The 72,089-nt window shown below is 43.1% G+C and overlaps 1 protein-coding gene across 1 annotated transcript; it reads right to left on the bottom strand.

The window, feature by feature from the left end:
- Positions 1-13,030: 13,030 nt before the first annotated feature.
- On the bottom strand, positions 13,031-71,360 carry PLEKHG3 (pleckstrin homology and RhoGEF domain containing G3). The gene is made up of 20 exons (XM_069730140.1): positions 71,222-71,360; positions 59,493-59,947; positions 53,368-53,468; positions 51,110-51,179; positions 48,768-48,814; positions 40,751-40,901; positions 39,328-39,459; positions 39,067-39,249; positions 38,291-38,383; positions 34,543-34,629; positions 32,766-32,799; positions 32,445-32,540; positions 31,368-31,372; positions 30,049-30,055; positions 29,716-29,742; positions 28,244-28,254; positions 24,892-25,098; positions 21,261-21,374; positions 15,987-17,403; positions 13,031-14,563 (listed from the first exon to the last, which is right to left on the bottom strand). Exons 1-20 carry the CDS (start codon positions 71,277-71,279, stop codon positions 13,692-13,694), a joined length of 4,167 nt encoding a protein of 1,388 aa, XP_069586241.1. The 5' UTR covers positions 71,280-71,360; the 3' UTR covers positions 13,031-13,691.
- Positions 71,361-72,089: the final 729 nt, after the last annotated feature.

Genomic DNA, 72,089 nt, shown 5'->3' with positions numbered 1-72,089 from the left:
AACGGGCGCAGGATGGGAGCAGCACATGACAGAACGGGCGCAGGATGGCAGCAGCACATGACAGTGGGGGCGCAGGATGGCAGCAGCACATGACAGAACGGGCGCAGGATGGCAGCAGCACATGACAGAACGGGCGCAGGATGGCAGCAGCACATGACAGAACGGGCGCAGGATGGCAGCAGCACATGACAGAACGGGCGCAGGATGGCAGCAGCACATGACAGAACGGGCGCAGGATGGCAGCAGCAAATGACAGAACGGGGACGCAGGATGGGAGCAGCAAATGACAGAACGGGCGCAGGATGGGAGCAGCAAATGACAGGATGGGAGCAGCAAATGACAGAATGGAGGCGCAGGATGGGAGCAGCACATGACAGAACGGGGGCGCAGGATGGGAGCAGCACATGACAGGATGGGGGCGCAGGATGGAGCAGCACATACCAGGATGGAGACCATATACCAATATAAATGCTCGCCACCGAACGGGTTCAATAGCTAGTATATATATATATATATATATATATACAGAAATTATACCTATAGAGACCACTGGAGTATAATGCCCCAAAATTATAATCCAAAGAACAAGTAATAATGAAAAAGTGTATATAACTTTGTTAAACAATACAAAAATCCATAAAATATCTGTCAAAATTATGGATAATTGGTGATAACACAACAAAAGAAGCAGCAGTACACAAGCCTCCCGAAGAAGCAAATATTGTGAAACGTGCGTTGGAGTTACGGACTCAGCGGGCACCATACCCACATGAGTAAGCACTATATGTAGCACCTTATTAGCACTCTGCACTTTATCACAGCGTTAACACATGTTTCTGCCTAGTATTTTGCCATTTTGTTTTCAACTGGGAAACGCTGCGTGTTTATAATTTACTAGATGCCCTATTCTAACGAATCAGGTATTCTAGAATATGTATGTAGTATATAGCACAGCCCACGTAGTATATAGCACAGCCCACGCAGCATATAACACAGCCCACGCAGTATATAACACAGCCACGTAGTATATAGCACAGCCCACGTAGTATATAACATAGCCACGTAGTATATAGCACAGCCCATGTAGTATATAACAAAGCCACGTAGTATATAACACAGCCCATCTAGTATATAACACAGCCCACGTAGTATATAGCATAGCCACGTAGTATATAACAGTCCTCGCAGTATATAACACAGCCCATGTAGTATATAACACAGCCACGCAGTATATAACACAGCCACGTAGTGTATAACACAGCCCACGCAGTATATAACAGCCCACGTAGTATATAGCACAGCCCACGTAGTATATAGCACAGCGACATAGTATATAACAGCCACGTAGTATATAACACAGCCCACGCAGTATATAACAAAGCCCATGTAGTATATAGCAATGTGGGCACCATATCCCTGTTAAAAAAAAAGAATTAAAATAAAAAAGTTATATACTCACCTTCCGGCGGCCCCCGGATCCAGGCTATGACCTTAACCGATGCTTGTCGCGACAATAACCTGTGATGATGTAGCGGTCTCACAAGACTGCAACGTCATGTCCGGGATTTGCTGCAATGCATTCTTGGGACTGGAGCGTCTTAAGGACCGGGAAAGGCTGGGGCGGACGGTGAGAATGTTTTTTTTATTATTATTTTTAACATCTTATGTTTTTACTATGGATGCTTCATAGGCAGCATCAAAAGTAAAATGTTGGGCACACTTACACGGTTAATGGAAGCGTTAACGAACTGTGTTACACCGCGGTGTAACGCAGTCCTAAAAAGCTATGTGGGCGCTGACTGGAGGTTAGTATGGAGGGGGCACTGACTGGACTGAAGTAGTGAGGGACCAATTTGCGGCTGGACTGTGCCTGTCGCTGATTGGTCGCGGCCAGCCGTGACCAAACAGCAAAGTGGTGATTAAATCCCGTGCCAATATCGCTGATAGGTCGTGGCCGGCTGGGCGCAACCAATCAGCGACACGGGATTTCCGTTACAGACAATTATTTATATAAATATGTGTGCAGTGACCTATGTATAGGTATTGTGTGACTAGTAACATCTGTCCTGAAGGCTGCATGTCTCACCCAGGTATTAATATGTATTTTCCTGAGACAAGTAGACTTCTGTCTCCAATCTCACCAGGGGGTCTAGCCAAGACCAAGAAGAAAGGGTAACACTTGACACCTCCTAGCTCTTGGAAGAGAGATGTCAATTATGGCCTGATAGTATCTCTGTGAGAACGTTTACACAAAGGATCTCAAGAGAAAATATATTCATTGGTAGCACGGCTGTGGTCCAATCAAAAACAATCAATTATGACATTAACCTGAGGGGCTGGTCTAGAAATCTGACCTCCAGACTAAAGCTATAAATTAGACCTGTATACCTAGAATCGTGTTCACATGTGATGGCAGCCTGAGAAGATGATGTGTTCCACCAACTCCATATTACCAAGTTAGATGATTTATGTAAGTTTTCTCCTGTTTATGTTATACTTGCATAAGTTGTATGTCTGTTTATTATATTTTTATACCTTTTTCTTACTGTAAGCACTGAACCTTTTTGTATTAAAGTATAAACTTTAACTAGTTGAACCTTGAATGTTATAACGAATCCATAGCCTAAGGTGTGTGAGTCTTATGAGTGGTAGACATTTATTATTATTAAAATTTCCGGGACTCATCGCCCATGTGTTTGATGAGTGGTGGCAGCATGAATGAGCAGGTGTGTGGCCTGGGTCGGTGTGTGATTTATGCTCCCATTGTCCTATGCTGTAGAGGTTGAATGCTGGACTGAGAGTGGGGAGATAGATTAACCCTTGCAGGCACAACCACAAGTCACGTACTGAGAGCGGGTACGTGACGAATTAGTGACACCACGGAGAGGGATCCGTGACATCCAGTAATTTTCATTGATGACATAGTCTAAGGCAGTGTTCCCCAAGTCCGGTCCTCAAGAGCCACCGAAAGGTCATGTTTTCAGGATTTCCTTAGTATTGCACAGGTGATAATTGCATCCCCTAGACAGGCAAGCATTCAATCACCTGTGCAATACTAAGGAAATCCTGAAACCGTGACCTGTTGGTGGCTCTTGAGAAACGGAGTTGGGGAACACTGGTCTAAGGATAGGTCCTAAATATAAGATCAGCTGTTATTGGCACAGTCAGCGAACAGATGTGCTTAGCAGTGGTGTGGAACAACACAGCAACGTCAACTACATGGTGGACATGGCCGGGTAATGCACATCTGCAGTAATGGAAATGAACAAGGTTATATCAGCAGTACAACACTACGGCCGGCGTACAGTAGGAGCGAGGTAGTTCCGCTATGCTACTGAGCAGATCTCTCCTCTGTCAGCGCCAATAATAGCTCATCGGTGAGGGTGGCAGATATGGTTATCGATATCCCAGTGATGACATAACCAAAGGAAAGACCATAAATATAAAGTAATGGACAAGTACTGAACAATCCCTTTAATATATGATATATTAAACCGTTTGAAATCTATAAAATGCATAGTGTAGACTACAGTCTACAAAACTGTAATCACTCAGTGTGAATACATTACACAGAGAGTGAACCGTTGTGTGAATACAAGGATGTGATTTGAATACTTCCAATGGTGTCACCACGGTTTCTCTCACGGCGAATTTGTGTCAGTGTCATTATGTGAACCCTGTGGACAATCAGTGGCTGCTTCACTGTTTTCGCCTTAGGAAAAATGGCTTACATTTGGTAATTATTAAAAAAAATGCAGCAACACACTTCCTACAGATATAAGAGTTTGCTTAGAAGGCGGGGAGAGGTTGATGCGGCCACTGATTGACCACAGGGTACAATCGCTGCGAGACACCGCGCTGACACCATTGGAACGTGCAGGCACTGGAATTGAGTAAACATACAGACTGAGAGGGGGTTGTTAGAATAGTGGACAAACCCTTCAAAGTTCCTTATATATGTAAATATCACTCTGCATCAAAATATTAAAGGGAACCTGTCACCCCCAAAATCGAGGGTGAGCCAAGCTCATCGGGGGCTTATCTACAGCATTCCAGAAGGCTGTAGATAAGCCTTTGATGATGATGGTGGGTTTACCTCACCCTCGATTTTGGGGGTGACAGGTTCCCTTTAACCCCTTAAGCCCCGAGGGTGGTTTGCACGTTAATGACCGTGCCAATTTTTACAATTCTGACCACTGTCCCTTTATGAGGTTATAACTCTGGAACACTTCAACAGATCCCAGTGATTCTGACATTGTTTTCTCGGGACATATTGTACTTCATGATAGTGGTAAAAATTCTTTGATAGTACCTGCGTTTGTTTGTGAAAAAAATGGAAATTTGGCGAAAATTATGAAATCTTCGCAATTTTCCAACTTTGAATTTTTATGCAATTAAATCACAGAGATATGTCACACAAAATACTTAAGTAACATTTCCCACATGTCTACTTTACATCAGCACAATTTTGGAACCAAAAATTTTTTTTGTTAAGGAGTTATAAGGGTTAAAAGTTGACCAGCAATTTCTCATTTTTACAACACCATTTTTTTTTTAGGGACCACATCTCATTTGAAGTCATTTTGAGGGGTCTATATGATAGAAAATACCCAAGTGTGACACCATTCTAAAAACTGCACCCCTCGAGGTGCTCAAAACCATATTCAAGAAGTTTATTAACCCTTCTGGTGCTTCACAGGAATTTTTGGAATGTTTAAATAAAAATGAACATTTAACTTTTTTTTCACAAAAAATTTACTTCAGCTCCAATTTGTTTTATTTTACTAAGGGTAACAGGAGAAAATGGACCCCAAAAGTTGTTGTACAATTTGTCCTGAGTACACAGATACCCCATATGTGGGGGTAAACCACTGTTTGGGCGCATGACAGAGCTCGGAAGCAAAGGAGCGCCATTTGACTTTTCAATGCAAAATTGACTGGAATCGAGATGGGAAACCATGTTGCGTTTGGAGAGCCCCTGATGTGCCTAAACATTGAAACCGCCCACAAGTGACACCATTTTGGAAAGTACACCCCCTAAGGAACTTATCTAGAGGTGTGGTGAGCACTTTGACCCACCAAGTGCTTCACAGAAGTTTATAATGCAGAACCGTAAAAATAAAAAAATCATATTTATCTTTTCACCCCCAATTTTTTTATTTTCCCAAGGGTAAGAGAAGAAATTGGACCCCAAAAGTTTTTGTACAATTTGTTCTGAGTACGCTGATACCCCATATGTGGGGGTAAACCACTGTTTGGGCGCATGGGAGAGCTCAGAAGAGAAGGAGCGCCGTTTGACTTTTCAATGCAAAATTGACAGGAATTGAGATGGGACGCCATGTTGCATTTGGAGAGCCACTGATGTGCCTAAACATTGAAACCCCCCACAAGTGACACCATTTTGGAAAGTAGACCCCCTAAGGAACTCATCTAGATGTGTTGTGAGAGCTTTGAACCCCCAAGTGTTTCACTACAGTTTGTAACGCAGAGCCGTGAAAAAAAAAAAAAATTTCCCCCAAAAATTTTTTAACCCCCAGTTTTGTATTTTCCCGAGGGTAAGAGGAGAAATTCGACCCCAAAATTTGTTGTCCAATTTGTCCTGAGTGCGCTGATACCCCATATGTGGGGGAACCACTGTTTGGCCGCATGGAAGGGCTCGGAAGGGAAGGAGCGCCATTTGGAATGCAGACTTAGATGGAATGGTCTGCAGGTGTCACATTGCGTTTGCAGAGCCCCTAATGTACCTAAACAGTAGAAACCCCCCACAAGTGACACCATTTTGGAAACTAGACCCCCTAAGGAACTCATCTAGATGTGTTGTGAGATTTGAACCCCCAAGTATTTCACTACAGTTTGTAACGCAGAGCCGTGAAAATTAAAAAAAAAAATTTGTCCTGAGTACGCTGATACCCCATATGTTGGGGTAAACCCCTGTTTGGGCACACGGGAGAGCTCGGAAGGGAAGGAGCAAGGTTTTACTTTTTCAACGCAGAATTGGCTGGAATTGAGATCGGACGCCATGTCACGTTTGGAGAGCCCCTGATGTGCCTAAACAGTGGAAACCCCTCAATTATAACTGAAACCCTAATCCAAACACACCCCTAACCCTAATCCCAACAGTAACCCTAACCACACCTCTAACCCTGACACACCCCTAACCCTAATCCCAACCCTATTCCCAACTGTAAATGTAATCTAAACCCTAACCGTAACTTTAGCCCCAACCCTAACCCTAACTTTAGCCCCAACCCTAACTGTGGCCCCAACCCTAACCCTAACCCTAGCCCTAACCCTAATGGGAAAATGGAAATAAATACATTTTTTTAATTTTTCCCTAACTAAGGGGGTGATGAAGGGGGGTTTGATTTACTTTTATAGCGGGTTTTTTAGCGGATTTTTATGATTGGCAGCCGTCACACACTGAAAGACGCTTTTCATTGCAAAAAATATTTTTTGCGTTACCACATTTTGAGAGCTATAATTTTTCCATATTTTGGTCCACAGAGTCATGTGAGGTCTTGTTTTTTGCGGGACGAGTTGACGTTTTTATTGGTAACATTTTCGGGCACGTGACATTTTTAGATCGCTTTGTATTACGATTTTTGTGAGGCAGAATGACCAAAAACCAGCTATTCATGAATTTCTTTTGGGGGAGGCGTTTATACCGTTCCACGTTTGGTAAAATTGATAAAGCAGTTTTATTCTTCGGGTCAGTACGATTACAGCGATACCTCATTTAAATCATTTTTTTATGTTTTGGTACTTTTATACGATAACTATTTTATAGAAAAAATTATTATTTTTGCATCGCTTTATTCTCAGGACTAACTTTTTTATTTTTTCGCTGATGATGCTGTATGGCGGCTCATTTTTTGCGGGACTAGATGACGCTTTCAGCGGTATCATGGTTATTTATATTTGTCTTTTTGATCGCGTGTTATTCCACTTTTTGTTCGGCGGTATGATAATAAAGCGTTGTTTTTTGCCTCTTTTTTTTCTTTTTTCCTTACGGTGTTTACTGAAGGGGTTAACTAGTGGGCCAGTTTTATAGGACGGGTCGTTACGGACGCGGCGATACTAAAGGTGTACTTTTGTTTTTTTTTATTATTTAGATAAAGAAATGTATTTATGGGAATAATATTTTTTTTTTGTTCATTATTTAGGAATATTTTTTTTTTTTTTTTTACACATTTGGAAATTTTTTTTTTTACTTTGTCCCAGGGGGGGGGACATCACAGATCAATGACCTGACAGTTTGCACTTGCACTGCAGGCTTCACAGTGCCTGCTCTGAGCAGGCTCTGTGAAGCCACCTCCCTCCCTGCAGGACCCGGATGCCGTGGCCATCTTGGATCCGGGTCCAGCAAGGAGGAAAGAGGTAGGAGACCCTCGCAGCAACGCGATCACATCGCGTTGCTGCGGGGGGCTCAGGGAAGCCCGCAGGGAGCCCCCTCCCTGCGCGATGCTTCCTTATACCGCCGGCACATCGCGATCATGTTTGATCGCGGTGTGCCGGGGGTTAATGTGCCGGGGGCGGTCCGTGACCGCTCGTGGCACGTAGTGCCGGATGTCAGCTGCGATAGGCAGCTGACACTCGGCCGCGCTCCCCCCGTGAGCGCGGCCGATCGCCTATGACGTACTATACCGTCGGTGGGAATTAAAGCCCACCCCACCCCGACGGTATAGTACGTCATATGGGATTAAGGAGTTAAAGTGTATGTATATGAATAAATAATTTTTTTTCGTACATACACATAGAAGTATATATTTGTGTGTATATATGAGGTTTGACACCACATTGGTGCAATCTGTGCAGCTAAGAGGCAATGGGGGCCATTTCTACCTCCAGAGCAGGTGGAATTGTGACTTAGGGTGAGCTGTTGTACTGCAAATGGCGCATATATTGTTTCTGATACAGAGGCCTCTCCTGTATATGAGCACTAGTAGTGTAAAATTAGAACACACATAATATATACATGCACACAAGTGTATGTAGATGGACATATGTATATATACCCACACATATACGCAGTAAGAAGGTACGAAGTTACAGGCAAGTGCAATGCATCATGGAACTTGCAGTATTAGAGCACAATAAGTCAGGAGAAAGGAAGTTGTCGATTAACCCCATGAGAGCTGGATCCCGCACTGAGGATGTGCTGCTACAGCATGATAAAAAGTAATATTGCTAAAATAAATACAGTGGATGTTTTCAGTGTCACATAATAGCAAGATTTATGAAAAAAAAAAAAGTTATAGTAGTGAACAACTTCTTTAACTATTTTGTGTGACATATCGCTGATTTAAGGGCATAACAATTGTAAGATTGCTCTTACTGAGTGTATTGGGGGACACTCGCTTGGCACGGGATTAACGTAGTCAGGCACGATTTTTCGCTTAAACACAGTCTATACGGTTTATTAAAGTGTCATAAACCGGGTTGTGCACCGTTCACATTATACATTTCATAACACAACAGGCACCAACTGGTGATATTAACTTGCAGCTTTATCTTAAACTAGACTGTGGCCCGATTCTAACGCATCGGGTATTCTAGAATATGCATGTCCCCGTAGAATATGGACAATGATGATTCCAGAATTTGCGGCAGACTGTGCCCGTCGCTGATTGGTCAAGGCAACCTTTATGACAGCGGCCTCGACCAATCAGAGACGCGGGATGTCTACGTCCTTCATGACATCATCGTCGCTGTGCCCGTCGCTGATTGGTCGAGGCCTGGCGGCCTCGACCAATCAGAGGCGCGGGATTTCTACATCGATACTGTGCCCGTCGCTGATTGGTCGAGGTCAGAGACGTGGGATTTCCAGGACAGACAGACAGACGGAAAAACCCTTAGACAATTATATATATAGATACTTCACATACGGCTTTGGCTCACAGACACTAAACATGCTGGACCTCTCACTTCGCCCAGTTACCATGGGTGTCCGTACGCCATACACTTCACCAATGTCCCAAGTCACATACAGCGCATATGACACTGGGCTGTGGTCTCTAAACACGCCAAACCTCACTCCGTTCAGTCACCGTGGGAGACCACACAGTTCATAGAACATTACAAGCACCAACAGTCTGTATAGTACCTGACGGGAGCTCCTGCTCCACCTGCTGACTGTCAGTCTACTCTTCCAGGAAAGCTGCCTCACAGGGATCACCAACTTGCCTGGGCGGCATATCTTAGTCAGTCCAGACCCACCGAAGGACGGTAGCTTCCCCAACATAGACCATCCAGAACCACAGTCACTGTGCGCTATTCAGGGATCCGGTCCTAGTCCAAGGACCTCCCAACACACCAGCATGTGCTCTTCAGGACTCCTACTCCCAGGAAATTCAACACATATTGTGCTCTTTAGGAAGCCTACTCCCAGGTCTTCCAACACAGGTTGTTCAGTGTGCTATTCAGGGATCCGGTCCTAGTCCCAGGACCTCCCAACACACAAGCATGTGACCTGTCCAGGTGCTATTCAGGACGTAGTCCAACACCCCAGGCCACCAGTGAGTCCAAAGCCCCAGCATGTGCTCTTCAGGACTCCTACTCCCAGGAAATCCAACACATACTGTGCTCTCCAGGAATCACACATGTGACCTGTCCAGGTGCTATTCAGGACTTTCGTCCAACATCCCAGGCATGTGACCTGTCCGGGTGCTATTCAGGACGTCAGTCCAACACCCCAGGCCACCAGGTCTGAAGCCCCACCATGTGCTCTTCAGGACTCCTACTCCCAGGAAATCCAACACATCAGCATGTGCTCTTCAGGACTCCTACTCCCAGGAAATCCAACACATACTTCCAGGACCTTCACCACTCAGGTCCAAACACTGGAACCACACAGGAACATGTGACCCACACCCTGGTCACATTATATACTCAACCACTCCCCTGGGTGGGAGTGTGGATGTGTGGCTAGTTTGTCCCGCCCATCTCACATAACTAGCCTAGTAAGTCTCCCTTACAACTACACCAACTCTTGAGGGACTACAGGTCCCAGAACAACATTACATCAGACTTACAACGCAGACTCCCTCTGTGACACATATCGGCCATTCACAACACTGCCAGTCACTGTTACACCACGATTATAACAAATATGCCTCCATGCATATCCCAAGGAGCACACACAGCGCCCCCTAGCTGCCACAGGGGTCACTGCATCACACAATACATAGTTTGAAAATTGCAAAATTTTCGAAATTTCCGGCAAATTTCCATTTTTTTTTTTTTTACAAACACAAGTCATATCGAAATTTTATTTTTAATTTAAATGTAATTTTATTTTATCTATGTATCATGAAGTACAGTATGTCCTGGAAAAACAATCTCAGAATCAGTGCAATACGTTGAAGCGTTCCAGAGTTATTACCTCATAAAGGGACAGTGGTCAGAATTGCAAAAAGTGTCCCGGTCATTAACGTGCAAACCACCCTTGGGGGTAAAAGGGTTAATGGCTTCTCCATTGCAAGGCAACATCGATCACATGATCTGATCAGCCCAGCAGCTGTCACTATATAATGTGTCACAGTTGCCAAATAGTGAACTAATATACTTTCAACGACGAAAAATCATTTAGGGCAAATGTACAATGCCTTGCCAAGAGGAACCACAGCTAGCATGATTGATACAGCCATATTCATGGCATGAAAAAAAGGATGAAAAGGGACATTTATTTATTCAACGACTAGTTCCATAAGGGCTACTTCATATGCCAGGTTTTTTTTTACCGATGTGAAAATTGGACCAATTCTCATCCAAGTCTTTGGTCTATGGCCCGATTTTCATCAGATTTTAGCCCATATGTCCAATTTTCAGCATACGCGTTTTCCAAATAAAAAAAAAAATGAATCTGAACCTTGGTTTTGAGCCCATCAGAATCAATTTTCTGTAGTTTGTGACACAAGAGTTCATTGTTGCAGTGCTTTTTGTGTGACCAACATGTATAGTTTTCCAGTTGATCATGTTTTTTTTGGCTTGGCTTATGTCTTGGCATTTGGGAGAGTGATGACACATTTGCGGAAAACCTACGGAGGAGTTTGAAGGCCATGGGTTCACCATATTGTCTTCCAGTACCAGTCATATTGGCATTTCTATGCGTTGTATGCAGAACTTTACAGGGACTCTTCTAAGTTTATTACCTTTTACCATCTTTTTGGACATTTGTTTGGCTAGTGAATGAATTGTGGCCAAAACAACTTTACAGAGACTACTGTATGTACATCGGTAGAGGGAAGACTACTTGTGATTATGAAGTGAGTGTAATGTTGATTTATTGAGTCTCGTTTGTACTAGTTTCTGTTATGTATTGGCCAAATAAAATGAACACCACCACTTTGCAGAGGATATGTCTTAAGCACTGTCCACATCGTAATAAACTTTGTTTCTTTCCTCTCAGAGCTTTATTGCATCACTGCACTTTGAATTTCTACTTGGCAGGTCCACCATCCCAGCGATTGACTGGGAAATGTGTGAACTCATATGGGTACACCTGATGACCAAGGTCATTCCTCATCCAACGGCGCAGGAGTGGTTGTTCATTGCCAGGGATTCCTGGATGTGGCACAGTTTACGAACTGTGTTGGGACACTGGACAAAAAGCATGTTCAGCTTAAAAGGTCACTTAACTTAGGTTCCAGTTTTTTAAAATTACAAACAGTATTTTTCGGTGATGCTGTTGGTCATGGCTGATAGCAATTAATGGCTTCTACTGGAGGCTGTTGGGACTTATAGAGGTGCAACAGATGTTTGCATCTTCCACACTTATAGGGTTGATCAGATTTTATGGAGATGAAGAATTTAGCCTGTCCATGAATGTAACGCGTCCCTTTCCTTCAGGATGGGTTGGATACTCATAAGCACATTTTCAACTATTGGTTTATATGAGCCCGCCTGTGGGTGGAGTGTGACTTTGGGATTTTGATTTCCAAGTGGCAAGATTTCCTTAGAAGCAATTAAATCGATCCTGATAATATCAAGGAGGTGATCCTGCTAAATTATAGTACAATCTATCATTCCATAGTTGATGTAGTGCCAAATCCCCAGTCTATCTAATCTGTTAAGCAGGATGTGGCACCATCAGCAAGAGATGGAACCTATGGCCTGTGCATCAGGGACCTATATGCAGACTACTTATGGTCACCTGAGGAACGGTTACTTGGTAAAAAGAGCTAGATTCAGGTTTGTGGACACCTTTACATTTTTGGTGTTTTTGTTTTCTTTTGTTTGGTATGATTTTCCGTGTGTTGAAAACTTATGGTGCTTGTACGAAATCAACAAATGTTTAATGCATTGTTGATTTTCACTAAATTAAAAATTATTTTGGTTCTTTCTGTCGCGTGTTCTGTGTTGTGGCAAATGTTATACTCACTTTTTGGTTCCAACTAGGGATGAACAGATTGATCCGCAGAGTGTTGATGTCAGGTAGTGACGAGGGACTGTGGGTGCCAATCAAGAGGAAGATAGATAGTCACAAGCCATCAAACAAACAAGACCTGCTTACATTTTTGTACCAGGAGTGGAATAAGGTCACCCAGAAGCAGTGTGAAAGACTGGTGGAAAGCATGCCAAGACGCATGAAAGCTGGGATTAAAAATCATGGTTATTCCACAAAATATTGATTTCTGATCTCTCCCTGCGTTAAGACATTAGCATTGTTGTTTCTAAATGATTATACACTTTTTTTTTGCATTATTTGAGGTCTGCAAGCAATGCATTTTTTGTTACTTTGACAATTTCTCATTTTCAGAAAATAATTACAAAATGTATTGCTTGGAACTTCGGAGACATGTTGTCAGTAGTTTATAGAATAAAAGAACAATTTACATTTTACTCAAAAATATACCTATAAAGAGAAAAATTAGACAAACTGAAAAATTTGCAATGGTCTCTTAATTTTTGCCAGATAAGTATAAATATATATATATATGTATATATTATATGTGACACATGGCATTTTTGTTCTCAAGCTAGGCAGAGATGTAATATTTCAGTAAGTTATTTTTTGATCCACATAAATTCATTCATTTAAGAGAGATTTATTTTTCCAAAACTGTAGTGAAAGGTTTTAGCAAAAAAACAAAACTGTATCAATATAATATTCAACGTAAATGAGGACAACAATATACACACACATGTATGGTTAATAAAATACACTATATACAAAGATGCTCATTCTATCATCAAACTGTCCCTCTATAAATAGTGATTTTGCTGTATATTTCTGTGCTACTCATAAATATATAATTGTGAAACCTTGTGCATCTCATTAAACAGAAAATTCAATTGACATTTTGCCTTAAAGGGAATCGCTCAGCAGGTTTTTACTATGTAATCTATACACGTAGCAGTGGTCAGATTGCTGAGCTGTGTATAACCCCGCCCACACCCCTGATTGGCAGCTTCCAGTGTAAATTGTCAGCAAGCTGCTAATCAGTGATGGGGGCGGGGTCACACAGATTAGCTGGACTTTTTTGCTCGCTGCACCTAGTCTGGCAGTGATAATCTTCTGCTAATAAAACACTGATTGTATTGAAATTACAGCACACAGCCTAGAAAGTGACACATCCGTGGACTCAGGCTCCCTCCCTCTACACTATGCTGCTCTCAGATTAAACAGCAAAATGTTGCTGAAAGATTCCGTTTAATGGTTATACATATAAATTCTTCAGTTCATCAAATAGTTAATTCTGAGTGCTGACTTTTGAATTTAAGGTTTGGAACTTCTCTCTTAAGTTCCTGACTCTATTTTGCAGCGCAATGTCATTAGTGGTTAAGTCTTTCGGTTTTGATTGTTCTGGTGTAACGTCTGATGAACCATCCGAGTTGAGGAGACTTTCCCTTATTTTATATTCCTCGGTATCCTGATAAGCTTTGCATCGTTCTATGACGGCTTTTATTGAAATCTTCTCTCTGCTGGTTGGGGATCTGATGTGTACGTAGGTGTCGTCTACATCGCAGACAGAGGCAGGAGAAATCTTTTCCAAAATTATTATTTTTTTGTTGTTTTCTAGAGGAGCTTCTGCGCTAATGTAGTAGCAGTCATTTATCACTTGCCCATGGTCCCCATTGCGCAGGGCTTCAGGACTTGCAGTCCTACTTGGATTTTGGACGTCTACTTTATCAAAAAGATTTATTTCCTCTGATACACTTTTCATGCTCACTGAATGTTTTATATTCTTTTTGTGTGAAGGACTAATGTAATTTATGTTACATACATCTGGCAAATTTCCCACATGGTCATCCATCAATTTATCAGGTACCGATAGGCTTCTGTTAACTGGAAGGTTTTTGACGAGTCCAGCAGTACTTGTGTACCTCGATCTCAGTTCTCGGACATCCGGCCAATGGAATATTTCTGTTGTGACCGGACTCAGGGGGCTTTTGCAGTCGGATTTTAATGGGGAATGTGTGTTGGAGCCATCAGGAGAATCGAATAATAATCGCCTGGGAGACTTCTCACTGTATAAAGGAGAAGGCGTTGCAATCGTTGGGCTGTGCTCCTGTGAAACCATATGATTGTCCAGAGGTAAAGAAAGTACAGTCTTCAGTTTACCTAAAGCAAACAAAAAAATAATAAATTTTACAAACATTTCTAAACATTGTTGAACCTATCTGATAATTTAATAAATCAAAATCTCCATATAAAATAATAGAAATGGATAAGTGGGCCGATCAATTTGCGGTTCTCCAGTCCATCAGCCTGGTCAGAAGTCTTTGGCCACTGGATGGAAGAAGGGTTGCCAACATGACTTTTTATTTTTTCTGGGCAGCTAATCAAAAAATAATGGACAAACAACATTTTTGAAAAACCAAAATAAATAAATAAATGATCCATGTCTACAGCCCATAATTCTGATATGAAGACATCAGCTGCAGTCACTGTGAACGGTAAAATGATGAGAATTTCAGTAATAATCTGTATAAGTTTCTTCAGCATCCAAGAAATCACGTACGCATACATTTATTTATTTATTTTTTAACAGACCGGACAAAAAAGTGCTGTATTTAACAGACGAATACAGAATTTCTGGATGTCTAGCAACCCAGGATGGGAGGCTCGCAAATCTCTTACCTACTGTAACCCAGGGCGGCTTCTGATTAGCCAAACTGGCATGACATAATCATTGCAGCATGAAGATGATTGGTTTGGCTGGCTTATCACTAAACAGATGACATTGCGCTGGGGATCCCCAAGGTAAAAGATTTGAAAGCCTCTTGTCCAGAAAATACTGACCTAGCTGATGGAACAGTCCCTCAAATCAATCCACCCATCTCTAGCTAAATACTACCATGCTTAAATTTTGAGGAGCAATTTGCATATTTTAGAGCTTTGTTTCAAAGCACCTCCTTGCTTGGAACCTAATCCAATGTGAATCCTCTCCTTTGCTGAAAGCCTACATTTATCAGCCCATGAGAGGATTCCCATAGGGTTTGGTTCCCAGCAAAGAAGATTGCCTTGTCATGGCCGCTGGTCATACCTGAACTGGCCAATGTATGTGCTAAGTATCTTTGTTTTTTCCAATTTTCTAGAGCAGTAATGCAATTCCAAATTGATATGTTTCATGTCTGCATGCTATAACGTTACAGAGTGGCACTTTGTTAGCTATCCCTAGGATAGGTCATCAATACTTATCAGTATTGCTGCAAAAACCGACATTCCAGCCAATTAACTTTTTCCAATACCATCCGAAACTGCTCAGTTGCGGCGCTCTGCAGTACAGCTCTGTCAACTGTTTAGTGACTGCAGCTGGGTGCTGTACATCCACCACCTATTCTAATCAATAGGAGGGTGATGTGCAGTACCCGGCCAAGTCCTACATTCCATTGACGTACAACTCAGTACATCTAGCCACCACCAGCATCCAGAGTCCCACCACCTATCAAACTTTGATGTGCTAAAATCCCGGTTGTACTTGAGAAAAAGTCATTTCTGTGCCTAAATGAAACTTCTTTTGAAAACACTATAAAATGCTTACATTTTCTTTCGTTTTTTTCCTCTTTTACAGTAGGTAGACTGCCCCTTCTCATGTCATCCTCTATTTCCCAAAGACGCCTGTAAGCAACGGGTTTATTGCATTTAATCCGCTGGCTGTATTGCCTAGCAAGTTGATAGACTCTGTTCTTCACATTGTCTGACAGATTTACGTCGATATAGTTGGCAAGCTCCAGAAATGTGGGACTTTCCTTAGTTGGAGTCTTGTAGTCCTGACCACTAAAACTCTCATTGTTGCCCTGATTTCTCATCTGTTCAGGAGGTGAATTGTTTGGTGTATGATTTTGGTATTCTTCTCGAATTGTACCCAAATCACTCTCCTCAATTATTATGAGTGGTTCATCAGGCTGCACTGGATTTTCCACAAATCTTGATTGATAGATAATTGAGCTGTCATTTGCATTTTTACTTTTTTCAATTTGATCAAACACCTTCACCATTTCTGATGAACACTTGAAGACCTCATCAGAAACTAGAAGTTGCTTTTCCAAAACGTCACTCTTAGAAGATATACTGGGGAGTTCCATGGGTGTAATTGAGAAGGCTGGACCCACTTTTTCTTCAAGAGCAGAAACACCTACATATGTGGGGTGCTGACTATTCTCACTAATGGGACTACTGGAAGGTATTTCAGCTCTCGGTCTTTGATTCTTATATGCTGGGAGAGTGTTCATTTTAAATATAGAGTTTTTAACAACTCCGGCCGGAATGTATGTTAAGCTTTCTCTGCGTTTGATGCTGAAAGCTACATCGTGATGTTCTGCCTTGTCATAATATGTTTTTATCTTGTCGATAAGTTGCCTGTCTTGGTAGGAGAGAACTGACTCTCTTAGTTTACCAATTGGTCTTTGTTTTTCTTCAAAAACATTTTCAACCGAATTAACTTTACTGAGTGAAGCCTCTACGCAAGACTTTTCACCATTTGGCAAAACATCTTGATGAGACTTTAAAAAATCAGAGGATCCATTCTGACACACGATTCTGTCTGAGCCATCTAAATTTATCAAACTGCTGCTCCTGCTCAAATGCCTTGGAGTTATATACCCGATGGCTTTTCCATCCTCCAAAGCCAAACTGCTCCTCCTAGAGAGATTATTAATGAATCTCTCAGCAATCACACTGGCTTGATCCAACACAGATGAAGGAAGGATGCTAGATGATTCATGGACGTTCACTTCCTCTTCATCCTCTTCACTGCTAAAAGCCTTTATGTCTTCTGCATGATCGATAATCCCATTTTCCAGAGGCTTACAGACATCAGAATAACTTTCTGTTCCTTCTTTAAATGGCTGGCTGTCAGTAGTTGCTAAAATACTTTCTAGAGCAACTCCAGATGTAGTGATCATGCTTGCATCGTAAATGTCCTTGGGTTCAATATTTTTTTCCATTTCATCCAACATCTGAAAAGAAACAAAAACATGTCTAACTCTGAAATCTCATTTTACATTATAAGGTTTGAACATATGACAAAGCTTTACATTTTGCAATTATATCCACTTGATCTCAGATAAATGTGCATGCTCAAATGAGCACTCTTCATTTAAGAATTGGGAGTAAGCTGGTGCCAAAAGCTGTGCGCTCTGATGGCACTTGTTTGAGAATGGATACTGCATGAAAAAAAAAGTACTTACCTTTTAGTTACTTAGTCATTGAAAACTAAGGGTACCGTCACACTAAACGATATCGCTAGCGATCCGTGATGTTGCAGCGTCCTGGCTAGCAATATCGTTCAGTTTGACACACAGCAGCGATCAGAATCCTGCTGTGATGTCGTTGGTCGCTGCAGAAAGTCCAGCACTTTATTTCGTCGCTGGACTTCCTGCTGACATCGCTGAATCGGCGTGTGTGACGCCGATTCAGTGATGTCTTCGCTGGTAACCAGGGTAAACATCGGGTTACTAAGCGCAGGGCCGCGCTTAGTAACCCGATGTTTACCCTGGTTACCAGCGTAAAAGTAAAAAAAAACCAAACACTACATACTTACCTTCCGCTGTCTGTCCCTCGGCGCTCTGCTTCTCTGCCCTGTGTAAGCACAGCGGCCGGAAAGCAGAGCGGTGACGTCACCACTCTGCTTTCCGGCCGCTGTGCTTACACAGGGCAGAGAAGCAGAGCGCCGAGGGACAGACAGCGGAAGGTAAGTATGTAGTGTTTTTTTTTTTTTTACTTTTACGCTGGTAACCAGGGTAAACATTGGGTTACTAAGCGCGGCCCTGCGCTTAGTAACCCGATGTTTACCCTGGTTACCGGCATAGTTGGTCGCTGGAGAGCTGTCTGTGTGACAGCTCTCCAGCGACCAAACAGCGACGCTGCAGCGATCGGGATCGTTGTCGGTATCGCTGCAGCGTCGCTTAGTGTGACGGTACCTTTATGGGAAACTTAAAGGGAACTGGTCACCTTAAATAAACTCTACTTAGCAGCAGATCTAGAGATAAGCTGCACCTAGAGATTACAGCACAGCATAGGGTGAAGAGAGACCTCCTTCCCTCTCCCAACCATTTAGATCCAGCAGTCAACATTGATCACAGCATCTAAAAGGGTTAAACAGCCTAGGATGATGCTAATACTGACTCTGGCTATTGCTTCAGGAGCTTTGAGGTCAGCTAAGAGCTCCTGTGGGGATCATGTCCGGGACAGCTCCTGCGCATAGACGCTCACAAAAACGTACTGGTACATCCATTTTCTGGAACTCCTTCCCAAATCTAACATACAATGTGAAGGGTTAAATTTTGGATTTGACATAGCAACTTTATCTTTTATTGTTCTAGGATATCTAAAATTATATCTGGAGATCGTCTGAACTACTTCTGTGGAATGGCGCATTTAAGATTATGGGCTTTGTTTTCCGGATGTTTTGCATTTGAGCATGGGTTACAAAAAAATAAAATAAAATGGGGAAAATAAAGACATTTTAGGTTTCACATTTGTTGCTAGATCTAACAACAAATGTGAAGCGAAGCCTAAAATGTTTTTATTTTTCCCCACTATTGTTTTTAACTAAATGCTTTCCTTTCTTCTGTTGACAACCATCCTTACTTCTAAATTACACTCCACCTTTCACTCCTATTCTGGTTACTCAATAGTTCTTATACGTCAGTCTTTTGGTTATTACTTTTGCCTGATCATTAATATCTTCCCCCTTTGAACAATTCCCATTTATCCTTTCAATCTGTTCAATTTTGTTAAATATTTTAAATAGCCACTATTAAAATCAAAAAGGCTGCTCGCATCAATAGGTCTTAAAAAAAAATAGTTTAGTTAAAATTTTTCCATTTTCTACAAAAATCTGAAAATCCAGGATGGAAATCTCTTCTCTGCTTATATGTTGTTTAAACTTTAAGACCCATTGACTTTTACTCAATTTATAAACGCAATAAATTTCATTATCTTTTATTCCATTTCACTCCAAAGTAATATAAAATCAACTATACATCTTTCAGAAAAACACATAGAATGAATGTTCCAAATTCCCCTCAATAAATATTTGTTCAAGCCTGCAATAAAAAGATCTGCAAAAACTGGTATGCATTTTGTGCCCATTGCAGTTCCTTTATTTTGAAGATAAAATCTATCATCAGATATAAAGAAAATAAAATAAATTGTGCTGTCATATTAATAGTAAACTACTTCTTATAAACTGCCGTTGCTGTCTCGGCATAAGTCGATTTTGCTTCAAGCAGTAAGAATGTGCTTAATTTTTCACACACTGTTTTTGCATTCTTTCCAAATAAAAATCAATGGAGTTTAAAATTTACCGAACACAACCAGAAAAGAGAGTTCTCTCCTGGATTTACAGATTTGTTGTACAAAATGGAAACAATGAACCTAGAACTTTTTGATTTTTAATAGTGACCATTTTCGAAAAGTCAATATTTACTAATTCTGAACTATGGACAAGTGGAAACAAAAGGGTTAAACCTGCGCTGCAGTGAAAAGGACGATGAGAAAAATATCCACAGTATCCAGTTTCTTAGTCAATGCGTTTCAAAGTTTCAAATCTCTTCATCAATGCAAACCACCATCTCTTGATGAAGTTTGAAACTGCGAAACGCACTAACCAAGAAACCACATACTGTGGATCTGTGTCTTCTCATCATCCCCTTTTGACAACAGCGCAAGTTTAGCCAATTTGTTGCCAGCTCTCCATGCTTCCTTCTCCATGGGTCTGCAGCAGCCTATGTTTTTTCAGTGGTTGTGAGCACACTCCCTGACCAGGTGAGCACAACTGTTCATTTGTTTCCCATCCTTTATCCAGTTAACACCTGTAAAGACACATACACACACACACACACTGTGTGTCTTTCAATGGATCGCCACACTTGAAAAGCAGTACAGCCAGGGAATGCACGGTCACCGCAGTGCTCGAGGAAAAGCAGAGCAGGACCTGGCAGATAATGTGACGGCCGGGAAGGCACCGGGGGGCGGAGCCAAGCTCCGAGAACCGATGAGAACCAACAGCTAGGTGAACGCTGGGTACGTAGTCAGGCAAGCAGAGGTCAGTAGCCAGGGACGAGACAGAAGGATGGTGGGGGTGAAGCTGAGGTCGGTAGCCAGACGGGAGCGCAGGACAAAAGAACAAGACAGAGAGTGGTCAAAGACAGAGCCAGGGGTCAGAACTAAAGAGTATAGAGTGGTACCGAACCAAGAGACAGAAAAAGAAACAGAGTCTAAGCCGGGTCATACACTGGACACACAAGCACACAGAGGCACAACGATATCAGAAAGATAACCTGGGTCAACAACTCAAGCCAGGTAAGCAAAAGTATCACTGACACAGAACCAGACAAGCAGCAGATCTAAATAGCCCTCCCTGAACCAAAGAGACAACACCCTATTGCGCTTTTGGTCCTTCCAGTTTTTACTATTTCAGAACTACAGTGACAACAAGGAGTTTGTATGTCCTCCGTGTTTGCGTGGGTTTCCTCCCCATTCTCCAGTTTCGTCCCACACTCCAAAAACATACTGACAGGGAATATAGATAGTGAGCTTTAATGGGGACAGTGACGATAATGCCTGCAAAGCGTTACGGAATATGACAGCATTATATAAGCTAAGCATAATAAATTACATTTTTTATTAGCCTTTTAAATTTGTAGGCACTGACAAAATAAAGCAAAGACCCAGGTATACTTTGGTTCACATACTGTAAAAATATGCAAAGTAACCATTCCCTACAAAGAATAAAACCACTGTCTCTAAGACCATCTACATTTTAGATGTTTCTAAGTATTTAGGAATTTTATTTTTAACACATTGTTACCTCTTGGTTAAATGTTGTGACTTCAATACTCCTTCTCTTTTCAGAATTCCTAGGAGAGTAGCTATTTTGCCTTTTAAACCCTTTAGATATATCAAGCTGCAGAAAATCTTTGTTCTAGAGAAAAAAAAACAAGACAAAACAGCTTAAAAGTGCTCCGACCGGAATAGAAGAAAATAAAGAACTGAAAGGTAATATTATTACAAATTCCTAAATACGTTTTATTAGCAAATCACAATCGTTTTGTATAGAGAGGTAAGATCTATAGAATTAAAATGGCTGCCGTCCTGTTTCACTGACATAAAGCTGTCCTTGGACGTTAGGTCAGACACCAGTGAACATGTGCAATAAGACGCTCTTCCCCTTTCTCTAATACCACCAGAGAAACCAGGGGCACTGAAATGAGAAGAGGCCACTCAAATTTCTGATCATCCTGTCGTTCTGAATGTCTACATGTTGGATAGCTTATCTGGAGGTCGCAGTAGAGCTGCATGTGCTCACATTCTCCTGCACATGCTCACAGGCATGCTCACATTCTCCTGCACATGCTTACATTATCTTGCACATGCTCACAGGCATGCTCACAGACATGCTCACATTCTCTTGCACATGCTCACAGGCATGCTCACATTCTCCTGCGGACGCGTTACAGAAACAGGCCCAAGATCTCAGGATCTGGACACCCACCAATCTGCAAGCAAATCAAGTGTCTGCCAAATATGAAAAATCAAGAACAAAGTTTAGATATGCTAACACTTGTCCAGTGATGGTATTTTATTCTGTGCATCACAAATTTGCAGCTTTCTTTTGATAGCAAGGGTGAATGGATCCTAATAGATGTTGGCCCTTGAACATGAAACCTGATGGATAGTGGCACAATAAACATGGTTCCCGATGGATGTCGGTGCAATAAACATGGATCACGATGGGTGCTGGCGCACTAAACATGGATCCAGATGGGTGCTGGCGAACTAAACATGGATCTCTGTGGGCATTGGCGCACTAAACATGGATCCCGATGGAAGTTGGCACACTAAACATGGATCCCGATGGACGTTGGCACACTAATCATGGATCCCGATGGGTGTTGGCGCAATAAACAAGGATCCCGATGGGTGTTGGTGCACTAAACACCACTGCGTGTAACAAGCTGTGAAAACATTTCAAAGAAAAAAAAATATTCTTTATCAATTACCATCTCCAGTAATGACAGATAATCTTTAATATTACAGGACTTTCAGACCTGATCCTTTCCGTGGCAGAGAATTCCACAGTCTCACTGTTTTTACACTAAATCATAACTTTTCTTTCCTTTAACCCCTCCCGACCGGGTGGTTTTCCATTTGTGCGTTTTTGTTTTTTCCTCTTCTTCCAAGAGTTGTACTTTATTTTTCCTTCGAAATAGCCATAATGAGGGCTTTTTTTTAATTGTACGGATTTTGCTTTTGAATGACACCATTCTTTTTATCACGTGATGTACCAGAAAGCAGGAACAAAAATCCAAGTGCGGCGAAATTGTGAAGAGAGGACAATTCCACAATTCTTTTTCTTTTTTATTTGCAGTCAACATGCTCATTAAAAGGTAGAAATGACCTGGAAATATGATTCTCCAGGTCAGTACGATGACGGAGAAACCAAACATGTATTTTTTTTTCTTATTTGAGTGGCAAAAAAAAAATTGTTAAAATATATATATATATTTTCGCTTCTGTCATTCTGCCATTTTCAGAGACCAGTGATGTTTTACGTCGATGGAGCTGTGTGAAGGCTTGTCTTTTGCATCCTTAGTTGACGTTTTTACGGATACCATTGAAGAGGTAGATACATTGTTTTTATCACCTCTTTTTCTGATTACAGTTTACCAATCAGGTTAATTAATTTTATATTTTTATAGATCACACTTTTAGGGATGTACCAATACTATATAGGTTTTCCCTTTTTTAATTCCTTTATTTTTATGTGGCTTATTCAAACCTTTATATATTTTTTTTCATATTTTATAAAATATTTTTTCCCACTTTCTACTGAATTTAAGTCTTTTTAGGGGACTTAACCCTACGATCATGCTGTGACTTGTATTATACATAATACAATGACACAGTACTGCTGTGTCTAGTGAAAATCACGGGCTCCTATGAACATCAACCAGAGGCTGGCTTCAACAGGAGAACAAACACGGCAGGCATGACAGGTCTTCCGCAGACCTTGGGCTCATGTGGCAAGCCATCAACGCTTTCGTAATACTGTCAGTGGTGCGCTGTTGGGAGCATAGGATGACGCGCCACCCTGTCGGCACACAGTAAATGTTGCTGTAAGAGACAAAGTGGCAGTTAGGCTACTTTCACACTTCCGTTTTTTGGAATGCATCACAATGCGTTGGTGCGACGTATTGACATATGCGTCAAAAATAGTTAAAAAGCGGATGCAACGCATCCAGTATTTTGACGGATCCGCTAGATGGTTCCGTTGAAAAACTGGATCCGTTGCATTCGTTTTTACCATCCATTTCATTAGTTTTTTTTGGTGGATCAGTTTTCCATGCCTAAAAATGGGAGTCTCCCAAATGTGATTGGCTACTGGAAAATAGGGAAACCAATATATTGACTGACTGTCTTGCTGGCACATTTGGGGTGACGCCCCAGGCCAGGTTTATATAGATTTGGGGCTTGTCTGGCCATTTGGCTGCAAATTCCTGATTCTGAGCATGCTCAGTGTAAAAAAACTTATTCCAGCGCTGGATTCCGTCATACGACGTGTCACAACGGATCCTGCGTCCATAGGCTTCCATTCTAGCCAACGACGTATGCCGCAGGATCCATCGCGACACGTTTTCCCGACGCAGACAAAAAACGTTACATTGAACGTTTTTTTCCCAGACGACGGGCCGCCAAAACACGACAGATCCATCGCACGATGGATACGACGTGAGGTCGCGATCCGTCGCTAATACAAGTCTATGGGAAAAAAACGGATCCTGCGGGCACATTTGCAGGATCCGTTTTTTTCCCAAAACGACGCATTGCAACGGATCTGAAAAGACGGAAGTGTGAAAGAGGCCTTAGCCACAGGCGGAGTGGAGCTCCACTCACAGCTGTTAGGGCAGATGATGGCTAAATATTACAGCCATCATTTGCTGGGAAAGATGCAGACTCCCCTTGTAAGCGCGTCACAGTCAGGGACCCGACCTATGCTGGAACTATAAGGCATATGCCAGGAAGGGGTTAAGACTAAGTTACGGTGAGTGAGTATCTGGTGAGTTTTTGATGATGCAGATTTTCATCCACTTGCATGGAATCATATTGCAGTTACATGCAGATATAAGAGATGGAAAAAAGATAAAAATATCTCCATTCTTGTGATTGGCAAGGGCCAAGATGTCAGCCTAACAGGGGCATGTAATCGTGTATGAACATAAGATGGAGAAATCCCTTTAACTGCTCCAACTTGGAATTGGAGAAATTGTTCAATGCCATGCAAGAAACAAAGCATCAGAAAATGAATGAATTAATTAATACATTAGTAGCAGCAAAGAAGAGCGATAGAAAGCTCTCACCACCAAAGTGCCCCATGTATCAAGCAAAGCCTTTGCCCAGCGATGTGCGCCTGTCGGCACAGAGCCGGCACCTTTAGCTACCTGTCCATCATTATCCATGTGCATCTCTTCTTCATTTTCTTCTTCAGACGCACTGAATTCAGTCCCTGGATCCCTAATTAGCTCAGTACTGGCCGGATGCCGCTTAACGCCCTCAGTCTGACGATCGTTACAGTTTGGTATCGGACTACTCAAACTGTGCTGCAGGATGTCCTCAAAATCCAGTAGAGCGCCATCACTGCCTGCATGCTGAACAAACAACATCACGTGGAGCGGACAGGTTTCAATCAAATAGTAAAAATGTAAATGGAATGTGTCACCAGATTTTTACCACCTAATCGGAGAACAGCATGATGCAGTGACTGGGTACTGCACATCCGCTTCCAATTACTATGAAGAGGAGGCGGAGGTGTAGTACCCTGCCGCGGCCACTATCAGAAGACGGAGCAGCTCCGCAAGTGAGCGCTTACAGAGAACAGCTGATAGGCGGGGAAGTCAGGTGTCGGACGAACATTGATGACCACTCTTACAGACAGGTCATCAATGAAAAAGTAGTAGACAACCTCTAATTCTAGGGGTTTTGTGAAAGTATTGAAAAACAAGCAAACAATGACACATTTAGTAATCACAGATTCTTTTTACATCCTTAGGGTAAGTTCACACAGGACTTTTTTTGCTGCGTTTGTTTATGCTAATTTAGGTGCGTTTTTGGTGCGTTTTTTTCTCTTTTTCCAGGCTAATGTCCTTGGATTTTCAGCAGCAAAAACGCAGTCACCAGAAGACACAAAACGCAGTTACCTGAAGACACAAAAAGAGCACAGCGAGGTCAAAAATACTCTGTTGTAAAGAAGATACAGTAAATGAGCAAGTGCTAGTCAAAAAATGAAAAAAAAACACAGGGTATTTAGTAGATACGTTTTTTTGCAAAAAAATGTATATTAAGCTGCTCCACCAATCGCCAAGGTATACCCATAATAGAGCAGTCCTATGTAATGTATATAATCCCTATCTGATGTATTTAAAACCTGATCATCTGTATAGTACCTGTATAAGCAGGGATCAGAGAAGGAATATCCATGTGGACATGCAGGATGGAACAGCTACAATGCAAATGACCCACAGAGGAGTGGTGGACTCCCCAGTCTTGTAGAAACAAGAGAACAATTATAGAACCAAAAACACATGGGCTACTTGCACAGTGAACAAGTCTGTAGAAACAGAAAAATAATGATACCTGCATTTTTGCTGCCTTTTTTTTCAACACCCATTCAAGTCAATGGGTGAAAAAAAAGCAGCAAAAATGCTGAGGGTATGTTTCCACGTTCAGGAAACGCTGCGTGTTTGACGCTGCATAGAGACGCAGCGTCAAAAACGCAGCGTAATAGTGGAGGGGATTTCGTGAAATCCCGTCTCCACTATGCGTGGTAACACGCATCCAGCGGCCCTGCGATTCCGGACATGCGGCGTGTCTTTTTAGATCGCAGCATGTCCGTTTACCTTGCAGCGACGCTGTGCCGCAGCAAGGTATAACACAGGGCCCTATGTGTGGGTTGCGATGATACCGGATGTGTGCAATGAACACATCCGGCATCATCGCGTCCCCAGGAGGGGGCAGAGCTTTGGGCAGAGCGATTTTGCCGCTCCGTCCAAACCGCCGGCCATCCTGAACGTGTGACACGTACCCTGAAAGAAGTGACATGCTCTATGTCAAAAAAACACAGCAAAGCACAAAATACTAATCAAACAAAATACCAATGTGTGTGCATGAGATTTCTGAAATCTCATAGGCTTTGCTGGTACTGTAAAAAGCAGCTGAAAATTAGCAGAAAAAAACGCAGCAAAAAAGTCCTGTGTGAACTTACCCTTAGAATTTCTCTATTGTCAGAGTCACAAAATGGCTTTTTTAATGACCCCACATAGCCGGACAACTCAACAAAGCTCAATTCAATAGTGAACATTTGGAATTTAATAAAATGACCACATGGTCGGCCTTAAAGGGCTATTCCGGTCTACACAAATTGCCCTCCAAAGTATATAGTTTCCAGCTATATGGATATGTGATAATTGTTAGATCAATGTGGGGGCCAGAGCATGTACCCCGCCATCAGCCTGTACGGGGAGCTGTGTCCACCATTCTCCCCTGGACGGAAGGACAGAGCCAGGAGGAGTTGGATAGAGCAGCTCAGCTCTCTTCACAATAAGCCTTTTACTGGAGAGTCAGGATGGATTTGTGAGTAGCACCTGCATTTATTTATTTTTTGAACTTTTTATTGGTACTGTTTTGGGGTATATACAATTTATAGATTAGCTTTACAGTCTGAATGGCATGTGATCTTCAATATAGCAGAGTGGGGCTTTTCTTTTTTTTTAAATAAACAATTTTACATTTTTTTAGTCCCCCTTGGGGACTAGATGTCTCTCGCAGAGATTGTTTTAAATTAAAGGGGGAGTTACCAGTTTGAGACATGTAGATCAGGAGAGCAGACTGTCAGTCATTACATGTCTCATGCCTTCTTTAATTGAAAATAAGCTCGTTAACATCTCTTTAAGATGTTGACATGCCAGGCAGTATATACTAACAGGAGGTCTGACTTGGCTAATAAAATATCATCTACGGGTATGTGTTAAATACTTAGAATAATAATAAAAGCATAAAAATAAAAATACCGAAACTACTTGAACTGTATGACCACTATAAAATAATGTATTAAGAAGGGCTACCGTACAAATATTGGAACTCTACTGTAGAAAAAAATATATGTGAGAGCACAGAAGTCGGTATACGAAGAATGATATGATAACAATACAAAAAAGCTAGTCTAACACACAGACTGGAAAATTACTTGTGAAAGTTTAGGCATGCCATGATATAGTTTCCTTATTTGACAAGCTTTGTATATAAATATAGCATTGATTTTAACGGAAATTTATACACACAACCAATATGTATTCATAGACACCAATCATAAAGATAGAGGTGCCCTCATATACATTTGATCTTAGCAAAACACATCTGAAATGTGTTTTGTGAGATTACAAAAAAAAAAAAAAAACTCAAAAACTATGATTTTGTGATACTCTGTCATGGGATGTTGTCTGTCTGTGTATGTGAGTCCACCCAGTGGTTGCGATGGAAATTGCAGCCTGTCGAAGGTTTTGTTTGCATGTTGCGGTACTGTTTTGAATTTATTTTGCAAAAAATTGGGAGTAAATAACGAAGTTTAAGGAAAGGGTAGACACATCAGTACTTTTTATGAGTCCGCGTGCAACCTTGATGCATTCCAGTGTCTTTTTTGGTAGAGATTATTAAAAAATGCAGGAAAATCTCCACTTTTTTATATAAAATCACAGCACGGGATTAGACAACATAAAAATATTATAAAGGATATCTTACCTTTAAACCCACTGGATATTTAAAAGCCAGAAAGAAAAAGAAAAGAAATACATGTTAGAGTATTTCATATGCCAATAGGTATAATTACAATAAAACTTTACTTTATGAAGTGCTGGTTTTCATCATTCGGTTCATACGCAATGTTTAGAAATACTTTCAGATTTAATAGATAACATAAAACCATAAAAATATTTAATAAGTAAAAAGGTCCATATCTCTGGAACCGAAAGGAGGATATACCATATATAACCGAGTATAAGCCAAGATTTTCATCCCATTTTTTTAGGCTGAAAGTGCCCATCTTGGCTTATACTCGAGTCATTGTCCCAGGGGGTCGGCGGGGAAGGGGGAGCGGCAGCTGTCACATATTCACCTGGTCCCTGCATCTCCGATGGTCTCCAGGCGCCGGCAGCTCTTCCTGTGTTCAGCAGTCACGTGGTACCGCTCATTAAAGTAATGAATATGGACGCGATTCCACTCCCATAGGGGTCGAGCCACATATTCATTACTTTAATCAGCGGTACCAGTGACTGCTGAACACAGGAACAAGCTGCAGGCGCCACCGCATCGGAGAAGGAGGAACTGCGCCGGGAGGGTGAGTATGACGGGGGAGGGTGAGCATTGCGATATTCACCTGTCCCCGTTCCCCCGCCGGGTTCAGTCTTCCGCGTCCTCTGGCTGTGACGTTCAGGTCAGAGGGCGTGATGACATGGTAAGTGCGCGCCCTCTGCCTGAACACTCACTGCAGAGACCTGGAAGACACAGTGGCGCGCGGCGGTGGAACGGGGACAGGTGAATATCCCAAGTGACGGTGTCCCCGCCTACTCAGGACAAGAGGTGAATATGTCATATTTTTTTTTTAATTGCAGCAGCAGCATATGGGGCAAATGTTTCTATGGAGCATCTTATGGGGCCATAATCAACCTTTGTGCAGCATTATATGGGGCCCATTTTCTATGGAGCATCTTATGGGGCCATAATCAACCTTTATGCAGCATTATATAGGGCATATTTTATTATGGAGCATCTTATGGGGCCCATCATAAACTGTATGGAGCATTATATGGGGCTCCTGATTCAATATGGATATTCAAAAACCCTTAACCTACTGAACTCTCTATTATTATTTTTATTGCTATCTATTTTTATTTTTGAAATTCACCGGTAGCTGCTGCATTCCCCACCCTAGGCTTATACTCGAGTCAATAAGTTTTCCCAGTTTTTTGTGGCAAAATTAGGGGGGTCGGCTTATACTCGAGTATATACGGGGGGGGGAAAACCCACAAAATTTTGAAGGAAAAAGTGGGAATAAAATAACAGCAAAAACTGGCCAATTTTGACCTACTGTCTGATCCTTTTTAAGTATGAGTTGACCGTTTCCCTGTTTTCCTAAAGACTAATTCTCATTTCATACATTATAAATATTTCAGATTCCTGTCTTACACATATAATTCATGAGATCTTAATCTTACCATTCTCATCCTCATGCTTTAATAAATCTACAGGAGAAAAAAAAAAAGATATAAGTATAAAAAAAAGGCTAAAACATTCACCCCACCTAATAGATTAAAAGGAACCTGTCACCCCCAAAATCGAAGGTGAGCTAAGCTCACAAGCATCAGGGGCTTATCTACAGCATTTTGTAATGCTGTAGATAAGCCCCCGATGTATCCTAAAAGATGAGAAAAAGAGGTTAGATTATACTCACCCAGGGGCGGTCCCAATCCCGGTACGGTCCGATGGGTGTCGCAGTCCGGTCCGGCACCTCCCATCTTCATCAGATGACGTCCTCTTCTTGTATTCACGCTGCGTCTTCGGTGCACTTTTTCTGCCCTGTTGAGGGCAGAGCAAAGTACTGCAGTGCACAGGCGCCGGACCTCTCTGACCTTTCCCGGCGCCGGAGCGTGAAGACAAGAAGAGGACGTCATCGTAAGAAGATGGGAGGCCCCGGACCGCAACGCCCACCGCAGCGGGATCCCCCTGGGTGAGTATAATCTAACCTCTTTTTCTCATCTTTCAGGATACATCGGGGGTTTATCTACAGCATTCCAGAATGCTGTAGATAAGCCCCTGATGCCGGTGGGCTTAGCTCACCTACGATTTTGGGGATGACAGTTTCCCTTTAAGCATGACTCCCAAGTTCTGAAACATTTGTTTTAAAATGTGCTTCTTTATTTGCATCCTGGAGCTTTTCTTCAATGTACGAGACTATACATAGTGATTTCATGAGTGGGATTATTAAAATTCTACCAAAGATAAAATAACCTGTGTTCGATTGTGTAACAAATATATTCCAGTGGGATCGCACTCTAATGGAATATTACAAAAATTCGAAAAAGTAAAAAAAAATGTTTTATAATTCGCTTCTGCGACGATCAACTATAAAAGACCATCAAAAGGTTAGCAAATAAAATAATAAAAATACTCATACTCACCTTACCGCTCACCTCTCCTGCCCCTCCGCTCTGCACCAACCCTCGACCGTTTATCGGTGCATCTTCTTATTGCCGTTGCTGAGTTATGATACCCTGGACCACATCAGACCAGGCTGAGACTTCAGGCTCTGATGAGACTCATAACACTTTGGAGTGTTCATGAACAAGGTCACGGCGCGCGTCGGGACCTTATGCAACATCCTGGTCTAGAGTGACGAGGCCCAGAAATTCCATGATAAGAAGATGCACTGAGGATCAGAGAAGGGATGGTGAAGAGCTGAGGGCCCAAAGAGGTAAGTTGTAAGGGAGTATGGATTTTTTTTTCCCCATTTTCTACATTGTAAGATTATTATGCTCTGCAGTCTGGAGTGCATAATAAGAGACATTAAATTCACAGAGAATAACTTTGCTGCAAATCAAATTTTCCAGGAAAATCTGTGTGATTTAGTAGATCTGCTCATCTCTAGTCACTATACTTTCTGGTAACTTTACAAATTATACGTGTGAATTGAGAGACTATTTCTGGTCATTAAATGACTTGTATCCAGCAGATTTTGCAGTATTCCTCCTGCAGTAGAGTCTAAGGGGTAACGTTTCTCATTGTAGAGAGTGACAAGCCAAGCCTGCCATGTAAGAGTGAGGAGACTTATAGGCAATGCATGCTCTTCTGGGAAATTAAATAAGCAAACTGGCTCTTCAGAGAGGACTACAGTAGTACTTGGCTTTTATCCAAGTCAAACGCCAACGTTTTTAAAAAGTCAATATTGACTTTCTTGATCACTGTTTCCAATAGGTGGCGCAAGAGTTCTAGTCTTTGACCTTGGGCACTAGAAGTGATAGGCTATGTGCACACGTTGTGGATTTTGCGGCGGATCCGCAGCGGATTGGCCGCTGTGGATTCGCAGCAGCTTTCCCTGAGTTTACAGTACCATATTAAACTTATGGAAAACAAAATCCGCAGTGCACATGCTGCGGAAAAAAATAGTGTGGAAACGTAGCGTTGTTTATTCCGCATCATGTCAATTCTTTGTGTGGATTCCGCAGCGGTTTACACCTGCTCCATAATAGGAATCCGCAGGTCTAAAACCACAGGTGGAGTCTGCACAAAATCCGCAAAAAAAAAAAATCGCCTTAGCGGTTTCTCTTTGTGCCTTTTTACCTTTTTATCCCTGCAGCTTCTCCCTCTCCCCTATTCATAGAGTTTTATAGCAACAGATGTAATTTGATCCCTCAGTGCAGACAGATTGGAGCCCTAAATAGTTTTGAGTTATGGATTCTTACTAGAGCAGCAGGTTACAACAGCTTGTAAAAAAAAAAAAAAAAAAAGAATGAACTAGGCAGTTAAAACAGCACTCTCGGCACGGTGTTTCAGAGAATATGAGAACTGAGAATATTGCAAAGATTCATAACTTTGCATGCAAAGGATGATCATTAAGTAATTTAGTTACTCTTAACAAAATACAGAGAATTTAATTGCAAATTACTTGTATGTGAATATAACCTGAGGATTACAATATAGAACTTAGACGGACAGACTAGACTTTCCTAAACTTTAGTTTCTTCTTTTCTTAATGGAAGGCATTAAATGTTTAATTTGGTTTTAGCTAAAGGAAGAAGTAGGGGTTCATCCTATAGTTCCCCGAGGTTAGCCCAAGAGGGGCCTGCAAATCCCTTTTTAGGAAAGAATATGAACTTTTTCCAAAGTAATCTCCATAGTGAAGGAAAAAAAGGTTGTAGGACAGGGTCTGTAGGAACATGCATCATACCAGACTGCCGGCGTCCTGACAGATGCGAGATCATTGGATCAATCGCCGACATGGTTTTCTTTACTCTTTCTGGGCTGTATCTATAACGTCCTGGATCTGGGAAGAAGAACACATCGTTGCTGGAAACACCACATATTGCACTTAAGTGCTGTGCCATTTGCATTCACAATTTAAGCTATTTTAAAACTGGGCAGATATTTGCAAATCAGGACTACTGAGCATTTAGTACATGGAAATGGTGGCAATATGGTATAAAATATTGGAATCAACAAAATGCTAAAAAGTCAGAATTTAGTTTTTTTTTTTTTTTTTAACACTTACACACAGCATCCATCTCTAGAATCGCTTCTTTGGCCTAAAATAAAATAAGGATTCTATTATTAAAAATTTACCAATGACTAGAAATTCTATTTATCCTACTGCTGATCAGATTGTACAGGAGGGAGTAAACCATTGCTAATTATTTTATACCTCCAGGGACAACTTATGACAGTGGAGCAAAACAGACCTCTAGGACTGTCAGAAACCTCTGCTTCAGAAAGGATATCTTGGATATATGTGCCACAAGCCACTCACTGGCAGATTCCAGAGGAGCCACACGACCTTCACCCTTTAACTACTGTATGGGGATCTGGTCTTATAACGGGGGCCACTGGATTGCTTCCACGAAAGGGCTGCCATCCGGAGGAGCAAGCCAGAGGAAAGAGGTAGTTATGTAAAGTCAATATTGAGAAACTACGTCAAGGACAAAATCAACAGACAAGTGAATGGTAAAAACTGGCAGATAGTTACGGTCTGCTGGAGCAAAACACAAATGTATCAGAAAGGGACAGCTACTCTCAGCAAAGTAGATTCTAAACACAGGAGTTGGCCAAATTCACGGTTGGTCAACTGCTAACAGTCTGTCCAGCATACACCAGAGATGTTTCCACCTCTACACTTAGAAACCTAATGAGGCAGCTCAGCTGCAAAGTCTGGATAGGAGAATGGGAGTGACCAGTCCTTCTCAGGTCTTCCAGTCATTCCTAAAACTCAGACCCAAAATGCAGGTCTATTAAAATATCTCTCAATATTATCTGTGCTGGAGCCTTCATCTCTGGGTCCTTCATCTCTGAGGCTAACCACCTCTGTCACAAATACCTCCCATCCAGGACTTCCAGGCCTGCAACCTTACTATATACGCTAGATCGATGGACAGAAAGCTAGATAGACTGGAGCAAGTTCAGAGAAGAGCTACCAGGATGGTGAGCTGACTGCAAAGTATGTCCTACGAGGAACGGTTAAAGGATCTGGGAATGTTTAGCTTGCAAAAGAGAAGGCTAAGAGGAGACTTAATAGCTGTACACAAATATCTGAAGGGCTGTCACAGTGTGGAGGGATCATCCTTATTCTCATTTGCACAAGGAAAGACTAGAAGCAATGGGATGAAACTGACAGGGAGAAGATACAGATTAGATATTAGAAAAAACATTTTGACAGTGAGGGTGATCAATGAGTGGAACAGGTTGCCACAAGAGGTGGGGAGTTTTCTTTCCATGGAAGTTCTCAGACAGAGGCTGGACAGACATCTGTCTGGGATGATTTAGTGAATGCTGTATTGAGCAGGAGGTTGGACACCATGACCCTGGAGGTCCCTTCCAACTCTAACATCCTATGACGGACAGAGAGCTAGATGGATAGACCGATAGACAGATTGTCTATCCCAGATATTAAGTGACCTGGTGTAGTGTCAAGAGTGATATCTGACACACCCGTATTGTTGCTGGTGAACCATTACACACTTAGATCTAAAAGGCAATTATGACAATATTTAAGGTCCAAAGTTATTTTTCACGTTCATTTAGTTCTCTTAATTTTATTGAATAAAGAAACAGCACAAATTTAATATCTTCCCTATAGAAATATCTGTATGAACAGTATATGCATATACGAATAGTGAAGAGAATGAGCCAGGTAATATAAGCTACCATACTAAATAAAAACGTAAAAGAAAATGCCTTTATACTAGTCTAATATGCTTCTTAAAGATTCTCATTGTTGGTGTTCTCTTTACAAATATCAAGAAAATAATACAATAAATGACTCAACACATCCCTACCTTTTGGGGAATAATAGCGTGATGGTTCTCTAGTATAAGTTTCTTTATGTGATGGGTCCATAAGCGTTTCTCTTCCACCGTTTTAGCCTATTTAAAGAAAAAAAAAATGACCATTAAAATGGACGTACGGTTAGGATTTCAGATCTGCAGCATGTCATTTTTAACTGTGGATTTTCACAGCTGATTTGATCCCTTCTAATGTGTAGGGTGAAAACAAAATCCGCCCCCTATTTTTTTGTCTAACGCCTGGAAGTTCCCTTACCTTAGCTATACATCTTCCAAATAGCAGCAGTTCACAGGTAGAAAAGCTAGATAGAAAACAGGCAGCAAGAGCAAAAATAGCGACTAAAGGGTATTTTTTTGTTTCCTATTATTTCTATTATAACTGACATGCGCATATTGTATCATGGGACAATAGCATTCTCAATATGGCACCAATTCAAAGGGGAGGCATAATAAATGTGTGCATGCCTAATTTTTTATCTTTAAAGGGAATGTGTCACCAAGTTTTTGCACCTAATTTAAGACCAGCAAAATGTAGGGGCAAAGGCCCTGGTTCCAGCGATGTGTCACTTTCTGGGCTGCTTAGTGTAATTTTGATAAAATCACTGTTTAGTCATTAGGAAAATAATCATTAGAGGACTAGTAAACTGCTGCCAGGTAGTCCAAGCACGCCTCCTGCACTGATTGGCTGCTTTCTGTGTGCACAGGCAGGAAGCTGCCAATCAGAGGTGTAGGCGGAGTTATTTAGATTTCAGCATTCTAATAAATAGTAGATCTGCACCAGGTATAACTGTGATTTTATCAAAATGACAGCAAGCAGCACAGTAAGTGATACATCACTGGAATCAGGGTCGTTTTTCCTACATTATGCTACTGTCAGATTGGGTAGCAAAAACCTGGTGACAAATCCCCTTTAATTCTTTCCGTTTTTCTTCTGAACGGAAGTAAAAAGGTGCTTCCCGCAGGATTCGGAACCTGGTGCTTTAATTTGGTAAAATGAAGTTTTAGGGAAAAGTACATCATTAGTTTGGCCCTTTGTCATATCATTACAAGGCATCCTGATCTAGTGAATAGCAAGCAGAGTGCAATTAAAAGCAATCAAAGTGCTGACTTTAAAGGCGTTTTCCGACTATATACATTTATAACCCTTCACCAGGGTAGGTGATAAATGTATGATCCCTGGGGATCAGACTACTGAGACCTCTGCAGATGCCAGGACCAGTGTTATGATCTGGTGGTTTAGGAGCAACATGGGACGAGCTCTGAAGGAAGTGGTACCTGTACTGACCACAGTCCCTAAGCTCAACACAACACTAGAAGTAGCCGTGGGATGCTCCTAACACTCCCTAGGCACCTCGTCACAGCCTGAGAACTAACTACCCCTAAAGATAGAAACAGGAAAACTATCTTGCCTCAGAGAAAATCCCCAAAGGATAGATAGCCCCCCACAAGTAATGACTGTGAGTGGAGAGGGAAAAGACATACACAAAATTAAACCAGGATGAGCACAGGAGGCCAGTCTAGCTAAATAGATAGGACAGGATGGAATACTGTGCGGTCAGTATAAAACACTACAAAAAATCCACACAGAGTTTACAAAAATCTCCACACCTGACTAAAGGTGTGGAGGGTAAATCTGCTTCCCAGAGCTTCCAGCAACACAGAATTAATTCATACTGACAAGCTGGACAAACATAGAAAGCACAGAACGGATAAGTCCACAACCTGTGGACAGAAAAGAGCAAGCAAGGACTTAGCTTTGCTGAACTGGTCAGGATAACAGGGAAATCCAAAGAGCTGTGAATCCAACCAGGAACCATTGACAAGTGGCACAAGCTGAAGGAAAGAGCCAGGCTAAATAGCTGAGCAGAATAGACAATCAGTGGAAGCAGCTGCTGACAGCTAAATCCAAGGAGCAGCCACTCCACTTAAAACCACCGGAGGGAGCCCAAGAGCAGAATTCACAAAAGTGCCACTTACAACCACCGGAGGGAGCCCAAGAGCGGAATTCACAACAGACCAGGTCCCAAAGTCCCTGTGGGAGTGTTAGCATAGCCACCACTCAAATCCTTTTTATCAGACCGACATGACATCCATCTCCATCAAGCCACTATCTGACTTGCATCTTCTATCATTAAATATACATTTCCATGCATCCTGTATACATACATATGTAGCAAAGTTTACCTTAAAGACAAGAGATCACTGGAATAAGATCACATAAAGTTTAATTTCACATAGCCCCTAACCTGGCATTAGTCAATAGCTTTTGCAATTTTCATGCTCTTAGAGCTATGTTCACACCCAGTGTTTTTGCTGCATTCTTTTCTGCATATTTAAAAAAGGCTGCAGTTTTCAAATTCAGTCAGGAAAAAAAAACATAACCGTGTGCATGAGATTTCTGAAATCTCATTGCTTTTGCTGGTACTGTAAAACGCAGCTTTTAATTTTCGTTAAAAAAAACCACAGCATGCGAGCACAGCCTAAAAAAGATAACTTTCTGTGACAAGTTACCAAAATGGAGTCTTATTTGTCAAGTTAAACTTGGCTACATCTGTATATAAACGTCAACTGTTCCTGAAACGAGTTCCACAGCTGGTGAAGACTATGCTACATAATCTCCCACACAGCAGAATGTCGGACATTATCGAGGACTGAGCAGTGTTGCTGTGCACCTAGCTACCAGGTGAGGAAGTAAGAGACATACTATAAGAAGCAGTGTCTTTCTGAGTCTGAATTTCTGCTCATACTCCTCTTTCTATAAGCAGGAGCTGTAACCTGATCCTTTAGTAAACTCGCAATTCTGTCTCAATGTAGTAGAGGATAACGATATCACGTTGAACAGGCTGCGTTGATGAGAAGGACTTTTATGTTGCAAAATGGTTCTTTATTGTCCCAATGTGTTTCGGTGACATTGTCAAGGTAAAAAAAACAAAAACATTTTTTATCGTCAGATAGCCAATGGTTCGGCATCAAAACGGGTTAGACAATGAAGAACCATTTTGGAACGCAAAAGGCATCTCATTAATCGCAGAGCAGCCCATTCATCGCAATGTTGTCCTCCTCTAACATTCATAATCAGAAAAAAAGTTTTTCTCCCCTAGCCACTGAGACACAGGAGCTGTCACACTTGCCTACAGATTGTTGTACCTTCACACAACACCACTAGGTGAATGACACCGCCGCTTTTCACTAGGCTTACCGGGCGATATAGCTCGGTGTGTGTGCCTTTTGAGCTCCAAACAGTTATTCAGTCTCATTATAGAAAGATATTAGCAGCAAACCACAAGTGAGTAACTTTAAGCAAGTCTTGTGGCTGTCCTCATGATGAAGTCGGATGAAATTGGTTATTATCAGTAGCGCAGTTAACCCATTTCTTTCCACCATTGTTTCTCATCTGTTTTTCCCACTTTAAGCTACTTTAGTATCAGGGGAGAACCACCTTGGATCTTATTATTATCGATCGCCGGATAAGGCTATTATTTCTCCAGCCTCCTTTACTTATGCCTGCTAAGATGAGAAAGAAGGATTTTTTTTACTACCGGTGGAAAGTGTGTTTAAAAGGGCTGACTCTGTTAACATCCAGATTTTAGACTAAGGGTTAAACAAGCCTCATCTCCTGAAGACAGATTTCTTTTAAAATAAACACAATCTTTCACCTATTTGTGCGTCAGACTCATCTAATTTTCCATAGACACAATATTCTACCTCCATTCATGTACAACTGCTGAGTGATCCCACCTACTTGGACATTGTGCTGCTGTTTGCTGTTCTTATAGTGTGTTAAGGTAAAGCAGATGGAGTCTCTTGTGCTCTCGATCAGCATCAAGTGTGAACACTAGAAAAGAAATAAACAGCTAGTCGTTAATAAGTTCAACATAACACTTAAAGTGTTATCTGTCACCAGGCGTTTGCTACCCCATCTTGGAGAAGCATGATGTAGGGGAAAAGACCCTGATTCCAGCGATGTGTCACTTACTGAGCTGCTTGCTGAAGTTTTGATAAAATCCCTGTTTTCACTGTTGCAGATCTAGCAGTTCTCGGAATGTTGAGCTCCGTAAAACCCCGCCGACACCATTGATTGGTAGCTTTTTGCTTATGTACAGAGAAAACTGCCAATCAGTGATGGGGACAGGGTTATACTCTTAAATGTGGAAGACTACATGACTACTAGTCCTCTAGTGAAAAAAAAATATCACAGTTTTATCAACAGGAGATTATCAAAATTACAGCAAGCAGCCTAGTAAGTGACAGATTGCTGGATGTTATGCTTAAGAAAGCCATTTTTAAGGCTCAGAAGGCAGGAAATACAATCCTTCCTGCATATTTAGGGTGGGTTTTGTGTTCAGTAATGTGACAAAAAAATCATTTAAACTTTTTTATTAATGCTACCTAGGTCAGATCAGCGTAAAAAAAGAAATAAAACTATACATCTATAATAATGTACTTTTTTCTTGTATTAGTTTTCTTTTTTTCCCCAAGAGATCCCCTATAACGATTTTACTACAAACTTGTGCTCACCGGAATATGGGTTTTATAAATGTAATGGTCCCCACGTTTTTTTGTGATAAGTAAGACCTTGTCGAACAAGAAAAATGTCCTGTCACTGCGAGCGCGCTGTACACGGAAGGTCCCCTCCAGGACCAGCTCTCCATACGTCGTCAGGTCCTGGCCATTCCAATTCAGCAGCAAAGACTGAATCTCCTATTAAACAATATCAAACATGTCACATCAACGCTTGGGGGCGAGATTCCTATAGATTCCTAATGTTATACTTATTACCTGCTGTCGCACCGCATGCTCATGCTTTCTCTTCATATCATTGATGTACCAGGCAACTCCTGTCATGGTCTCTATGGCCTCCTCTACCACCTCGTATCCTTCTTTATCTATATCAAAATGTTTTGCTATTTCCTAAATGTGTACAAATGAATGAAAAGAGGAATCAATCAAGCAAAAAATTTAAAAAAAAAAACAACATAAATATAAATAAATAAATATAAACTTTTTCCAAACAAAAGCAGTCCACATGGTTTATTATGGCATCATAAACCACAGAAATACGAACAACCAGCAAACAGTCTTTATATCACAGTATACAGCTTTTAAACACGCCGAACCTCTGTGTCCAGTTATCATGGGTGACCGCACGCCATACAGTTCATTAATGTCCATGGAGCACAACAGGCACCAACATACGACATTACGGTTGTAGCAACTAAACACGCTGGTCCTCTCCTGACCAGTTGCCGTGGGTTACCACACAGTTCATAACACAAGCACCAGTAGTCCGTATCGGGAGCTCCTGCTCCACCTGCTGACTCCTTGTCAGACCTCTGGGTAAACTGCCTCACAGGAATCACCAACTTGCCTGTGCGGCATATCTTAGTCCAGACCCACCGATGGGGAAGCTACCGCCAACAGTTTCACTGTGCGCTTTTCAGGGATCCGGTCCTACTCCCAGGACCTCCCAAAACACAAGGGTGTGGCCTGTCCAGGTGCTATTCAGGACTCCGTCCAACACCCCAGGCATGTGACCTGTCCGGGTGCTATTCAGGACGGTAGTCCAACACCCCAGGCCACCAGGTCTGAAGCCCTACCATGTGCTCTTCAGGAAGCCTCCTCCAAGGTCTTCCAACACAGGCTTCAAACAGGAAACTCACAGGACATACGATATGACCCACACCCTGGTCACATTATATATCCTTAACCACTCCCCTGGGTGGGAGTGTGGGTGTGTGGCTAGTTTGTCCCGCCCATCTCACATAACTAGCCCTGCCAACCTCCCATTATAAAGATACAGCATGCACTTGTGGGACTATAGGACCCAGAACACCACATCGCTTCAGGCTGGCAGCGCAGAGTCCCCTCCTCTGCGACACATATATCAGCCATTCACCACAATGCCAGACTTTGTCACATCATCACATCCATGCATGCAACTGCCATGCACTCTCACAGCCTCAATACGCTTCCGTGCTTATACTGGGGAGACCATGCAGCGCCCCCTACTTGTTATAGGGGTCACTGCATCACAATATATATATATACATATATATACACACACATAAACACACACACATATATGCATAAATACACACACACATGCACACACACACACACATATATGTACACACAGATATATGTATATATACACAAACTCACACACAAGTATATACAGTATCTCCTATATGAGTCATGTTACCTGCAACAGGAGATGATATTTTAGTATCCTCTGGACTGGTTTTAATAGATAGGACCCCAAGGGAAGGCTGTGTTTGAGCATCTCCTGCCTCTCTCGAAAAAATTTGGCCAAGACTTTGTTCCTCATACATTCAGTAAGGGTAGCCACGGAGCTGAAACAAAAGAAGCAGGATTTTAAAGAAACCATGGACAGCACTCATTTATTCTATTACCCATATTTTATTTTTAGAGCAATGTAAAGGCGATCCGGAATCAGGCTGATCTCTAAGCAGAAGGCATTGCAGTAGCTCTGGATATTACAATTACTTGTGACCAGATACTATTATATTGTTTTTGCTACCACAAGGGATCACTTAAAAACATTTTAACTTGTGTTCTTTTTTCTGTAGAAATTACTTTTCATATATTGAACATATGTTTTATTTTGACAGGGGCAGGGCTACAATTTGGATTAATAGGCCATATTCACACGTTCCTTTTTGTCCCGCGGGTTCTCCCGCAGCGGATTTGATAAATCTGCAGGGCAAACCCGCTGCGGTTATCCCTGCAGATTTATCGCGGTTTGTCCTGCGGGTTCCGCTGCGGGATTTTACCCCTACTATTGAAGCTGCATATGCAGCACCAATACATAGTAACATAGTTAGTAAGGCCGAAAAAAGACATTTGTCCATCCAGTTCAGCCTATATTCCATTATAATAAATACCCAGATCTACGTCCTTCTACAGAACCTAATAATTGTATGATACAATATTGTTCTGCTCCAGGAAGACATCCAGGCCTCTCTTGAACCCCTCGACTGAGTTCGCCATCACCACCTCCTCAGGCAAGCAATTCCAGATTCTCACTGCCCTAACAGTAAAGAATCCTCTTCTATGTTGGTGGAAAAACCTTCTCTCCTCCAGACGCAAAGAATGCCCCCTTGTGCCCTTCACCTTCCTTGGTATAAACAGATCCTCAGCGAGATATTTGTATTGTCCCCTTATATACTTATACATGGTTATTAGATCGCCCCTCAGTCGTCTTTTTTCTAGACTAAATAATCCTAATTTCGCTAATCTATCTGGGTATTGTAGTTCTCCCATCCCCTTTATTCATTTTGTTGCCCTCCTTTGTACTCTCTCTAGTTCCATTATATCCTTCCTGAGCACCGGTGCCCAAAACTGGACACAGTACTCCATGTGCGGTCTAACTAGGGATTTGTACAGAGGCAGTATAATGCTCTCATCATGTGTATCCAGACCTCTTTTAATGCACCCCATGATCCTGTTTGCCTTGGCAGCTGCTGCCTGGCACTGGCTGCTCCAGGTAAGTTTATCATTAACTAGGATCCCCAAGTCCTTCTCCCTGTCAGATTTACCCAGTGGTTTCCCGTTCAGTGTGTAATGGTGATATTGATTCCCTCTTCCCATGTGTATAACCTTACATTTATCATTGTTAAACCTCATCTGCCACCTTTCAGCCCAAGTTTCCAACTTATCCAGATCCATCTGTAGCAGAATACTATCTTCTCTTGTATTAACTGCTTTACATAGTTTTGTATCATCTGCAAATATCGATATTTTACTGTGTAAACCTTCTACCAGATCATTAATGAATATGTTGAAGAGAACAGGTCCCAATACTGACCCCTGCGGTACCCCACTGGTCACAGCGACCCAGTTAGAGACTATACCATTTATAACCACCCTCTGCTTTCTATCACTAAGCCAGTTACTAACCCATTTACACACATTTTCCCCCAGACCAAGCATTCTCATTTTGTGTACCAACCTCTTGTGCGGCACGGTATCAAACGCTTTGGAAAAATCGAGATATACCACGTCCAATGACTCACCGTGGTCCAGCCTATAGCTTACCTCTTCATAAAAACTGATTAGATTGGTTTGGTTTGACAGGAGCGATTTCTCATAAACCCATGCTGATATGGAGTTAAACAGTTATTCTCATTGAGATAATCCAGAATAACATCCCTCAGAAACCCTTCAAATATTTTACCAACAATAGAGGTTAGACTTACTGGCCTATAATTTCCAGGTTCACTTTTAGAGCCCTTTTTGAATATTGGCACCACATTTGCTATGCGCCAGTCCTGCGGAACAGACCCTGTCGCTATAGAGTCACTAAAAATAAGAAATAATGGTTTATCTATTACATTACTTAGTTCTCTTAGTACTCGTGGGTGTATGCCATCCGGACCCGGAGATTTATCTATTTTAACCCTGCTGTTCTGTTCGGTCTGGGGAGACCTATTTTGAACTTTGGTATTTTTGGGGGTGTTCAAGATGCGGTTCTGAAACTTGTGGTTGATTGACTTAAATGAGGATGGGTCGGTCGGCCACGGGTTTCAGAGCCGCATCTTGAATATTTTAAAGAATATTGAAGTTCAAAGTCGGTCATTTTTGACCAACAGAACAGCAGGGTTAATCTTATTTAGCCGGTTTCGCACCTCTTCTTGGGTTAGATTGGTGACCCTTAATATAGGGTTTTCATTGTTTCTTGGGATTTCACCTAGCATTTCATTTTCCACCGTGAATACCGTGGAGAAGAAGGTGTTTAATATGTTAGCTTTTTCCTCGTCATCTACAACCATTCTTTCCTCACTATTTTTTAAGGGACCTACATTTTCAGTTTTTATTCTTTTACTATTGATATAGTTGAAGAACAGTTTGGGATTCGTTTTACTCTCCTTAGCAATGTGCTTCTCTGTTTCCTTTTTGGCAGCTTTAATTAGTTTTTTAGATAAAGTATTTTTCTCCCTATAGTTTTTTAGAGCTTCAATGGTGCCATCCTGCTTTAGTAGTGCAAATGCTTTCTTTTTACTGTTAATTGCCTGTCTTACTTCTTTGTTTAGCCACATTGGGTTTTTCCTATTTCTAGTCCTTTTATTCCCACAAGGTATAAACCGCTTACACTGCCTATTTAGGATGTTCTTAAACATTTCCCATTTATTATCTGTATTCTCATTTCTGAGGATATTGTCCCAGTCTACCAGATTAAGGGCATCTCTAAGCTGTTCAAACTTTGCCTTCCTAAAGTTCAATGTTTTTGTGACTCCCTGACAAGTCCCCCTAGTGAAAGACAGGTGAAACTGTACAATATTGTGGTCGCTATTTCCTAAATGCCCAACCACCTGCAGATTTGTTATTCTGTCAGGTCTATTAGATAGTATTAGGTCTAAAAGTGCAATAGTAATGTTAAAAATAATAAAATCATGATGATATACTCACCCTCTGACGTCCCGATCTCCTGGGCGCTGCAGGCGGCGGTCCGGTTCCAAAGATGCTGTGCGACCAGGACCTTCATGACGTCACGGTCATGTGACCGCGACGTCACCGAAGGTCCTGGTCGCATAGCAAACCTGAGACCGGACGGCCGCGTGCAGCGCTGAGACTTCCGAGGGTGAGTATAACATGATTTTTTATTTTAATTCCTTTTTTTTTATACAAATATGGTTCCCGGGGCCTGGAGGAGAGTCTCCTCTCCTCCACCCCGGGTATAACCCGCACATTATCCGCATTACTTCCCGCATGGTGGGCACAGCCCCATGCGGGAAGTAAGCGGATCAATGCATTTCTATGGGTGCAGAATCGCTGCGATTCTGCACAAAGTAGTGACATGGTCCTTCTTTTTTTCTGCAGCAATTCTGCGCGGTTTTTTTCTGGTTTTTCCGCATCATGTGCACTGCGGTTTCTGTTTTCCATAGAGTAACATTGTACTGTACCCTGCATGGAAAACAGCTGCGGACCCGCAGCGGCAAAATCGCCGCGGTTCCGCAGTAAAAACCGCATAGTGTGAACATGGCCTTAGTGAGCATTTTTTATTTTTGTTTAGCTATTTTGCACTGTATGCCTTCCTTACATATACATAAAAAACCTTTGGGTGCATTTCAACATTTAAATAAATTTATTTGCAAATTTCCCCTGTATCTGGGGCTGTTATATTAGAGTCAGTTTCAGAGCAAATTCCGCCCCTTGCTTGAATAGCGGAGCAGATCTGGGGCTGCTAGGACGCAACAACTCCTGCTTCCTCCAGGCACCTGGTTAACATATGATTACTACTATGTTAGGACTTGTTTGGCATTGTATATAGAACGATCAGGAAGTCAGAGATGGTAATAAGTCATCTCTGCCTTCTCAGTGGGTAGTCTGGCTGTGTCTGACAGCCAGCTCCTGCAGCCAGACAGTCACATGCAGCGGATTACTTTGCATTGATGTTTTAGAACGTCACTGCAGAATAAGAAGTGGACCGTTCAGATGCTTAGGCTACTTTAACACTGGCGTTTTTTGCCAGACATTGCAATGCGTCGTTTATGGCAAAAAATGCATCCTGCAAAGTTGTTTGCAGGATGCGTTTTTGCCCCATAGATTAACATTAGCGACGCATTGCGACGCTTTGCCACACGTCGCAACAGTCGTGCGACGGTTGCACCGTGTTGTGGCGGACCGCCGGGAGCAAAAAAACGTTACATGTAACGTTTTTTGCTCCTGACGGACCGCTTTTTCCGACCGCGCATGCGCGGCCGGAACTCCGCCCTCACCTCCCCGCACCTCACAATGGGGCAGCGGATGCGCCGGAGAAATGCATCCGCTGCACCCGTTGTGCAGTGCGTCAAACGCTAGCGTTGGAATCTCTGCCCGACGCATTGCGACGGGGAGATTCCGACGCTAGTGTGAAAGTAGCCTTAGTACGAAAAAGTAGAAAAGCCAGCATCTGTATGTGGTAAAATCCATACATGTTTGGTTAAAAATTATATTAAACACATATTCGCCACCATAAAAGGGTTCACGCTGTTACATGTTTCAGGACGTTGTGGATTTTATTCAATTTCAACTTTTTCTGATTCAAAAAAGGGTCTGAACTTTGGATATGGGGTGAGTTGACAATTTCCTTTCTCTCCTGCCTGGACGTTTAAAGTATATAAGTGGTCAGGTAGTAGATAAGGTTAGAGCACATAATAGAAAGGACTACCGGGCCTCATTTATTAGCATGAAGAGCATGGCTAGGTAATGGGTGCACAACTGGCCCATTCCCAAATGGGCAAAAAGATATGAAAGACATTTCAAAGCATCTTTTAATCTATTCTGATTACTTCCATTTATGAGAAAGACGAAGTCAGACCTCGGCCCTCCGAAGTCAGACCTCGGCCCTCCGAAGTCAGACCTCGGCCCTCCGAAGTCAGACCTCGGCCCTCCGAAGTCAGACCTCGGCCCTCCGAAGTCAGACCTCGGCCCTCCGAAGTCAGACCTCGGCCCTCCGAAGTCAGACCTCGGCCCTCCGAAGTCAGACCTCGGCCCTCCGAAGTCAGACCTCGGCCCTCCGAAGTCAGACCTCGGCCCTCCGAAGTCAGACCTCGGCCCTCCGAAGTCAGACCTCGGCCCTCCGAAGTCAGACCTCGGCCCTCCGAAGTCAGACCTCGGCCCTCCGAAGTCAGACCTCGGCCCTCCGAAGTCAGACCTCGGCCCTCCGAAGTCAGACCTCGGCCCTCCGAAGTCAGACCTCGGCCCTCCGAAGTCAGACCTCGGCCCTCCGAAGTCAGACCTCGGCCCTCCGAAGTCAGACCTCGGCCCTCCGAAGTCAGACCTCGGCCCTCCGAAGTCAGACCTCGGCCCTCCGAAGTCAGACCTCGGCCCTCCGAAGTCAGACCTCGGCCCTCCGAAGTCAGACCTCGGCCCTCCGAAGTCAGACCTCGGCCCTCCGAAGTCAGACCTCGGCCCTCCGAAGTCAGACCTCGGCCCTCCGAAGTCAGACCTCGGCCCTCCGAAGTCAGACCTCGGCCCTCCGAAGTCAGACCTCGGCCCTCCGAAGTCAGACCTCGGCCCTCCGAAGTCAGACCTCGGCCCTCCGAAGTCAGACCTCGGCCCTCCGAAGTCAGACCTCGGCCCTCCGAAGTCAGACCTCGGCCCTCCGAAGTCAGACCTCGGCCCTCCGAAGTCAGACCTCGGCCCTCCGAAGTCAGACCTCGGCACTGACAGTCTAATAATGTAAGTATGGAGTGGGGCTTTACCCCCAACAAAAAGGAAAAATAAACAATGAAAAAACATTTTAAATGCACAATTCCTAAACAGCACAGTGGCTTGTCACATATATTTTGACTAGTGATACCAGTAGCATTGACATGTACTAATACCGCTGGCTATGCAATCATAATCTACTATATAACTGTTTAAGGGTCACTTCCGTCTTTCTGTCCTTCTGTCTTTCTGTCACAGATATTCATTGGTCGCAGCCTCTGTCTGTCATGGAATCCAAGTCGCTGATTGGTCGCGGCAAAACAGCCACGACCAATCAGCGACGGGCACAGTCCGGAAGAAAATGGCCGCTCCTTCCTCCCCGCAGTCACTGCCCGGTGCCCGCATTCTCCCCTCCAGTCACCGCTCACATAGGGTTAATGTCGGCGGTAACAGACCGCGTTATGCCGCGGGTAACTCACTCCGTTACCGCCGCTATTAACCCTGTGTGACCAAGTTTTTACTATTGATGCTGCCTATGCAGCATCAATAGTAAAAAGATCTAATGTTAAAAATAATTTAAAAAATAAAAAATTATCATATACTATATACATGCTAAGGATGGTATGCGACAAGGACCTTCCATGATGTCACGGTCATGTGACCGCGACGTCATCCCAGGCCCTGCGCGAGAAGGACCTGCCATGACGTCACGGTCATGTGACCGTGACGTCATGGAACGTCCTTCTCGCGCAGGCGCGAAGAAGCTGCAATACCATGGAACAGGCAGGGACAGCGTCAGGAGCAGGTGAGTATTTAATATTCCCCTGTCCGCGTTCCATCCGCCGGGCGCCGCTCCGTCTTCCCGTCCTCTTGCAGTGACTGTGCAGGTCAGAGGGCGCGATGACGTATTAGTGTGCGCGCTGCCCTCTGCCTGAACAGTCAGTGCGGAGAGACAGGACGCTGATGAGGAGCGACGAGAGGAGAGTATGTGATTTTTTTTTTTATTGCAACAGCAGCATTACATGTGGCACAATGCTGTATGGAGCGTCTATGGGGCCATAAAGAACTGCATGGAGCATTAAATGGGGCATCTATGGGGCCATAACTGCATGGAGCATTATATGGTACATCTATGGGGCCATAACTGCATGGAGCATTATATGGGGCATCTATGGGGCCATAATGAACTGCATGGAGCATTATATGGAGCATCTATGGGGCCATAACTGCATGGAGCATTATATGGGACATCTATGGGGCCATAACTGCAGGGAGCATTATATGGGGCATCTATGGGGCCATAATGAACTGCATGGAGCATTATATGGGGCCATAACTGCATGGAGCATTATATGGGGCATCTATGGGGCCATAACTGCATGGAGCATTATACTACGTGACTGGGCAATATACTACGTGACTGGGCAATATACTACGTGACTGGGCAATATACTACGTGACTGGGCAATATACTACGTGACTGGGCAATATACTACGTGACTGGGCAATATACTACGTGACTGGGCAATATACTACGTGACTGGGCAATATACTACGTGGCTGCGCAATATACTACGTGGCTGCGCAATATACTACGTGACTGGGCAATATACTACGTGACTGGGCAATATACTACGTGACTGGGCAATATACTACGTGGCTGGGCAATATACTACGTGGCTGGGCAATATACTACATGGCTGGGCAATATACTACGTGACTGGGCAATATACTACGTGACTGGGCAATATACTACGTGACTGGGCAATATACTACGTGGACATGCATATTCTAGAATAACCGATGAGTTAGAATCGGGCCACCATCTAGTCAATTATAATCAGCCAGAAATGGTTAATCATTAATTAGCCTTTAATCATTTGTCAATGAAAAAATTGTGATGATAATTGTATGGTGTAAACAGATCTTCATGAAGCAGCCAAGTGACGGAAGAACAAAGCGTAAAGTTCTTGTTCATCACTTAAATGCAAACCTATATATCCCAAGAGATATCCCCAGGGGGTAAAATCTCGAAGTGACGGGTATAAGATAACATATAGACTTACTTGGGATAGTTGTTACAGTACTGGGTGTAGATATCGAAGTAATGGCTCTAGACAGAAAAAGAGAAGACTGTTACACTAGAAGCATTTGTCATAAGCTAACATTATGCTTTTGTTTCATCAGTATCTCACATGTACAATATAATACTCATTAAAGCCACGGATTTGGGGGAAATCTGGAATGTTTGGACAATTGTGTGTAATTGGATGTATACAAGCTGCACTACAAATGACTGTCAGCAGCTTATCCCCGTCTTCCCATTCAATAAGCTGGCCCATGCATCTGTATAGGGAATTGGGATGTGAATTGGGAAAAAATGGTGTCTCTGAAACTCCAAATAAATGATGATAATATTTTACTGCACAGCTGTCTGTGTCACTGACATCCCATCTGGATACCAGCCGTGCCCTCAAGGAGATTTTCTCCATACTACTGCACTATATGAGGTGTATGACTTCTTAAAAGAGAATCTGTCACCAGGATATTGCTTCCCCATCTGAGAGGATCATGATGTAGTGGCAGATGCATGTAAAGAAGCTGCGGAGACACCATCACGTGTTTCTCGACGCAAGCAGTGAATAGCCAGGCCTTTCCCCGGGAAGGAACAACCACGGGAAGGGCAGCATCCTATGAAGGAAAGCCACCTATGCCAAGCATGGTATCCATCCACAGACAGCTGTTTCGGGGTTTTTGCCCCTCATCAGTGTGGAGTAGGAATCTGGCTATTAGGAGCAGTGCCTAGTAAAAAGGCTATAAAGGCACAGATGATTGGCCTCGGGGAGGCCACTGCTTGCGTCGAGAAACACGTGATGGTGTCTCCGCAGCTTCTTTACATGCATCTGCATATTTCCCATAAGGGATGGGGGCAGTGTTCTGGAATCACTGCGTTGAGAAACACGTAATGGTGTCTCCGCGGTGTTGGATGTTTTGGTCTCCCCGAGGCCAATCATCTGTGCCTTTATAGATGTAGTGGCAGAGACCTGGCTCACATCTGCACTTTGCTTCCCTCACCCCAGTCCGTTAGACTCTGTTGTCCTCCACGTTGGGCTTTGCAGATGGCCCAGCATGATCCTATGTGAGCATCCACCCGGCCGATATAAGGATGAACAAGACATACACCTGTGTCTTGGTATTAAGACTTCTCTATTGCTAAGACTCTGGCTTGTATCATTTAACTCACCCTATTGAGCTACTGTCTCCGGTCTCCTGGATGTCTCCTGGCTGCCTATGGTTTCTAGCCTCCCGCCTGCTTGCCGATGGTTTACTGAACGTATCCCACCAGCTTGCAGATTCCAGCACCACACCTGCTTGAATAAATCTCCTGGCTGCCTATGGTTTCTAGCCTCCCGCCTGCTTGCTTGCGGTCTACTGAACATCTCCCATCAGCTTGCAGACTCCAGCACCACACCTGCTTGCCTGTGTCTCCAGGCTGCCTACGGTTTCCGGCATCCTGCCTGCTTGCCTGTTATCTTCTAAAAGTCTCCCACCTGCCTACGGTTTTCTGGATCACACCTGCTTGACTGAGATCTATTGGACGTCTCCCACTTGCCTGCGGTTTCCAGCATCAGACCTGCTTGCCTGTGGTCTTCCTGGACATTTCCCACCTGCCAGCAGTTTCCAACATTCCGCCTGCCTTCCTGTAATTCCCGGTCCCTCAGCTATCCATGTTCCACATACCCAACCAAATGGCTGCACCGATGCCCGTGGCCCATATGCCCACATGACCCTTGGGCTTGGAGAATCCACCTCACCTGGTGAAATGGATAGCCTGATTCCAGCAATGTGTCACTTACTGGGCTGCTTGTTGCACTCTTGATAAAATTGCTGTTTTCCTTGCTGCAGATCCAACAGTTCTCTGAATGCTGAGCCCTGTATAACGGAGTCCACATCTCTGATTGGCAGCTTTCTGTGTACACTGTGCATAGGCAGAAAGCTGCTGATCAGTAGTCGTGGTTGTACAAACACTTGAATATTGAGGACTACTTGGCATCAGGGTTATTAATCATCTAGTGATAATAGTCTGCTGATAAAACACTCATTTTATAAAAACTACAGGAAACAGCCCAGTAGTAAGTGGTACGTAGTCAGAATGGAGTTTGCTCTCACATTAGCTGGCAAAAACTTGGCGACAAATTCCTTTTAGGATACAACAGTTTTTATTCCATGCATTTCAACACATAAGGGCTCTTCCAGACCTTGTTGGCGCACAAAAAGGGACTATTTAGAAAGAGTTCTAAATAAAATAAAGCCTTCTGCACTTTTTGGCACAAAACTGTTAGAGATGTAGATATGAAATTCCCCATAAACGTTAATATTCTGAATCTACTTATTAGTCAATCCTGACCTTTTCCACGAAGCAGCCGGCAACAGCCACAGGGTTTTCACTGCACCCATCGAGGTCCTGGAGGAGCTGACTGCAAACCAAAAAAAGATGGCAAAATTAAATCTGTGTTACAGCTGAAATAGATTCTATTCCATCTCATCATTTAGTGCAAGAAAGACTTCAGTTCCGAAATCTACAGTATATGTAAACGAATGGGAAAAAAATGCCACATGGAAAATTCACAGTAATTCTGTGCAGTCAGCTGAAGACACAGCTCCGTACACACGGCCACACCAAAACAAATACTAATTTGCAGAAAACGTTTCCAAAAGTAACCAATATCAGCGACAGCAAAACTAAATGCTTTTTCTGATTTTAGTGTACAGATGTATACTTAAAGATTTTCAGCCTTCAATATTATTGTCACGCAATGTAGAGCCAACCCATAGGATAGGTAATACGTTGTTGATTGTTGGGGGTCCAATCGAAAGAACGAGGGAAGTTTTACCCCTGTTATATGCGCATGCGCAACTGATGCTCCAGCTATCTCTATGGGTGCACTCATTTCTTTTCAGCAGCCATATAGAGAATGAATGGAGCAGCGGCCATGCACCGACTTACCGCTTCATTTTGTAACGGGCATAAAAGTTCCTTGTAGACAATAAAAATGTGCCCAATTTGGCCGATTGATGGGGGTCCCAACGCTCGGACCCCCAACAATCAGCAAGTTATCACCTGCTCTGATAAAGTGAGGCTAGGATCTGCAGATATTCCCCAGCACATTAAAGGGAATCTGTCAGCAGGATTTTGCTATGGATTCTGAGATTTTGAGACCCTGATTCCAGCCAAGTGTCACTCACTGTGCTGCTTGGTGCCATCTTGATTGATGTAGCGGAGCTAAGAATGCTGAGCCCTGTATAACCCCGCCCACACCCCTGACTGGCAACTTCCTGTGTATACACTGCGCATAGGCAGAAAGCTGCCAATCAGTGATAATGGTGAGGCTACACAGAATAGCTTGACTGGTTTGCACGTGAAAAAATTAGTAAAAAATGTAAATAAAAAAGGGGGTGATCAATAAAGATATCATAAATGTGGTAATGATGTGGGACGCACTATCACACTTAAGTCATGCCTCACTTAAAAAAACAAACGAAAATCATTTAAAAAAAGGTTTCATATACCCATGCATAAAACACAGCAACAAAGATCACAAATACGTACATGCATTTTATATTATGTCCGTCAGATTTTATTTGTAACATTATTAATGTGTTATTGGGGCAAGCGGCATCTTGGCTGTGACCTACCTGCTAAAGAGGCACTAGTATGGGGTCTTGAAAGAAATATAATGAGAAAAGAATGTAGATAAGATTAGACGTGGGTGCGGGCGGATACCCATGTGACATATTCAAAGCTAAAAATTATACTTAAAATAATGTGCTGAATGTATATAAATGTATATAACAAAAATGCCCCTCAGACCGTACAAAAGTATAATACAAGATCAGGATAAAAAAACATTTACTCATCTCTGCGGATCAGAAATTCACAGGTGAAGCGAGTCCGTCACCCTCAAACATAGTATATAGGGACCTATTTGCATTGTGAGCCCTTCCCCTTATTCAGACTGACAGCCGGTGTCCTGCCCACAGCAAGCACTGCCTGTAGTCACCCTGTGGCCCTGACACTGTAGGGTCCCGTGGTGCGCACACATCCCTCGCTCTGTGACCACCGCCGGCTGGTGCACCGCAGGAGGTCAGATTCCTATGTTACTAGATGACAATTACATTAAGTAGTATTGATGCTGGAGATTAAAGGGAATCGGTCACCATGAGAATGCTGTTTTAAAGCAGGGGGAGCTGAGCAGATTAATATATAGATTTGCTAGAAAAGATTCAGGATAACTTGTGTTTTAATCCTTTAAACCTCCGCTCCTTCTGGGGTTTTCAGTCCAGTGGTCGGCCCAATCAATCGCATGAAGTTGAGAAAGAAAATAAAAAATGTCCCCAAAATTGGACAACCCCTTTAAGCTGCACATATTACCCTTTACACAGGTTACAGATTTCTAATCCGCTGCACCGGGTAAGCAGCAGATATATTTTACATGGAAGCCAGCTTGTTACTTTTTCATTTATGGACACAAAGTAATATATGTATGTCCCACACAGCAGAAGAGGAGCTGCACAAGGAGTTTATGATCGACCAAACCTCTTATGTCAGCGAATAGTAACATGTTGCATCAATTCTTAGAGAAACAAAGGTAAAAGATGTATCACCTGTTTAATCCATAAATATCCTCAATGTTTCCAAAAAGAGCGCTGACTTGCTCTGGCTTCATAGGGAGCTCGTGTTTGTCTATGATGCCTCCGAGGTAGTCCTGGTGGAAATTTACAGGCATTTAAGTTGCATACATCAATTACGTGTTATTAGTTATACATTTACAAGCTGTCACAGTCATTATTCACAGATACATTATTAGCTCCACACCAAAGCTTCAGTTTAATGGGAATCTGTCACCATGATTACCCCATATAAAGTATGGCCCGCATCTTTCACTCTACAATGCCATATGCCTGCCTCCAATGTGCTCTGCATGACAAAAAATAGCTTTTAGTATACTCCCCTCAGGGGCGGCCCAGTCTGACGGGCGTCTCTGGTCTTGACCCGGCTCCTCTTCTCTTCTTACGATCACCATCCTCCTTCTTGCTTCATGTGTATGACGTATCCTTTGTCATCCGCACAGGGTCCCCATCGCGCCCAGCAGAGTGCAGAGCATAGTACTGTAGCGCGCAAGGAAAAGCACGTAGGTAAAGCTGCGCATGAGCGCTATAGTACTGTTGTCTGCCCTCTGCAAGGAAAAGAGAGGTATAACTGCACAGGAGTGCGATGGAGGACCCTGGGTGGATGCCGCAGGACACGTCATCCACATGAAGCAATGAAGGAGGAAGGCAACCACAAGATGAGATGAGGCACCAGATCATCACGAGAGACGGTCCGTGCCGTCTGAGTATAATAAAAGCTCTGTATTGCACCTTTCAGACGTGATTGGCCGCACTTTATACGGGGAAAACCTGGTTCCCTTTAATATCAGGTTTATAAATAAGACGGCTCTAATAATGGAGAATGGAAAATGCACAGGCATAAAATTCAGTCCAGCCTTCAGGAAAGAGAAAACATAGACCAAATGTCACTATTTCTATAAGCGCGCAGAACACCGCAACGTTATCAAGAAGCAGCCCAATGGCGACAAAAGTGCATCGAGATCGTTCCCCAAGTGTGCCTATTTATACACTACAGACGTTTCTGTAAAGCCAGGGCTATGGGGCCAGCAGCCAAAGCTCCGACGTCAACTCCTCAATATCCTTAACTCCGACTCAAAAATAGAGGGGAACCCACATCAATTTTTTTTTCAATTATTTATAGCGCAGTTGATGGGTCAATTGACGCCACTTTTCCTAGTGTCTGTCCTCATTTGGGTTGTTCTGGCAGCTTTTGCCCCCCACCGCGAAGGTGTATGTGATGTTTGGTTTTGACTCCCATTGAATTCAATTGTGTCAGTTACATTTGGCGAACATCGGGACATTCGACGAGCATAGCCGAACTGAACCTTAAAAGGGTCACCAATCAGGAACAGAAAAGACATTTATAGGACATTTCAGAACTTTCCCAAATTCTTAGGAAAACATTTACAGCACATCCTGCACTGAACTACCGTACTCAATTTATTAGATATTTTAGGAATCGGCCCATTTTATGCAAACTCCGACTCCACAGCCTTATGTAAAACATTAGCAAATCAATTTCATACAAGTCAATGAGAGGGACTCAGCGTTAGAAATATTATAAACCCCATATCCATGAATGAAACAGCTGCAGAAATGTTTTTAAAAGGAACCTGACATCGGCGGCAGGTATGAGGCACTGGCTGTATGGTGTCAGCCATATATGTACATCGGCGGCAGGTATGAGGCACTGGCTGTATGGTGTCAGCCATATATGTACATCGGCGGCAGGTATGAGGCACTGGCTGTATGGTGTCAGTCATATATGTACATCGGCGGCAGGTATGAGGCACTGGCTGTATGATGTCAGCCATATATGTACATTGGGGGTAGGTATGAGGCACTGGCTGTATGGTGTCAGCCATATATGTACATCGGCGGCAGGTATGAGGCACTGGCTGTATGGTGTCAGCCATATATGTACATCGGCGGCAGGTATGAGGCACTGGCTGTATGGTGTCAGCCATATATGTACATCGGCGGCAGGTATGAGGCACTGGCTGTATGGTGTCAGCCATATATGTACATCGGCGGCAGGTATGAGGCACTGGCTGTATGGTGTCAGTCATATATGTACATTGGGGGCAGGTATGAGGCACTGGCTGTATGGTGTCAGTCATATATGTACATCGGCGGCAGGTATGAGGCACTGGTTGTATGGTGTCAGTCATATGTACATCGGCGGCAGGTATGAGGCACTGGCTGTATGGTGTCAGTCATATATGTACATCGGCGGCAGGTATGAGGCACTGGCTGTATGGTGTCAGTCATATATGTACATCGGCGGCAAGTATGAGGCACTGGTTGTATGGTGTCAGTCATATATGTACATCGGCGGCAGATATGAGGCACTGGCTGTATGGTGTCAGTCATATATGTACATAGGCAGCAGGTATGAGGCACTGGTTGTATGAGGTCAGTCATATATTTCTGACTGTGAAACGCTGTGGTGTTTCACAGAACACCATACTTTAAAAGTCACAGGGGACTGACCAGCATGGCCTCGGTGGTTTCCCCCCGCCCTCTGACAGTGACTGACAGGCTTCTCCTCATGTGCATGTATAGGGAGAAACTTGTCAGTCATTGGCAGAAGGAAGGGAGAACCCACCAGAAATCAAACTGTTCCGACTAGTTACCCGTGCAGCTGGGTCCCCAATGGCTATTAAAGGGAACCTGTCAGCAGGATTGTGCACAGTAACCTACATCGTCAGGTCGGCGCCGTTATACTGATTACAATGATACCTGGTGATGAAATCCATCTTGTACTTATTGTTTAATCTTTATTTTCAGTCAATGAGATTCTCGTGTGACGGGGCGGCCTGTGGGGAGTCTGCATGTGATGCTCTGATTATGTATTCCTCTCTATGGCTTCTGAGAGGTCACTGATCCCTCACTATAAACATAAGGATGAATGACCTCAGGGAGATCAAAACATCCAACACCGCGGCGACACCATCACGTGTTTCTCAACGCAAGCAATAAATAGCCAGGTCTTTCACCGGGAAGGAACAACCACGGGAAGGGCAGCATCCAAAAAGGAAAACCACCTCTGCCAAAACATGGTATCCATCCACAGACTGCTGCTACTGCGCAGCTGCCATCATTTTGAAGAAAAATGTTTTTTCTCTAGCAAGATGGCACCACCTGCGCAGTACCAGCTATCACCAGCTATCTGAACTCATCATCTTTCCTCCATCCCACAAATCTTCCTTACCTGACCTATCTATCGCAGTCAATGACATCATGCTTTCCCCTGTACCCGAAGTCCGCTGCCTCAGAGTAACCTTCGACTCTGCCCTGTCCTTCAAACCACACATCCAAGCTCTTTCCACCTCCTGTCGCCTCCAGCTCAAAAATATCTCCAGGATCCGTCCCTTCCTCAACCCCCAATCTACTAAAATGCTTGTGCACGCCCTCATCATTTCCCGCCTTGACTACTGCAACATCCTTTTCTGTGGCCTCCCTGCTAACACCCTTGCACCTCTCCTGTCCATCCTTAACTCTGCTGCCCGACTAATCCATCTCTCTCCTCGCCACTCCTCTGCTTCCCCCCTCTGCAAATCTCTTCACTGGCTCCCATTCCCTCAGCGTATCCAGTTCAAATGACTAATACTGACCTACAAAGCCATCCACAACCCGTCTCCTCCATATATCTCTGAACAAATCTCTCGATATCTTCCCTCACGTGATCTCCGGTCCTCCCAAGACCTCCTTCTCTCCTCCACACTTATTCGCTCCTCATCCAATCGCCTCCAAGATTTCTCCCGAATATCCCCCATCCTCTGGAACTCTCTGCCCCAACACGTCCGACTATCAACCACAGTCGGATCCTTCAGACGGAACCTGAAAACTCATCTTTTCAGGAAAGCCTACAGCCTGCACTGACACCGCTGCTGCCTCATCACTATCGAAGCTACCGCCTCACCAACACCGGAGCTACCGCCTCACCAACACCGGAGCTACCGCCTCACCAACACCGGAGCTACCGCCTCACCAACACCGGAGCTCCTGCAACCCTCAACCTACTGTCTCCTTCCCCATAATCCTGTAGAATGTAAGCCCGCAAGGGCAGGGTCCTCATTGTTAGTTTGTTTACTGTATGTGATATTTGTAACTTGTATGTAACCCCTTCTCATGTACAGCACCATGGAATCAATGGTGCTATATAAATAAATAAATAATAATAATAATCACCAATAGCTACTACTGCGCAGGCGCTGTGGGCGCCATTTTCAAATTGATTTGAAAAAGAAAAAATATCAGGAGAACCTCAAATATATTATATGCACATAAAACATAAAACATGCGATTATACTGCAACGCAGGTTACACGGCTGGAACCTGTCTGCAGAGGTTTTTTTTGCTTTTCAGTAGGTACATATAATATTCATTATGTAAACTAGGGGGCAGGTCAGTGAGGGATCAGTGACCTATCCGAAGTCTTCATCGTGAATACCTATGCAGAGCACCACATGCAGACCCCCCACAGGCCGCCCCGGAACACGGGCATATCATTAACTCAAAACTGAAAATAAAGATTACACAAGACGGATTTCATCACCAGGCATCATTGTAATCTGTATAACGGTGCCGACCTGACACTGTCTGTAGGTTACTAAAGTATGTTTTCTCTGATGCACATCGGCGTTCTAGAGTCAGACATACAGTACAGACAAAAAGTTTGGACACCTAATTTTAAGATTTTTCTGTATATTCATGACTATGAAAATTGTAAATTCACACAGAAGTCATCAAAACTATGAATTAACACGTGTGGAATTATATACTTAACAAAAAAGTGTGAAACAACTGAAATTATGTCTTATATTCTAGGTTCTTCAAAGTAGCCACCTTTTGCTTTGATGACTACTTTTCACACTCGACATTCTCTTGATGAGCTTCAAGAGGTAGTCACCGGAAATGGTCTTCTGAAATTATTTTTTAGGGTTTTCAGTGATTACTGTATGGGTAAAAATGACCTGGTAACATGAGAATTCAGGTCTGTACGATTACAATGATAACAACATTGTATGATTTTCTGTATATTTATATATAACTGTGGATAGGGGAGAAAAGAGGTTTATGGTGACAGCTCTTAGTGGTATAGTTACATAATGTAATACATTTTATTTTTTACAGTCAATTTTTGCAGGATTGTGGCAACAGATGCTATTTTTGTAGATGAGGCACTACAGTAATAGCACTTTCATACACAGCCTGTGATTGAGTAACTATGTGGGGGGCCGTTATACTGTATGAAGGCCTGTGGGGAGAGGAGAGGCATTATACTGTGTGGAGGTATGCAAGGGACTTATACGGTGTGAGGGCCATGATACTATGTTTTGAGACTGCCTCATGTTTGTGGGAGACTGTGGGGACATCATGTTCTTGTGAAGGGTACTGTGGAGGAATTCACAGGGGGGGGGGTCAGAGCCTTTGGAGGGCATTTTTTGTTAGCATCATAGTTTATGGGGGCCATGAAAGGGGTATCAGTGTATGAAAACACTAAAGGGCTTTAATAGGGGCAAAATTACTTGCTGAAGTACATGTCCTTCTCTCAGTTTCTAAAAGGTGGGAGATACACCTTTTTGTGACTATGCCAATCTGTTGTCACCCAGCCAAATATTGTTTTCTGAGGGAGTGGGGGGGGAAGGCTCATTTAGGAGTTATGCTATGGGATCCTATGATTTCTATGCACAACATTGTCAATTACAGCGAAAAGGAACTGGGAGATTTAGACCACGTGTTCATGAACATTGGTGCTTCCAATGGTGGGGGTCGTCCATGATCAAACCCTTCTCACTCCAGAGAGATAATTGTTTTTCATCGAAAGGCACCTTTATCAGTAGATCGGAGGGGATTGATGTGAGTGGGAAAACTAATATGAGTACCTGAGTTTGGCTGACAGTGAGGCATTAAGAAGGCACTGGGGACCTAAAAGTGAGTAATCCCAAAAGAAAAGGAAGTATATACAGTAGATGGGTAACACAGCAATAGAGAAAGGTATAGCTATAGCGAAGGTCTATAGAGTGAAGCATACGGAGGAGCCTTGGTGGTCTACAATGTCACACGCTGAAAACTGATTCAGGAGAACCAAAGAATGAACAAATCATACATACCTCCACGATACTTCGAAGATCTTGAACATACATCCTCTCAGTTTCTATAATTTCGCACACTACCCGCTCCACGTAGCTTAGTTTGCGAGACATTACACTAACTTTGCTTTCAAATGGAGAAAAGGATGTAGAGCCAAGATGGCCATATCGGTTTACACCGACGTTACTATTCATTGTGTTGCCATTTTTCAAACCACTGTGCGTTTCCAGAGTCTCAGTAGTGAATGTAGGCAGGTCCATGATCAGATCAGGTGAGCTTTTCCTCAGTTGCTCATCGTTGATTGCATTGCCATTTGTATTTCCATGGAGCTGGTAATGGTCTCGGAGTGAGCCCGAGGTTACTGGTGAGATGACGCTTAGAGGACCCTCAGAATCATAAAACACAGCACAGAGTGAGGGAGAGCGGGATAGCTTCTCATTGCTGTAGGACGAGGGGGCTGACAGCCTTGGGGATTCTATGAAATAAAAATAAAATGGTCAATGAATGAGTAAATCAATAAAAGTAATTACTACTTGTGGTAATATGGAAACTTTTTTCACAGTTGACTCTCGGCTAGAGCAACATTCAAAATGTGTAAATTCACTTGACCACAACACATTTTCATTGATTTGAATTACTAAAAAGTAGTGATGAGTGAACGTGCTGGGATAATGTAATATCCGTACATGCTCAGGTGCTAACCGAGTGTCTTCGGCATGCTCAAATAATATGATCACGTCCCTGTGGCTGTTCAACAGCCGCAACATGTTGGGACTGCCTAACAAACAGGCAATGCTGAAAATTCTCCGGCATTCTGTGATGTCATGTTGACAAGAGCATATCCTTCTCTCCCGCTCTGCTCTGTGCATGGGGTGGAGCTGCCGACTGACTACCAACTCAGTCATGTGAACAGAGCAGAGTGGAAGAGAAGGAATTGCTTTGTCAACTTGACTGAAATCAAAATTGCTGCGAAAAGCGGTCCATGACTGCTCCGAGCAGTGAGTGATCGGTACAGGGCAGTAAGGCAATTAGATAGCAACTACCTGCCTATACGTTAATAGCATCATAGGCAAAATAAAAAAAAAGTCCCCAATAACCCCAGTAAAAAAAAAAAAAAGAAATTTTGCAATATATCTTATCAGAGAAACTTGCTTCTTTCTCTTCCTGGACTGATCATTCATTATCAAAATTTACTTTGGTAAAATCTGTCTTCAGTGAATACAGAGTTTCCCATTATGGAGATAGAAGATGGCAGTTGGTGCTCATAAAGTTCTATGGAGAACTGTAACTGTCTTTTCAGGAGAACTTGCAGCAGAAGGTCTGTGCCTGCCTCCAGCTCCTCCCGCCTGTCACCATAGAATATTATAAGCACCAACTGTCATCTCCTATCTCAGTAATGGAAAAATCTGTCTTCAATTAAAACAGATTTTATAAACTTTATCCAAGATTTGACAGTGAAAAAGATTTCTCTAATCTACTATATAATTGTCTAAGGGTCACTTCCGTTTGTCCTTCTGTCTGTCTGTCCTGGAAATCCAAGTCGCTGATTGGTCGCGGCAAAACAGCCACGACCAATCAGCGACGGGCACAGACCGGAAGAAAATGGCCACTCCATACTCCCCGCAGTCAGTGTCCCACTCCCCGGCGCTGCTCCATACTCCCCGCGGCGCAGTCAGTGTCCCCGGCGCCACTCCATACTCCCCACGGTGCAGTCAGTGTCCCCGGCGCCCGCTACATACTCCCCGCAATAAGCACCCGCTCCATACTCCCCTCCGGTCACCGCTCACACAGGGTTAATGCCGCGGTAAAGGACCGCGTTATGCCGCGGGTAACGCACTCCGTAACCGCTGCTATTAACCCTGTGTGACCAAGTTTTTACTATTGATGCTGCCTGTGCAGCATCAATAGTAAAAAGATGTAATGTTAAAAATAATAATAATAAAAAAAAAAAAACCTGCTATACTCACCTTCCGTCGTCGGACGATGCGCTCGCGCCGGCCGCCATCTTCCGTTCCCGGAGATGCATTGTGAACTTACCCAGAAGACTTAGCGGTCTCGCGAGACTGCTAGGTCATCTGGGTAATTTCGCAATGCATCCTGGGAACGGAAGATGGCGGCCACATCACTCAGCTTCGCTGGATCCCAGGGGTGCGTATATAACTATTTTTTATTTAAATTATTTTTTTTTTTTAACAGGGATATGGTGCACACACTGCTAAATACTGCGTGGGCAGTGTTATATACCTACGTGTCTGGGCAATATACTACGTGACTGGGCAATATACTACGTGACTGGGCAATATACTACGTGGCTGGGCAAGATACTACATGGCTGGGCAATATACTACGTGACTGGGCAATATACTACGTGGCTGGGCAAGATACTACATGGCTGGGCAAGATACTACGTGGCTGGGCAAGATACTACGTGGCTGGGCAAGATACTACGTGGCTGGGCAAGATACTACGTGACTGGGCAATATACTACGTGGCTGGGCAATATACTACGTGGCTGGGCAATATACTACGTGGCTGGCAATATACTACGTGGCTGGGCAATATACTACGTGGCTGGGCAATATACTACGTGACTGGGCAATATACTACGTGACTGGGCAATATACTACGTGGCTGGGCAATATACTACGTGGCTGGGCAATATACTACGTGACTGGGCAATATACTACGTGACTGGGCAATATACTACGTGACTGGGCAATATACTACGTGACTGGGCAATATACTACGTGACTGGGCAATATACTACGTGACTGGGCAATATACTACGTGGCTGGGCAATATATTACGTGGTTGTGCAATATACTATGTGGACATGCATATTCTAGAATACCCGATGCATTAGAATCGGGCCACCATCTAGTATAACAAGATTGCTTATTTTCATGTGTACTGTTCTTTTATGAATTAAATACTAAACTCCAGGATAGTCTAAGGCTGTGGGCACAAGCTACGTTTTCCGGACGGATTTGCCATTTTACAGTTTCAGCAAAGTGACTTCCGAAGTCTCACGCACACGTTGCTTATTTTTTCTTGAAGATTTGTAGTATGTCAATTCTGGCAGCATATTTCACCCACACTAAAGGGGGAAATACACAACAACAAAAAAACGCATGTCAAAACTGCGGCATAAACACGGCAAAAACTCATTTTGTAAATTCTTAGTGTGTGCAGATAGCTTTTTTTTCATATTTTTGTAATACTGCAGAAAAATAAAAACTACCGTAGATAACAAATATAAACCATAATAACAATGGCCATAATAATAAGAAGAAAAAAAGTTTAAAAACATTTAATTGTGTAGGTAACACTTTGTCAATGGGGAGAATAATGCAAGCTCGTTAATATGCAAATGTAAAATGTAAATGACTAGATCACATATCATTAAATCTTTTGTTGCACAGTCTGCCCCAGGGAATACCAAGATCCCTTTTATTAAAAGGAGATAAAGTAAATCCTTCCTGCCAGGAAAAGCTAAAAAAAAAAAAAAAAACTGTTGGAATGACTCTACAGTAAACAGCCAGAATGAGGGCAATGAATTAAGTAGCAATCCAATTTTAGTTTGTATTTACTCCATTAGCCATAGTTATAATATGCATAGTGCAAGTATTAATAAAAACTTAACATGGTTGTAAAATATACATATATACATCTACTATATAAAGCTGAAAACGATTGGCATCTGCACCGTCGCAGCTACAGCCACAAAATTTTGCACAGTCACACATCTGGACCCCGAGAGCGTCATAGGCTATGTTGTGAGGAGAAATTTTAACCCCGCGCGTTCCAATTCACCAAACAATTTTGCCCCTATCTACATAATGGGGAAAAAAAGTGAAAGGAAAAGTGTTGGAAGCGTCGCAGCTACAGCAACAAAATTTTGCACAGTCACACGTCTGGACCCTGAGAGCGTCATAGGCTACGTTGTGAGGTGAAATATTAACCCCGCGCTTTCCAATTCACCAAACAATTTTGCCCCTATCTACATAATGGGGAAAAATGAAAGGAAAAGTGTAGGAGGCAAATTGACAGCTGCCAGATGTGAACAAGGGGGACTTAAAGAATGAGAGCGATGGCGCCAAAGAGTATATACCGTACAGTTGCTAAGGTGGGGCCCCGACATGGGATACTCACCACACACGGGGATATGAACATACACACAAAATGCGCCACACACTACCACGTGCTTGAACACATATTACCCTCAGCACACATTTCACCACAAATACACCAACCTCGCCACATAAAAGTCAAAACACAAAAGTCGCCACTCAAAACTCGCCACGCGCAGAACTCGCCACATGCAAAAATTAGGCTCTTGCAAAACTCGCCACAAGTGCAAAATTCTCCTCATGAAAAACTCGCCACACGCAAAACTTGCACACGCGGAAAAATTGCCACATGCACAAAAGTTGCAACACATGCAAAAGTTGCCTCACACAAAACTTGCACATACTCAAAAGGCACCAGACATAAAATTCACCACGCGCAAAACTCGCCATGCGCAAAACTTGCTGCACACAACTTGCTACACTAACCTGTCACATGTAACTCGACACACAAAAAGTTGCTACACGCATGTTGCTACACAAAACTCATCTCACAAAAGTCGCTACATGCATGTCGCCACACGCAACTCAACACACACAACTTGACAAACGAAACTCGCCCTAAAACACACACAAGTCTGGTATTATCCTTCAAAAATAAAAATCTGATTAATAAGCAGACAAACTACAACAATTGCACCATATAGGAAATACGGCAGCTGTCAGTCACATGACCTGTCTATTATGTGTATGTGTGAGCTAATATATACTACCAGGGGGAGGGCTTCCTGTTGGCTGGGGATTTATCAGGCTGCCAATTTAGCTTACAAATACTGAGGTAAAAATACTGAGCAAATAACGTGTGAACGAGGTCTAATACAGGAGGAGATGACACACAGGTATATACTATATACAGGAGAGATGACACACAGGTATATGCTATATATAGAAGAGGACATGCAGGTATATACTATATGCAGGAGGAGAGGACACTCCGATATATACTGTATACAGGGGAGATGACACAGGTATATACTATATACAGGAGGAGATGACATACAGGTATATGCTATATATAGAAGATGACATGCAGGTATATACCTGCATGTCATCTGACCTTTCATTCACCCCCTACATCCGATCACTGGCTCGCTCTTCTTATCTGCATCTCAAAAACATTTATAGAATTCGCCCTTTTCTTACTTTCGACTCTGCAAAAACTCTGATTGTTTCACTTATTCATTCTCGTCTGGACTATTGTAACTCTCTACTAATCGGCCTCCCTCTTGCAAAACTCTCCCCGCTCCAATCTGTCCTGAATGCTGCAGCCAGGATCATATTCCTCACCAACCGTTACACCGATGCCTCTACCCTGTGCCAGTCATTACACTGGTTACCCATCCACTCCAGAATCCAGTACAAAACTACTACCCTCATCCACAAAGCACTCCATGGCTCAGCACCACCCTACATCTCCTCCCTGGTATCAGTCTACCACCCTACCCGTGCCCTCCGCTCCGCTAATGACCTCAGGTTAGCATCCTCAATAATCAGAACCTCCCACTCCCGTCTCCAAGACTTTACACGTGCTGCGCCGATTCTTTGGAATGCACTACCTAGGTTAATACGATTAATCCCCAATTCCCACAGTTTTAAGCGTGCCCTAAAAACTCATTTGTTCAGACTGGCCTACCGCCTCAATGCATTAACCTAACGATCCCTGTGTGGCCTATTTATAATAAAAAAAAAAAAGGTTCCTCGCATCATGTTCTCATACACTTTATGCAGTATTAGCCCTCTGTGTCTGTACTGCTACATACTTAGGCAGTTAACTGGTTCATGCAGCTTTACATGAACACCTGAGCCTTACACTATAGCTGGTCCGAATAACTAAAGCAATTGTTACCATCCACCTTTCGTGTCTCCCCTTTTCCCCATAGTTTGTAAGCTTGCGAGCAGGGCCCTCACTCCTCCTGGTATCTGTTTTGAACTGTATTTCTGTTATGCTGTAATGTCTATTGTCTGTACAAGTCCCCTCTATAATTTGTAAAGCGCTGCGGAATATGTTGGCGCTATATAAATAAAAATTATTATTATATTATTATTATATGCAGGAGGAGATGACACTCAGCTATATACTGTATACAGGGGAGATGACACACGTATATACTATATACAGGAGGAGATGACATACAGGTATATACTATATATAGAAGGAGATGACATTCAGGTATATACTATATATAGGGGAGATGACACACAGCAGGTATATACTATATACAGGGGAGATGACATACAGGTATATACTATATACAGGAGATGGCATACAGATGTATACTATATGTAAGGGAGATGACAAACATGTATATACTGAGGTGATGAGGTGAAAATGAAAAGGTGTGAGTGCAAAATGAGAGAAGTGAGGAAAAATAGTGGAGTGATCAGAAAATGACAGATGTGAGGTTGAAATGACAAGTGTTAGGGGGGAATGAGAGGAGTGAGGGAGAAAATGAGAGGTGTGAGGGAGAAAATGAGAGATGTGAGGGGGAAAATGAAAGATGTGATTGGGAAAATGAGAGGCGTGATGGGAAAATAAGAGCAGTGAGGTGCTATAACTAACCACAGATATTTACTATGCCCAGGCAACGCCGGGCTCTTCAGCTAGTATATAATATTTACGATTGATATTGCCCGTTTGCAGCGTTGTACCGTCCTCTTCTGCACTAGACGACTGTACTTATCACCATCCGCATCATATAGAATATTCTCTGTGGATCAGAAGTTGCTTTTCTAATGTAAGTCTATGAGAACCTCCATATGAGACCCATAAGCATATATTCAAAAAGTTTCTTCCAGTCCACATGGAAGAAGAGTCGAGAGCCATGAACAGGAAGGGGGCAAAGATCAGTATGTGTTTTTATGCATTCAAAGTGCACATAACTATGGCTAAAAAAAAGCAAAGGCAATGAAAAAAAAAAAAAAATGGGTGGGTATGGGATGTAATATCCATACTCACCCATTGGGTAAAAAATATTAGCAGCGGGAAAATGGATACGATACACTTTATTGATCCTGGGTAGGGAAATTACGGTATTAAAGCAGCAATACAAACAGCAGTACATAAAATATTAGGACACAAATTTTGCACAGGTATACCAACATTACATAACAAATAAATGTGGGTAGTTCAGGTATATAAGTCACTGTTAAGGCTAGGTTCACATTGCGTTATGGCTCTACGTTTAACGGACTACGTTACACCGCGGCATAATGCGGTGTAACGTAGTCCGTTAACGCCGCCATAGACTGCAATGTCGGACGCATCGCGATGTGCCGTCATTTGAGTGACAGACCCGAGACGCGGGCTGCAGCGTTTCCGGGTCTGTCACTGCTAGCGTAGATGGAGCTAGCCGAAGCTCCATCTGCGCTAGCGCTGTGCAAAAGTGGGCACTTGCGTTAGCGCAGCCCGTTCAACGTATGCGTTGAACGGACTGCACTAACGCAATGTGAACCTAGCCTAATTGACATTGACTTATATACCTGACCTAGAGCACTAGTAAGGCCGGGATCTCACATACGTGAGATACGGCCGAGTCTCGCAGGAGAAAACCCAACTCTGGCGCCGACACTCCGGAGCGGAGCGTGCAGCCACACAGCAATATATGAAGCTGCACGCTCCGCTCCAGAGTGCCGGCGCCAGAGCTGGGTTTTCACCTGCGAGACTTGGCCGTATCTCGCGTATGTGTGATCCCGGCCTAAAAATGCCCATCTGAAAGAGGCCTGAAGAATTATTCAGTTCTGCTTACTATGGATTGCAATAATTTTGCAATTAAAAAAACAATTGAACAGTTTTTATTCATTTGCGGCACAAGTCTGGGTGCTAAAGCGAAATGTGAATTAAACATGTTGGCAAAACACCAATCTGTATGAGGGCTGTGTCATTTCCTGACAGGAAGGAGGATGCTGCAACTCCTTCCAGCAAACGACCACTTATTAGGCCTCAGGCAACAACACATTTCAATGATTATAAACCAGTCTGGAAAATGGAAGCGTTAGGACTCTATGATACTTACATACCGTAATAGGAATCCAGAATTTTTTTTTCAATGGGGAAATAAACAAAACCACTTTAATTTTTCTGTTAGCACTTTATTCTTTAGCTTATAACATAGTTTGGGCAGCATTAGTCATGTGACAGGTTCCCTTTAAGCTTTTTCAAAAATCATCATTCTCGGCAGCACATCATCCTGTGTAAACAGGACCTGTGCTGCCAAGAACAACAACAGCCTACGCGCACTGAGCAATCTATTACAGATCATTCTGTGCACAATGGAAGCGTGGTTAGTCGATTTATAGAGGCTATTAAGTGACCACCAAACGGCAAATATATCAGCAGTGGTTTAGCGACACAAGTCGGCCAGTGTAAACGAGGCATTAGTCCTTGCCAAACTCCTCTGGCTTTGGCTTAAATAGCAGAAAAACAAAAGAAACAGACATTTTAATGAAAAGTGCCCAGGTTTTGTGTCTGGAGGGTCTCCAGAAAACTTTGAGATTGATAAATCCCTGCAGTCTATAGCCAAATTCTCCTGTAGTGGCACATGTCGAAATGTTCCCAAAAGGAAAACCCAAAGATGATTTTTTTGACAGAAGCAGTGAGAGCATTGTTCTACACTGCTGCCCTTCATGGGATTAATACAATGAAGGCACATGACAGGGCTGTTTGTGCAACACTGAGATTTCTCAGGGCCTGGAATGAGAACATCCTACAGAAATGCTTCACCAGACATGTTAGAACAGAAACCATTGTGCCTCCCTCAAATGGCAGCCAGCCACGGTAACATCTGACAGCGAGCCTCATATTTACGGATTATTACTTTCCTCACAGATTATACACCATTTGGACAGTAATTTTGAAGGAAATATCTTTTTCAGAATTTCTGAGAAACAGATTCTGTACAAAGACCCAAAATTCTGAAAAGGGTATGTGTAGGCCCCCATAAACATTAGATAAATGTCAGCTGAACCTGTCGATTTTAGGGAAATTCAACAAAGATTTAATGTGTATGGCGAGGGGGTCCTCTTAGGTGTCCTCCGACAACCGCCCGATCCTTTTGTTTAGTGGGTAGATAAGCTAGTGTCAGATGATTCTGGTAGCTGCTGAAAGATAACACATGGTCAAGCCCATGGTTCCCATGTATGAGGGATTCGAGAGAGATAGTGGACAACCAAAAGATAGCTTTGCTGATAGCTATCTAATGTATTTGGCCAGCTTAGGCTAGTTTCACACTAGCGTTTATCCGGGCTGCGGAGGGATGCGGACTCCCTCCGTGAAGCCCCGCCCGCTGCCGCGCCTCTTCATTCAGCTCCGCCTGCATGCGGCATGGGCACCCTATCTTTAACATTGGGTACGCAGGCCATGCCGCAGTATGCAGACCAGCCGCATGCGTCGTTTTGATGGTGCGACGACCTGCGCCGAACACAACATGTTGCATTTTCGTGCAGATGCCGCACCGTCAAAACGACGCATGCGGCGGCATCCGCATACAGCGGCATGGCCTGCGTTCCCAATGTTAAAGATAGGGTGCGCACGCCGCATGCAGCCGTAGGCGGAGCTAAACGAAGAGGCGCGGCAGTGGGCGGGGCTTCACGGAGGAAGTCCGCAGCCCGGATAAACGCTAGTGTGAAACTAGCCTTAAAGGTGTTGTCCACTTTCAGAAAAGTGGGCCCCAAACTGTGTAAAATGCCTAAAATAATAAACTTAGCCGGCACCATCCTGTAGAATATAAGCCTGCAAGGGCAGGGTCCTCTGTATCAGTCTGTCACTGTTAGGTTGTTTACTGTAAGTGATATCTGTAATTTGTCTGTAACCCCTTCTCATGTACAGCACCATGGACTCAATGGTGCTATATAAATAAATAATAATACTAACACTCCTTGGCTCCCCAATGCTGCCCCGGTCCCACTGTTTTGGCTGAAGTGGAGACATCATGTCAAAAGGGCACAGCACCTCTCTAGCCAATCACTGAGCTCAGACACTGTGACAAACTTGAAGTGATATCACTGCTACAGTCAAAACACCAGAACAAGACATGAAATGGATGATGGACCTAGGGAGGAAGAATACCTACTGGCTTTATTATTTTACAGTTTGGTGACCATTTTCGTGAAAGTGGACAACGCTTTTAAAACTTCTGTGGCGCCTCCATTAAAGGAGTTGTTCACTGGCGCCATACCAGCGATGTCAGAACTCGCGGTCCCAGAGCTCTGGAGCCCGGTGCCCAATCAGTGCTGGCGTAACGGTCTCCGACTTCGTACGGATTGAACGTGAACAGGAAATCCAGGCTGCAGCTGATCTCTGACTTCCTCTTCATGCTCAATCTGTATGAAGGCGGAGACACTGACGCCTCATGTCATTCCCACCTCACCAGGGCTCCCGGGCCGTGAGTGCAGACACCGCGGGAACGGAGCCAGTACAGGTGAGGAGTATAGGCGGCATTTTTTTTTTATCTGGGCCAAACGTTAGTTAAAGAAGGGGTTGTACAAGTAGTAGAATTGTTGCAGTTACCTTCATTACAGCCAGAAGGAAAAAAAATAAAAAATCACATCACATTTTCTTCCCCTTCATCCAAGAACCATAACTTTTAATATTTTTCTGTCTACATAACCGTATGAGGACTATATTTTTTGCAAGGCGAGTTCTAGTTTTCAATGCCACAAATCAATGTACAATATGATATATTATATAAAGCCAGTGGGCTTCACAGAAGTACCAACATGATGGCCATAGGGACCTTAGGAAGGCGCTTGGCTGCCACGTCTTTCCATCGTTACCATGCGATCACATTACGGCAGGGCCAATGGTAGCCCGGAATGGTTCACCTCTGGGACAACAGTTTGTCTCATGAGTTCTAGGCGTGTTTTTCACAAATAGTACAGTAATCGTACCTACTGTACTCTTTTTGGGAACCAAGTGGTCTACACAAAATTATAGAGACATGTCCGATCTTAATATGATTCTCGGATCAAAATCACCAAGTCTACAGGTCTGCGACAAAAAATGGACAGCACTCAGATGCCATTTATGTCCATTTTTCTCAGACTGTTTGATAGGAGGAGCTGGAGAAAGCTTCAACATTTTTTCCCCATATGAAAAAAACTGATAAAAAAATAAACACTGATAAAACTAGTACCGATTATTGCATACGAGAAAAAGCACTGCAGTTATACGGTTAGCAATTTTGCTACATTTGCCCCGGTGAGAGGCAGATGCTGGCTGTGTAATACAGCCAGCATCTGTTAGTTAAAGCGATGTCTTAGATCTTGATATACCTGCCCCTGACTTACGCCATAAATCAACGACGAATATTGGGAAGGGATTAAAACATCTAACCTTTTGTTAAAATCCACATTAGTCCATGAGGGCTGTCAGGCACTATTTGTGTCCATCATGTGATGGATCGGGTTCCATTTGTATAAACTGAAGTCAGGGCACCAGTGTGAACCCAACCTTATAAAATATACCAAAAGTTACAGAACTAAACCATAAAGAGAAAAATATAAAAAGCTGGATCAGACAGATCATGAAGATAAGTGGAGAATGTCCTTGTTATTCAGAGACAATCAGCACAAATGACAAAAACCCAAATATACAAACAATTAACGAGGTACAATATTTTGCCTACCGAACAGTCGAGAGATCCTACGGTTGAATCCTTCAAAGCGTCCTTTCTCGTCAAACATTTTGTGTGGATTGGAGAATTTGCTCCTGGTAGAACACACTCACTTCATGAGATCCCAGCGCTCTCAAGGTGTGGACAGACTGACATCATTGTATCACCTGCACTCTCCCTCTCCCTCCTCCGCCTCCAGACAGGAAACAAACGTCAAAAGAGCCATTTTCTTCCCTCCCATCCTCACACAATGAGGTGTTTCCCAGGTAGACTTGTAAAAGGGGTTAGAAATGTAAATCTGCCCTTGTTACATGTTCTCAAAACCATTTTAAGCTCTTGGCCCAAAGCTTCAGAGGTCTATGAATAACAAAGACTTTGAAACAAGTAAACTGCTGGCCTTCAGAGTGTTAAATACAAATGAAGGCACATGACAGGGCTATTGGGGCAACAAGGAGTAGCAGGAGTGAGAAAGTCCTTCAGAAATGCTCCACCAGACACTACAGAATATGCCTCTGTGCTCGAGATGACAATTCACTGGAACCAGCCATTATAAAAACAGGCAGAATTTTTTTTATTATAAATTAGCAGATTTTTTTTAATTCAATTTCATTGACTTTTCCCCCCAAAATTTGATTTGTAGTGAATAAATTCATGAGAATCTTGATAATGGAAAGATTGTAATTGCTCAAAAAATACACAACAGGGAGTGAAGAGAAAAAACCTTGCTGAAAGAGAGAAAGACAGAATCCAGCTGAGACAGAGAAAGAGAGAACCCAGGTGAGGGAGAGAAAGAGAACCCAGTGAAGGGAGAGAACTCTGCTGAGAGAGAGAATGGCCGGGGTCACACTTGCGAGTGTGATGAGAGAAACTCATGCGAGTC

This window comes from Ranitomeya imitator, chromosome 1 (genome assembly GCF_032444005.1).
Source record: "Ranitomeya imitator isolate aRanImi1 chromosome 1, aRanImi1.pri, whole genome shotgun sequence".
Lineage (NCBI taxonomy): Eukaryota > Metazoa > Chordata > Amphibia > Anura > Dendrobatidae > Ranitomeya > Ranitomeya imitator.
Note: the sequence above shows the minus strand (reverse complement) of the source record. Positions and strands in the feature narration are given on the sequence as shown.

Excerpts from the sequence above, each read along its gene's own strand:
- PLEKHG3 (XM_069730140.1), bottom strand. The coding sequence starts at position 71,279 with ATGTTTGACGAGAAAGGACGCTTTGAAGGATTCAACCGTAGGATCTCT. Across the intron at positions 53,469-59,492 it reads ATCTTCGAAGTATCGTGGAG|GACTACCTCGGAGGCATCAT; the intron begins GTATGTATGATT and ends AATTTCCACCAG. Across the intron at positions 34,630-38,290 it reads AACAGCAGCACAATGTCCAA|GCTAAAACGGTGGAAGAGAA; the intron begins GTAGGTGGGATC and ends TTCTTTAAATAG.